Here is a 61075-nt window from a genome sequence, read left to right on the forward strand (position 1 = left end):
GGTGTGTGGGTGGGATGGGAGTCAGGTGTGTGGGGGGGCTGTGGTTCAGGAGTGTGTGGGGGGAGGGATGGTGGGCACGTGTTTGGGGGGCTGGGTGTCATGTGTTTGCGGCTATTGGGGATCAGGGTCAGGTGTTTGGGGCTGGGATTCAGGTGTGTGTGGGCTGTGGGTCAATTGTGTGTGGGAGGGCTGGTGTCAGTTGTATGCGGTGCTGGGTGTCGGGTTTGTGGTCGGCTGGAGATCGGGCATGTGCGGGGCAGATTTCAGGTGTGTGTGTGAGGGCTGGGTGTCAGTTTTCTGGGGCGGCTGGTTGTCAGTTGTGTGCGGGGCTGGTGGTCAGATTTGTGGGGGAATGGGCGTCAGGTATGTGGGGGACTGGAGTTGAGGATTGTGGGGGTCTGGGGATCAGGGGTTCAGGTGTGTGGGGGGACAGTTAGTCATGTGTGTGGGGGCTGGGGTCATGTGTGTGGGGAATCAGGGGGTCAGGCGTGTGGGGAACTGGGCGTCAGCTGTGTGCGAGGCTGGGATTTAGGTGTGTGGGGGACTGGGGGACAGGTGTGTTTGGGGTTCAGGTATGTGGGGGATTGTGGTCAGGTTTGTGGGGGCTGGTTGTCAGGTGTGTATGGGGGTCAGGTGTGTGGGGGCTTGGGGCAGGTTTGTGGGGCTGCGTGTCAGGTGTGTAGGTGGGCTGGGGTCAGGTTTGTGCGGCACATGGGGATCCGACTCGGGGTCACATGTCTGGGGGGTCAGGTGTGTGGCGGCATGGGGGTCCAGAGGTCAGGTGTGTGGGGAAGCGGATTTGGTGTGCGGGGGGCTGGGGGTCACGTGCATGAGGGGGCAGGGGGTCAGTCGTGTGGGAGCCTGCGGGTAAGTGTGTCACGTGCGTGGGGGGGGCACATCTGGAGGTCTGGAGGGTCAGGTGTGTGGGGGGCAGATGTGTGTGGGGTTGGTGTTCAGGTGTGTTGGGGGGGCTGGGAGTCAGGTGTGTGGAGGTGCTGGGTCAGGTGTGTGGGGGCTGGGGTTCAGGCGTTCAGGTGTGTTGGGGTGCTGTGAATCAGGTGTGTTGGGGCTGGCGGTCGGGTTTGTGTGTGGGGGGGATGGGGTCAGGTGTGTGGGAGGTTAGGGGGTCTAGTGTCTTGTGTGGCTTCGGGTCAGCTGTGTGGGGTGGGCTGGGGTCAGGTGTGTGGGAGTCAGGGTGTCAGGTTTTTGGGGTGGTCCTGGGGGTCATTTATGGGGGAGTAGAGCTCAGGTGTGTGAAGGGGGTCAGTGGGTCAGTTGTGTAGGGGGGCTGGGGTCGATATGTGTGGAGTGGCTGGGGGTCAGGTGTGTGGGTGGAAGGGGAACAGGTGCATGCGGGGTCTGGGGATCATGTGGGGGTGGCTGGGAGTCAGGTTTGTGGAGGGGCTGAGGGTCAGGCGTGTGTGGTGTCTGGTGTTGAGGTGTGTGGGGCGGCTGGGGTAAGGTGTGTGGGGGGTCTGTTGGTAAGATGTGTGGTGTGCTGGTGGTCAGGTGTGTGGGGGCGGGGGGTGTTGCCAGGTGTTTGGGGGGGCTGGGGGGCAGTTGTGTGCTGGGCTGGTGGTTAGGTCAGTAGGGGGGCTGGGGGTCAGGTGTGTGTGTGGTCTGGGGGTAAGGTGTGTGGGGGGGATGGGGGACAGGTGTGTGGGGGTGGCAGGGGTTCAGGTGTGTGGGGGCTGGGGTTCAGGTGTGGGGGGCTGGGGTTCAGGTGTGTGGTAGGGCTGGGAGGCAGTTGTGTGGGGGGACAGGGTGGTCAGGTGTGTGTCGGGGTCAGGGGGTCATGTGTGTGTGGGCGTCAGGGGGTCAGGTGTGTGTGGTCGTCAGGGGGTAAGGTGTGTGTGGGGGTCAGGTGTGTTTGGGGGTCAGGTGTGTGGGGAAGCTGGGGGTAGATATCGGGGTCAAGTGTGGGGGGCCAGGTGCGGCGGGATGGGCGTCAGGAGGTCAGGTGTGTGTGGGGGGGCTGGTGTTCAGGTGTGTGGGGGGCAGGGGATTTGGTGTGTGGGGGGCTGCGGTCACGTGTAGGAGGGGGCAGGGATTCAGTTGTGTGTGGGGGCTGGTGTTCAGGTGTGCGGGGGGGCTGGGCGTCAGGTGTGCGGGGGGGGCTGGGTGTCAGGTGTGTTGGGGCTGTGGTTCAGGAGTGTGTGGGGGGAGAGATGGTGGGCACGTGTTTGGGGGGCTGGGTGTCATGTGATTGTGCCTACTGGGGATCAGGGGTCAGGTGTTTGGGGCTGGGGTTCAGGCGTGTGGGGGCTGGGGTCAATTGTGTGTGGGAGGGCTAGTGTCAGTTGTATGAGGGGGCTCGTTGTCGAGGTTTTGGTCGGCTGAAGATCGGGTGTGTGCGGGGCAGAGTTCAGGTGAGTGTGTGGGGGCTGGGTGTCAGTTTTCTGGGGCGGCTGATTGTCAGTTGTGTGCGGGGCTAGTGGTCAGATTTGTGGGCGAATGGGGATCAGGTATGTGGGGGACTGGAGTTGAAGTTTGTGGGGGTCTGGGGATCAGGGGTTCAGGTGTGTGGGGGAGAGGTGGTCATGTGTGTGGGGGCTGGGGTCATGTGTGTGGGGAGTCAGGGGGTCAGACATGTGGGGGGCTGGGCGTCAGCTGTGTGCGAGGCTGGGATTTAGGTGTGTGGGGGACTGGGGGACAGGTGTGTTTGGGGGTCAGGTATGTGGGGGGCTTGGGGTCAGGTTTGTAGGGGCTGGGTGTCATGTGTGTGTGGGGGTCAGGTGTGTGGGGGGCATGGGGCAGGTTTGTGGGGGCTGCGAGTCAGGTGTGTAGGTGGGCTGGGGTCAGGTTTGTGCGGCACATGGGGATCGGACTCGGGGTCACATGTGTGAGGGGTCAGGTGTGTGGCGGCATGGGAGTCCGGAGGTCAGGTATGTGGGGGGAAGCGGATTTGGTGCGCGGGGGCTGGGGGTCACGTGCATGAGGGGGCAGGGGGTCAGTCGTGTGGGAGGCTGCGGGTAAGTGTGTCACGTGCGTGGGGGGCGGGGCCACATCTGGAGGGCTGGAGGTTCAGGTGTGTGGGGGGCAGATGTGTGTGGGGTTGGTTTTCAGGTGTGTTGGGGTGGGGGGGCTGGGGGTCAGGTGTGTGGGGGTGCTGGGTTTCACGGGGTCACTTGTGTGGGGCGTGGGTCAGGTGTGTGGGGGCTGGGGTTCAGGCGTTCAGGTGTGTTGGGGTGCTGTGAATCAGGTGTGTGGGGGCTGGCGGTCGGGTTTGTGTGTGGGGGGGATGGGGTCAGGTGTGTGGGAGGTTAGGGGGTCAAGTGTCTTGTGTGGCTTCAGTTCAGTTGTGTGGGGTGGTCTGGGATCCGACTCGGGGTCACATGTCTGGGGGGTCAGGTGTGTGGCGGCATGGGGGTCCGGAGGTCAGGTGTGTGGGGGAAGCGGATTTGGTGTGCGGGGGGCTGGGTGTCACGTGCATGAGGGGTCAGGGGTCAGTCGTGTGGGAGGCTGCGTGTAAGGGGGGTGGTCCACATCTGGAGGTCTGGAGGCTCAGGTGTGTGGGGGGGCAGCTGTGTGTGGGGTTGGTGTTCAGGTGTGTTGGTGGGGGCTGGGGGTCAGGTGTGTGGGGGTGCTGGGTTTCACGGGGTCACTTGTTTGGGGCCGTGGGTCAGGTGTGTGGGGGCTGGGGTTCAGGTGTGTGGGGGCTGGCGGTCGGGTTTGTGTGTGGGGGGGATGGGGTCAGGTGTGTGGGACGTTAGGGGGTCAAGTGTCTTGTGTGGGTTCGGTTCAGTTGTGTGGGGTGGTCTGGGGTCAGGTGTGTGGGAGTCAGGGTGTCAGGTTTTTGGGGGGTCCTGGGGGTCATTTATGGGGGGACTAGAGCTCAGGTGTGTGAAGGGGGTCAGTGGGTCAGTTGTGTAGGGGAGCTGGGGCCGATGTGTGTGGAGTGGCTGGGGGTCAGATATGTGGGGGGAAGGGGAACAGGTGCATGCGGGGTCTGGGGATCATGTGGGGTGGCTGGGGGTCAGGTGTGTGTGGGGACTGGGGGTCAGGCGTGCGGGGGGTGGGGGTCAGGTGTTTGGGGGGCTGGGTTTCACGTGGTGACTTGTTTGGGAGCTAGGGGTCGAGTGTGTGGGGGGATGAGATACAGGCCGTCAGATATGTTGGGGGTCTGGCGGTCAGTTGTTTGTGTTGGGGGTTATACGGGGGGATAAGGTGTGGGGGAGGGGTAAAATGAGGGTTAGTGGGAATGGGAAGGTGAGGGGGGAGTGGATGTGTTGGGAAGACAGCGAAGGAGCCATGGAGAGAGATGGGTGGGATGGTTGGGGAGGGGGATTGGTAGTGGGGGTACGGTGGAGAATGGGAACGGGAGGTAGGGGGACTTTCAGAAGGCCTTCGACAAGGTCCCACATAGGAGATTGGGTTACAAACTTAAAGCACACGGTATTGGGGGTTCAGTGTTGAGGTGGATAGAAAATTGGTTGGCGGACATGAAGCAAAGAGTAGGAATAAACGGGTCCTTTCCGGAATGGCAGGCAGTGACTAGTGGTGTACCGCAAGGCTCAGTGCTGGGACCCCAGTTATTTACAATATATATTAATGATTTGGATGAGGGAATTGAATGCAATATCTCCAAGTTTGCGGATGACACGAAGCTGGGTGTCAGTGTTAGCTGCGAGGAGGATGCTAGCAGGCTGCAGAGTGACTTGGATAGATTAGGAGAGTTGGCAAATGCATGGCAGATGCAATATAATGTGGATAAATGTGAGGTTATCCACTTTGGCGGCAAGAACAGGAAAGCAGAGTATTGCCTGAATGGTGGCCAATTAGGAAAAGGGGAGATGCAACGTGACCTGTGTGTCATGGTGCACCAGTCATTGAAAGCAAGCGTGCAGGTGCAGCAGACAGTGAAGAAAGCGAATGGTATGTTGGCATTCATAGCAAGAGGATTTGAGTATAAGAGCAGGGAGGTTCTGCTGCAGTTGTACAGGGCCTTGGTGAGACCGCACCTGGAGTATTGTGTACAGTTTTGGTCTCCTAATCTGAGGAAATACATTCTAGCCTTAGAGGGAGTACACAGAAGGTTCACCAGATTGATCCTTGGAATGGCAGGATTTTCATATGAAGAAAGATTGGATTGACTAGGCTTATACTTGTTGGAATTTAGAAGACTGAGGGGGGATCTTATCGAAACATATAAAATTCTTAAGGGGTTGGAGAGGCTGGATGCGGGAAGATTGTTCCCGATTTATTCACAAACTGCTGGAGTAACTCAGCAGGTCAGGCAGCATCTCGGGAGAGAAGGAATGGGTGACGTTTCGGGTCGAGACCCTTCTTCAGAGAGTGGTGAATCTGTGGAATTCTCTGCCACAGAAGGTAGTTGAGGCCAGTTCATTGGCTATATTTAAGAGGGAGTTAGATGTGGCCCTTGTGGCTAAAGGGATCAGGGGTATGGAGAAAAGGCAGGTACAGGTTACTGAACTGGATGATCAGCCATGATCATATTGAATGGCGGTGCAGGCTCGAAGAGCCGAATGGCCTACTCCTGCACCTATTTTCCATGTTTCTATGTTTCTATCTCCTGCGGTTGCAGGGGAAAGTGCCCGGGGATGGGGTGGTTTGGGTAGGAAGGGACGAGTGGACCAGGGTGTTACGGAGCGAACGGTCTCTGCGGAACGCAGAAAGGGGAGGAGATTGGAAGATGTGGCCAGTAATCGGGTCGCGTTCGAGGCGACGGAAATGTTGGAGGATGATTTGTTCGATACGCTGGCTGATGGGGTGGAAGGTGAGAACGAGGGGGATTCTGTCCTTGTTACGAATGGGGGGAGGGGGAGCAAGAGCGGAGCTGCGGGATGCAGAGGATGCCCTAGTGAGAGCCTCATTTATAATGGGAGAGGTGAAGCACTCACTAACTTCATACATTTTACCACCAATTTTCATCCTGGTCTTAAATATACTTGGACTATCTCCGACATCTCCCTACCGTTTCTGGACCTCACCATCTCCATCATAGGAGACAGACTAGAGACTGACATCTAGTACGCCTTGCACCGCCAGGGACCCTGGTTCGAACCTGACTACGGGTGCTGTCCGTATGGAGTTTGCACGTTCTCCTAGTGACCTGCGTGGGTTTTCTCCGGATGCTCCGGTTCCCCCATATTCCAAAGACGTACATGTTTGTAGATTAATTGGCTTGATATAATTGTAAATTGCCCCGAGTGTGTGTAGGATAGTCTTAGTGCACGGCAATTGTTGGTCAGCGCGGACATGGTGGGCCGAAGGGCCTGTTTCCCGGCTGTATTGTTTAGTCTAAACGAAAGTAAACCTGGGCTTCACCTGGGAGTGGAGCTCACGGTTCACCCATGGTTTCGGTTTGGGGATTATACGTGTCGCATTCTGTGGTACACATTGCCCTTGTGTGTATTAACCAGCACCTGCAGTTCTTTGTTCCCAGCTTCTGTTTATGTGCTGTGCTGTTCCCTGCTCCCTTTGTTCTGCAGCTCGCTGTATAACTAGTTGTGTGTTGTGAGCCCAGGTGTACTCCGCGCCTGCCCACAACTCTCTGGCTGAGGCGGCGGTTGCCAATAGAGACGGGGTCCAGATATAACACATCGACTGGTTCTCCCTTATCCACTCGACCAGTTACATCCTCGAAAAATTGTATAAGATTCGTCAGGCATGATTTGCCTTTCATAAATCCATGCTGACTTTGTCTGATGATTTCACCACTTTCCAAATGTGATTCTATCACATCTTTAATAACTGACTCTATCATTTTCCCCACTACCGATGTTAGGCTAACTGGTCTATAATTCCCCGTTTTCTCTCTCCCTCCCTTTTTAAAAAGTGGGGTTACATTAGCTACCCTCCAGTCCTCAGGAACTACTCCAGAATCTAAAGAGTTTTGAAAAATTATCACTAATGCATCCACTATTTCTGAGGCAGCCTATCTGGCCCTGGGGATTTATCGGCCTTTAATCCATTTAATTTACCTAACACCACTTCCCGACTAACCTGGATTACCCTCAGTTCCTCCATCTCCTTACACCCCCGGTCCCCTGCTATTTCCGGCAGATTGTTTATGTCTTCCCTAGTGAATACAGAACCAAAGTAGTTGTTCAATTGGTCTGCCATCTCCTTGTTCCCTATCATCAATTCGCCTGTTTCCGACTGCAAGGGACCTACATTTGTCAACTAGTCTTTTTCTCTTGACATATCTATAAAAGCTTTTGCAGTCAGTTTTTATGTTCCCTGCCAGTTTTCTCTCATAATCTATTTTCCCTTACCTAATTAAGCCCTCTGTCCTCCTCTGCTGGTCTCTGAATTTCTCCCAGTCCTCTGGTATGATCCTTTTTCTGGCTAATTTATATGCTTCATCTTTTGTTTTAATACTATCCTTGATTTCCCTTGTTAGCCACGGATGCACTACCTTTCCTGGTTTCTTCTTTTGCCAAACTGGGATGAACAATTGTTGTAGTTCATCCATGCGATCGTTAAATGCCTTCCATTGCATGTCCACCGTCAACCCTTTAAGTATCAATTTCCAGTGTATCTTGGACAATTCACGTCTCATACCCTCAAAGTTACCTTTCTTTAAGTTCAGAATTGACATTGTCAATCTCCATCCTAATGATGAACTCCACCATATTATGGTCACCCTTGCCCAAGGGGCCTCGCACAACAAGACTGCTAACCAACCCTTCCTCATTACTCAGTCTAGAATGGCCTGCTCTCTCGTTGGTTCCTCGACATGTTGATAGAATCTGATGCAACACCTATCCCTTTACCTCCCCCCTAAACACCATCCAAGGACCCAAACAGTCTTTCCAGGTAAGACAGAGGTTCACCTGCACCTCCTCCAACCTCATCTGTTGTATCCGCTGCTCTAGATCTGCTCCGAGATCCGGTTTCCTCCCACACTCCAAAGACATACAGGTATGTAGGTTAATTGACTGGGTAAATGTAAAAAATGTCCTTAGTCTTTGTAGGAAAGTGTTAATGTGCGGGGATCGCTGGGCGGCGCGGACTTGGTGGGCCGAAAAGGCCTGTTTCCGCACTGTATCTGAAAAATGAAATAAAAAAAATAGATGTCAACTTCTCTACATCGGCGAGACCAAACGCAGGCTCGGCGATCGTTTCGCCAACACCTTCGCTCAGTCCGCCTTAACCAACGTGATCTCCTGGTGGCTGAGCACTTCAACTCCTCCTCCCACTCCCTGTCCGACTTTTCTGTCATGGGCCTCCTCCAGTGCCTTGGTGAGGCCCACTGATAATTGGAGAAACAGCATCTCATATTTCGCTTGGGTAGCTTGCAGCTCAACGGTATGAACATTGACTTCTCCAACTTTAGATAGTTCCTCTGGCTCTCTCCCCCTCCCCTCCCCTCCCCCCTCCCTTTTCCCAGTTCTCCCACTGACTTCCTGTCTCCGCCTATATCCTTTCTTTGTCCCGCCCCCTGACACGAGTACCCTGTCCCAATCAGCATCAATGGGGCCAAAGTGGAAATAGTTGAAAATTTGTAATTCCTTGGCATTAATATGACCAATGGTCTGTCGTGCACCGACCATATAGAAACGTCCACCAATAAAGCACACCAACAGGAATCTGCGGAAATTCGGCATGCCAGCAATGATTTTTACACACTTCAGGATTCGGTGCTGGCCCCATTGCTATTTGGCATCCATATCAATTAATCGGATGAGAACGCACAAGGCATCATTAGTAAGTTTGCCGATGTCACTAACGTTGCAGATAGCAAAGATGGTGGTTAAGAATTACAGCAGGACCTTGATTGGTTGGGCAGGTGAGCTGAGGAATTGTAGATGGGATTTAATGCATAGACTTGTGATGTTTTGCATTTTGTGAAGTAAAAACAAGGGCACGGGTTACATAGGGAATTTCAGGGCTCTGGCGTGTGTTGTTCTAAAGAGGGAACGAGCAGTGCAGGTACACAGCTCCTTGAAAGTGGCGTCACAAGTAGACAGTGTGGTAAAGAAGGCATTTGGCACATTGGCCATCATCAATCAGAGTATTGAACATCGATGTTGGGAGGTCATGTTGCAGTTGTACAAGACATTGGTTGGGCCTCAGAGTATTGTGTTCCGTTTTGGTCAACCTGTTGGAGGAAAGATGGTGTTAAGATGGAAAGGATACAGAACAGATTTACTCGGATGTCGCCAGCACTCGATTGTCTGAGCGATACAAAGAGGTTGAGGAGGTTAGGACTTTATGTAATGGAGTGCAGGAGGATGAAGGACGATCGTTCGGGGTATACAAGATCACGAGAGGAATGGATAGTGTAAATGCACAATTTTTTAACCAGAGTAGGGGAATCGAGAACCAGAAGACATAGTTTAAGGTGACCGGTGGAAGATTTAATAGGAACCTCAGCAATATATATTTTAACCAACGCAGGTTGGTGTGCGGATTGAGCTGCCAGATGAGGTAGATGAGGCGGGTGCTATCATAATGTTTAAAAAAACATTTAGACAGGTAGATAGATAGGCTAGGGTTAGACGGATATTGTCCTAAACTGGCAGGTGGGCCTAGCGTCGATGATTCGTGTTGCTTAGCAGGGGCAAGTTGGGTGGAAGGACGTGCTTGCCCGCTGTATGACTCTCTTATTCAAGGTTCAAGGTCAGTTTATTGTCACATGTACCAATTAAGGTACAGTGAAATTCGAATTACCATACAGCCATACTAAAAAAAGCAACAAGACACACAACTAAATACAAGTTAACATCAACCACAGCGGATCCCCGTCAATAGTCAATAGTCGTTTATTTGTCACATACACATAAGTGTGTAGTGAAATGAAACATTACCCGCAGTTGAACAATAAGACCAATAAGAATAATCAATAAAAATGCAATAACACATACAATCACAAACTAACACCAAACAAAAAGAAACATCCATCACAGTGAGTCTCCTCTAGTTCTTTCTCACTGTGATGGAAGGCCACAATGTCTTTTCTCTTCCCCTGCCGTCTTGACCCGCGGTCAGGCTGTTGTAGTTGCCACGTCGGGGCGGCCGGGGCTCCCGACATTGAAGCCCCCGCTGGGCGGTGAAAGGTCCGCGGCGGGCCGACCCAAGCGGGCGAACAAGCTGCCTCTGCCGCTGCTGGAGCTCCTGATGTCGGGGCCCCATCCAGGGGCCTGCGGGTTTTCGACATCCACGCGGCCCGCGCCGGAGCCTCTGGAGACGAGTCGCAGCCGCTCCCGCAGCATCCGTAGGCAGCCAGCGCCGCAGGTGGTGAGTCCGGGCCGCGGGCTCTGCGAACCAGGGCCCCAGGTGGTCTCAGGTGCATGGCCGATGGTGGCCGCAACGGGAACGGAGACACGACACAGAAACAAAGGTCACGTCTCCGTTCGGGAGAGAGAATTATACGGTTCCCGTTCCCTCCCACCCCCCAAACATAATACAAACCCTACACCATATTAAAACTACAATTCATACAAAAACAACAAAAAACACAAAAGACAGACGGACTGCAGGCAAGCCGCAGCTGCGACGGCAGCGCTAAGAGAGAGTTAGATAGAGCTCTGGGGGCTAGTGGAATCAAGGGATATGTAGAGAAGTTGGGCACAGCTTATTGATTGTGGATGATCAGCCATGATCACAATGAATGGCGGTGCTGGCTCGAAGGTCCAAATGGCCTCCTCCTGAACCTATTTTCTATGTTTCTATTTTTCTAACCCTGCCATCCAGGACAAAGGCTTCCACACCACCATGTTACCCACTGCCAAATCCCCCACTGGCTGGAACGGGAAATAAACCATTTCATGTGCCAACTGCAAATGTCCCAACTCTACTGCAAACTGTACTCCCGACTGCTCCCATGGCACATTCCACCACATCCCTGGAGTGTCCACTCCAGAATAGGATTATATCCCAGGCCTGGACTCTGCTCTGTCTCCATGATGTCAGGTATCTGTCTGCAATAACCACCACCAGTCCCACTTCACAGAATAATCCGTCTCATCTCGACAGGACGCTGCCCAAACCCGCCCAAAGGTTCACAGGACGGCGTTCCCGGGAGGGGGCTGGAGACGTCAGGGGCGAGGAGTGGCCCAGTAGGAGGGTGAACTGGGTTCATGCCTGCAGCGCCTTCAGGGTAGATGGAGGTGCCCCGCGGGACACAAAGATGGTTAAGGACAGGGAGGTCTGTTCACAGGAACTGCACCAGCACATCAAGCTCACGGGCAGACCGGATTTAGACTTTGAAAATGGCAATGCCTGCATGTGTAATATGTGCTAAAACAATTTCACTGTGTAGTTGCACATTGAACTACTGAACTGTTGAACACTCTCCTCACAGAAGGCTCAGAAAGGCCTTTACTCTGACAATTGAGGAAGTGTTATCAGTAAAAATAACTGAACCCGGAAATAACAAGCTGATGGTTTCATTGTGAAACAGTGCCCTGAACATGCAGCCATTTTGTGAACCAAACTGGGCCATCTGCTTCCACAGCACCAGACCGCTCAGCGCCCTCAACACATCAACTGTTAGCTCCAACTTCACTCAACTCTGTGTGATTGTTGTGCAGCACCTGCACCAACACGTCCCATAACAACGCGCAGCTGGTGCTGGACATGACTTTCCTGCTTCAAACTCTCACCGGGACACATTTAGTCACAACAATCAATGCAAAGTCCTCACAACAACTGTTTCCGGCTGTATGTATATGATATGATGATATGATGATAACAACAAATCAAACTCAATGGGGACATTTACCCGCAGTCCCTCCCCAAGATTAGACCCGTCCACTGGGGGCCGGCGGCAAATACTCACCGATGGGAAGCGGCTGTCCCCGCCCGCCAGGCGCTCCCCTCCTCTCCCCTCCCCCCGTACAGTGTGTGGGGGCGGGTGGGGGTCAGATGTGTGGGTGTCGGGGTCATGTGTGTGGGGGCTGAATGTCATGTGTGGAGAGAGTCACGTGTGTGGGTGTCAGGTGTGTGGGTGTCAGGGGTCACGTGTGTGGGGGGCGGGGGGTCATGTGTGTAGGGGGTCACGTATGTGGAGGGTGGGGGGTCATGTGTGTAGGGGGTTGCGTTTGTGTGGGGTGATGGGGTGGTCAGGTGTGTGGGGGGTCTCTTGAGTGGGGGGCTGGTGATCAGGTGTGTGATCCCCAGGGGGTCAAGTGTGTAGGGGGTCATGTGTGAGGGGGTGCTGGAGGTCAGGGGGTGTGGGTGCTGGGGGTCAGGTGTGTGGGGGGCTGGGAGTCAGGGGGGCAGGTGTGCAGGGGGTCCAGCGTGTGGGGGGGGGACAGATTTGGGGGGGGTCTGGGGATCGTGTGTGTAGGGGGTCATGTGTTTGGGGGCTGGGTTCAGGTGTTTGGGAGGCAGGGGGTCAGTTGTGTGGGGGTTAGGGGGTCATGTGTGTAGGGTGTCACGTGTGTAGGGGGGCTGGGGTCAGGTGTTTGGGGGGTGTGGCGGTCAGGTGTGTGTGGGGGGGCTGGGGGTCAGGGGGTCAAGTGGGTAGGGGCCACGTGTGTGGGGGGGGCTGGGGGTCAGGTGTTTGGGGGGCTGGAGGTCAGGTGTGTGTGGGGGCTGGGTATCAGAGGGTCATGTGTGTAGAGGGTCAGGTATATCGAGAAGGTGGGGTCAGGTGTGTACGGGGTCACGTTTGTCGGGGGGTGGGATTCATGTCTGTGGGGGGGCAGGGGAACATGTGTGTTGGGGGTCACGTGTGGGGGAGGCTGGGGGGGTCAGGTGTTTGGGGGCTGGGGGTCAGGTGTTTGGGGGGGCTGGGGGTCAGGTGTTTGGGGGGCTGGAGGTCAGGTGTGTGTGGGGGAGCTGGATGTCAGGTGTTTGGGGGGCTGGGGGTCAGGAGGTCATGTCACGTGTGTGGGGGGCTGGCGGTCAGAGGATGTGGGTGCTGGGGGTCAGGTGTGTGGAGGGGCTGGGGGTCAGTGCGAGGGGGTGCTGGGGATCAGGGGGTCATGTGTGTAGGGGGTCACGTGTTTGGGGGGCTGGGGGTCAGATGTGTGTAGGGGAGCTGGATGTCAGGTGTGTGTGGGGCTGGGGTCAGGTGTACCTGGGGGCTGGGGGTCAGGTGTGTAGGTGCGGCTGGGGGTCAGGTGTATGGGGGGGCTCGGGGGAAGGTGTGTGGGAGCTGGGGGGTCAGGTGTGTGTGGGGACTGGGGGGTCAGGTGTGTAGGAAGTGACGTGTGTGATGGGGTGGGAACAGGTGTGTGGGGGGTCAGGGGATCATGTTTGTAGGAGGTCATGTGTGGGGGTGGGGGGATGGTGGTCAGGTGTGTAGTGGGTCACGTTTGTGGGGGGGTGGGGTCAGGTGTATGGGGGGTTAGGCGATCATTTGTGTAGGGGGTCAGGTGTTTGGGTGGGCTGGGGGTCAGGGGCCATATGTGTAAGGGGTCATGTTTGTGGAGGTCAGGGGTCAGGTGTGTCTGGGGGTTAGGTGTGTGGGGGCTCAGATGGTCATGTGTGTCGGGGTCACGTGTGTGGAGGCTGGTGGGGGTCAGGTGTGTGGGGGGTCTGGGGGTCACGTGTGGGTGGGAGGTCTGGGGCCAGGTGTGTGGGGACTCAGGTGTTCATTTGTGTAGGGGGTCACAAGTGTGGGGGCGGTTGGGGGTCAGGTGTGTCGGGGGTCAGTGGGTCATGTGTGTAGGGTGTCACGCTTGTGGGCGGGTGGGGGTCAGGTGTGTGGGACGTCAGGGGCTCATGTGTATAGGTGGTCACGTGCATGCGGGGCTGGTAGTCAGAGGATCACCTGTGTGGGGGGATGGGTGTCAGGTGTGTGTGGGGGCTGGGGGTCAGATGTGTTGGGGGGCTGGGGGTCAGGTGTACGGGGGCTGGGGGCTGGTGTGTGGGGGGCTGCGGGTCCGGTGCGTGGGGGCTGGAGGTTAGGTGTGTGAGGGCTGAGGATCAGGTGTGTGGGCTGTCCGGTGGTCAGGTGTGTGTGGGGGCTGGGGGTCAGATTTGTTGGGGGGCTGGTGGTCAGGTGTGCGGGGGCTGGTGTGTGGGGGGCTGCGGGTCGGGTGTGTGGGGGCTGGGGGTCAGATTTGTTGGGGGGCTGCGGGTCGGGTGTGTGGGGGCTGGGGGTCGGGTGTGTGGGCCTCCGGGGGTCAGGTGTGTGTGGGGGGGCTGAGGGTCAGGTGTGTGGGGGGGTCAGTGGGTCATGTGTGTAGGGGTCACGTGTGTCTAGGGGTAGGGGTCAGGAGTGCGGAGGTCAGAGTCAGATGTGTGGCGGCTCGGGGGTTCACGTGTATGGGGGCAGGTGGTGGTCCAGATGTGTTGGGGGTCAGTGGTTATGTGTGTAGGGTGTCCCGTGTGTCTGGGGCGTGGGGTCAGGCGTATGTGGGTCAGGTTTGTGAGGGGGGGTGTGGGGTCAGGTGTGTGGGGGGTTAGGGGATCATGTGTGTAGGGGGTCCCGTGTGTCAGGTGTGTGGGGGTCAGGGGTCACGTGTGGGGCTGGGTGTCAGGTGTTTGGGGGGCAGGTGTGTGGGAGGCTGGGAGTCAGGGGGTCATGTGTGGCGTGGCTGTGTTCTGCAGCTGCGGCTCACCGGCAGTCTCTCTGTCTTTTTTTTGTTTGTAATTTTGTCTAATGTCATCGTTTAATGTACGTTTTGTTTTATTTTTAACTCTGTGTATGTGGGGGGGGTGGTGGGGGGGTTGGGGGAAACCTTTTTTCAAATCTCCTCAACGGAGATGCGACCTTTACCGTGTCGTGTCTCCGTTCGGGCTACGGCCTAACATCGTGGAGTCGGCGGCCTCCAGCTGCGATCGACCTTGAAGACTCCGGTCGCAGGGCCTGGACTTACCATCTCGGAGGCTTCGGCCGTGGGCCCTGCAGACCGCAACATCGGGTGCTCGCAGGTCCCTGGGTGGCGACCGGCTTTTTGGGAGCTCCAGCCGTAGCAGCTTCGACCGCCCGAAGCGCGAGGTACGTTCGACCCGCCCGCAGGCCCCTCATCGCCCTGCGTGGCCTGGCCGCGGCACTTTCCATCGCCCGGTGGGGGCTCAGGACTTTCATCGCCCTGCGTGGCTCGGCCGCAGCACTTTCCATCGCCCGGTGGGGGCTCAGGACCTTCATCGGCCTGCTTGGCTCGGCCCTGGGACTTACCATTGCCCGGTGGGGGCTTCAAAAAAGTTGGGAGTCTCGATCACCTCGTGGCACCACGGAAGAAGAAATCAGGAGGAGATAAGACTTTGCCTTCCATCACAGTGAGGGTGTGCCTAGAGCAATCACTGTGATGGCTGTTTGTGTAAAAATTGTATCTGTGTGTCCTGTGCTTTTTGTTGTCTACTGATGGCTGACGTGAGAGGACGCTGGCGTTGTTTATTCGCCGCTTTTCCGTTAGGATAGTTTGTCTGTTTGTTTTTATGTTGATTGTTTTTGTAAAGCGCTTTGAGCACCTGATAAGGCGCTATATAAAATAAATAAATTATTATTATTATTATTATTATGTGTGGGGGTCCGCGGTCTTGTGTGTGTGGGGGGCTGGGGGTCAGGTGTGTGTGGCGGCTGGGGGTCATGTGTGTAGGGGGTCACGTGTGAGGGGCCCCCTGACCCCCACCTGCCCCACACGTGACCTCCTATGCACATGACCCCGAGCCCCCCACAAAAACGTGACCCCTACACACCTGACCCTTGACCCCCGCCCCCCCACACAAACGTGACCCCCTACACACTTGACCCCCACCCCCAGACACCCGTGACCCCTACATACATCACTCTGACCCCCGACACACCTTACCCCCATCCGCCCCCACACACGTGACCACCTGCACACCTGACAGAGAGAGAGAGAGGGAGAGAGAGAGAGAGAGATGGAGGGGGGGGGGGGTTGGGGGCGGGGCCGCGATGCGGGGCGGGGCTGAGCTGATGCTGAGCCGGGTGTCAGGGCGCTGGAGATTCAGGGAGGTGCCGCTGTCAATCAGCAATCGGTCAATCGCTGTCACCGCCCGGATCGTCTCTGCGCGTGCGCGTCACGCAGCGCGGCCCCCTCGCGCGGAGACGGTTTAACGGCCGCTCGCCCGCGCGCCGCCACCGGTCACCTGACCCTCCAACCGTCAGCGCGGGCCGCGCCCGCCCCTCTGCTCCCATTGGTTGTCGGCGGTGTCCGCCAACTGCCTTAGCCAATGGCGGAGGCCGAGGGGGAGTGTCCCCGCGGGCCCCGCCCCCGGACAGTCCCACGCGCAGGCGCAGCGCGGTTCCGTGGATCCAGGGCGGGGAGAGGGACCCCGCTGTCCGGTCCCCATCGGTGAGTATTTGTCGTATTTCAATGAAGGATTTCAACTAACACCAAAGGGACTACGGTGAGTCTCAAATTGTCGCGCTATCTTGTAACGTTTTGGCTATAGTTCAGGAACAAACAAACAAACAAACGAGAGTTTTAGTATATAGATGGATGAAGGATATGCAAAGGTTAACATATGGTGAGGCCACATCTGGAGTATTCGGAGGTAGAGAACCGGAGAAAGTCAATGATATTGCTCTTCGCGCTATCAGCCAATTTCATATTATTGTGGATACCCAAAGTTGCTTATGCTGTGAACTGGCAACTATCAAACTATGCCTACCAGGACAAGTATTTCAGCAGTCCGATATATATCCTACAGGTGTCTGGATGCATGATGCAGTTGCTCAGTACCTGCACCAACTCCTGTATCTATGGACTGACGCTGCGAAAATTCAGAGAGGAACTCAAGAACGGGATCAAGTGGTTGTTTGTATTAAACGGACTGCTCTGTAAAAAACAGGACAGGCAATTGTAAGTTCGTTCTTCTAAATAAATGTCTAGAAAACTCTCAATTTCTAGCTTGTTTCACGAAGGTGTCTCAAGTCACGAGATGGTCTTTTTTCCAGCACTAATATTCTAATTGATTGAGTTTAATCCGGATGAATGGGTCAGCGCAGTGGGCACGACCCAGATGTGCTAAATCAATTCATTGTTGCTTTGTGATACATCAATGGCATAGATTACTTAACGCCGAATACCTACTTTCACGGTAGGATTCGTGACTCGTATCCACTCTACTCCTTTGGCGTCATCTCGTGTTCTGGGTCTAACACCTCCCTTTGAGTGTGGATATATTTGCACCTGCTAGCATTCATTTCAAGGGGACGAGAATATAAAAACAGGGATGTAATGCTGAGGCTCCATACGGCGTTGACAGCATTTTGAAAATTGTGAGCAATTTTGGGCACCATATCCGAGGAAGGATGACCAACCTCTGGAAGGGGTCCAAATGATGTTTACAAAATATAATCCCAGGAATGAGTTAACATATGGTGAGGCCACATCTGGAGTATTGTGTGCAGTTTTGGTCTCCTAGTTTGAGGAAGGCCGTCCTTGCTATTGAGGCAGTGCAGCGTAGGTGCACGAGGTTAATCCCTGGGATGGAGGGACTGTCACATGAGGAAAGATCGGAAAGACTGGGCTTGCATTCAGTGATGTTTAGAAGGATGAGAGTGGATCTGATAGAGATGTATAAAAATTATAAAAGGACTAGACAAGCTAAATGCAGCAAAATTGTTCCCAATGTTGGGGGAGTCCAGAACCAGGGGACCCAGTCTAAGGATAGAGAGGAGGCTATTTAAAACTGAGGTGAGAAAAAACATTTTCAACCTGAGAGTTCTGAATTTATGGAATTCTCTGCCACAAAAGGCAGCGGAGGCCAATTCACTGGATACATTTAAAAGAGAATTCGATAGAGCTCTAGGGGCTAGCGGAGTCACAGGATTTGGGGAGAAGGCAGGCACAGGATTGCTGATTATAAATGATCAGCCATGATCACAATGAATGGTGGTGCTGTCTCGAAGGGCCAAATGGCCTCCTCCTGTATCTATTTTCTATGTTTCTATGAGTTTTTGATGACACTGGGCCTGTACTCACTCAAGTTTAGAAGAATAAGGGGGGACCTCATTGAAACGTACCGAATAGTGAAAGGCTTGAAAAAAGTGGATAAAGTAAAAGAGTCAAAGACTGATACAATTTGAAACTGCCCTTTAGCCCAAGTTGCCCACAGTGGCCAATATGTCCCAGCTACACTAGTCGCAACTGAGTACTTAGAAGTTCACGATAAAATAGGCAGAAGTCAGCATGGATTTGTGAAGGGGAGGTGTTGCTTGACAAATTTCCTGGAATTCTTTGAGGAATTAAATAGCAGAACAGGCAAAGGAGGATCAGTAGATGTTGTTTGATATGGTGCCACACGTTGGGTTGCTTAGGGAGATGAGAGCCCAAGGTATCAAAGCGCAGATACTAGCATGGATAGCAGGTTGGCTGGATGGCAGGAGACAAATAGTGGCAAGGAAGCGGACTTTTTCTGGGTGGTCGCCAGTGACTAGAGGAGTTTCGCAAAGGTCGGCGCTGGGGCCGCTACTCTTCACCTTTTATATAAATGATTTGGACGAGGGGATGAAGGCTTTGAGGCAAAGTTTGCGGATGATACGAAAATAGCTGGAGGGGCAGGTAGTGTAGAGAAAGCAGAGACTCTGCAGAATGACGGACAGATTGGGAGAGTTGGCAGAGGAGGGGCAGATGAAATATACTGTAGCAAATTTTGTAGTCATAAATTTCAGTAGTGGGAATGAAGGCGTAGACGGTTTTCCAAATTCGGAGAGAATCCAGATATCGGGGGTGCAAAGGGACTTGGGTGTGCTGGTGCAGGATTCCCAAAAAATAATCGGCAAGTCGAATCGGTAGTAAAGAAAGCAAGCTCATTTATTTCAAGAGGGCCTGAATACAAAAAAACAGGAATGTAATGTTGGGGCTCTAGAAGGCGCCGGTAAGACCGCATTTGGAATATTATGACCAATTTTGGGCACCATATCTGAGGAAGGATGTGCTGGCTCTGGAGAGGATCCAGAGGATGTTTGCAAGAATGATGCCAGGAATTGGAAAGTTGACCTCTGATTAGCGTTTGTCGGCACTGGGCCTGCACTCGCTGGAGTTTAGAAGAATGATGGTGGACCTCATTGAGGCATACGGAGCAGTAAAAGGATTGGATAGAGTGGATGTGGAGAGGATGTTTCCATTAGTGGGAGAGTCCAGGACATGAGGTCATAGCCGTAGAATTAAAGGACGCTCTTTTAGGAAGGAGACGAGGAGAAATTTATTCAGTTAGAGGGTGGTGAATCTGTGGAATTATTTGCCACAGAAGGCTACAGAGGCTAACACTGTGGATATTGTTAAGGCAGTGATAGATAGATTCTTGTTTAGTACTGGTGTCATAGTTTATGGGAGAAGGCAGTAGAATGGCGTTAGGAGGGAGAGATAGATCAGCCATGATTGAATGGCGGAGTGGCCTTGATGGGCCGAATGGCCTAATTCTACTCATATTTCTTATGACCTCATGACTTTATGACCCACATCCTCCTGCGCTCCAAGTAAAATAGTCCCAGCCTACTCAATCTGTCCCAATATCTCAGACCCTCTAGTCCTCGCAACATCCTCGTAATTCTGCCATGTATTCTGTAGGAGGGAATTTTATACTTTACCGTGCCCATTATCTGACTTTACTCTGATAGATACAGAACCAAAATAAAACAGCTCGCAGATCAGTGGTGAGTCTATGTAACAAATCGGTTTATCAAAAGGTATTATCAATGTAGATAATATAAAAATGTGAGTAAGCCCTAACTGCTTCCATTAAATTAGGGCATTTTCAAATATTTACGCCAGCCCTGACCTGGGTGGTGAATCTGTGGAATTCTTTGCCACGGAAGGCTGCAGATGCCAAGTCTGTGGATATTGTTAAGGCAGAGATATATAGATTCGTGATTAGTACAGGTGTCAGAGATTATGGGGAGAGGCAGGAGAATGGGGTTAGAAGGTAAAGATAGATCAGCCATAAGTGAATGGCGGAGTAGACTTCATAGGCCAAATGGCCCAATTCAACTCCTATCCCTTTTAACCTTATGAACTTTTGACCTTCTCCCGAACATTGGGGCTAACAGATTTAACTAAACCCTTCCACCTGTACTGTGATATGGAAAGAGGTTACTGCACAGCTGTAGACACACAAAAATAATAATAATTATTATTATTCATTTTATATAGCGCTTTTCCAAGTGCTCAAAGACGCTTTACAAAACAGTCATGACATAAAAACAAACAAACGAACTGTCCTGACGGAGAAGCGGCGAACAAATAGCGCCAGCGTCCTCTCACGTCAGGGTCCGGCAGTAGACAATAAAGAACACAAGACACACAATTACAATTTTAACACAAACAGCCATCACAGTGATTGCTCCAGGCACACCCTCACTGTGATGGAAGGCAAAGAAAAGTCTTATCTCCTCCTCATTCTTCTCCCGTGGTGCCACGAGGCGATCGAGGCTCCCGACTTTTGAAGCCCCCACCAGGCGATGGAAAGTCCCAGGGCCGAGCCGAGCAGGCCGATGAAGGTCCTGAGCCCCCACCGGGCGATGGAAAGTGCCGTGGCCGAGCCACGCAGGGCGATGAGGGGCCTGCAAGCGGGTCGATCGAACCTCGTGCTTCGGGGCGGTCGAAGCTGCTACGGCTGGAGCTCCCGAAAGCCGGTCCCACCCAGGGACCTGCGAACTCCCGATGTTACGGTCTGCAGGGCCCATGGCCGAAGCCTCCGAGATGGTAAGTCCAGGCCCTGCGACCGGACTCTTCAAGGTCGATCCCAGCTGGAGGCCGCCGACTCCACGGTGTTAGGCCATAGCGCGAACGGAGACACAACACGGTAAAGGTCGCATCTCCTTTGAGGAGGAGATTGGAAAAAAAGGTTTCCCCCACCCCCCCACCACCCCCCCACCACCCCCCACATAAACAGAGTTAAAAATAGATCAAAAGAAACATTTAAACGATGACAATAGACAAAACAAAACAAAAAGACAGAGAGACTGCCGGTGAGCCGCAGCTGCAGAACGTAGCCACGCCCCCAAGATGTAGCTTTTGTACAAGAAACACACCTTCTATTCTCAACTCATGAACAACTCGAATCCGGATGGGTCGGCAATGTATTGAATTTCTCCTTCACTTCCAACTCGAGAGGTGTTGCAATTCTCATCAGAAGAAGTCAAATTTGATTTTTTTTAAATGGTCGATTTATCTTTGTCAGGGGCCTTCCTGACCAAGTCAAAATCATTTAATTAAATTGTCATTGCCCTAATTATTATCAGCACAAATTCATTAATGATCTTACATTGATGGTGACATAATTTTAAGATTCCCATTTTTTGGGTGCAGGTGATTTCAATCGCATTTTGGATGCTAATCTGGACGTGTGGGGGACTGGGGGTCAGGTGTTTGGGGGCTGGAGGTCAGGTGTGTGTGGGGAGCTGGGTGTCAGGTGTTTGGGGGGCTGGAGGTCAGGTATGTGTGGGGGGCTGGGTGTCAGGGGGTCGTGTGTGTAGGGGGGCACGTGTGGGCACGGGTGGGGGTCAGGTGTGTCGGGGTCGTGTGTGTAGGGGGCCATGTGTGTGGTCACAGGTGGGGGTCAGGTGTGTCAGGGTCAGTAGGTCATGTGTGTCTGGTAGGTGGGGTCAGGTGTCTACGGGGTCACGTTTGTGGGGTGGGGTGGGGGTCATGTGTGTGAATGGTCAGGCGGCACGGTAGCGCAGCGGTAGAGTTGCTGCTTTACAGCGAATGCAGCGCCGGAGACTCAGGTTCGATCCTGACTACGGGTGCTGCACTGTAAGGAGTTTGTACGTTCTCCCCGTGACCTGCGTGGGTTTTCTCCGAGATCTTCGGTTTCCTCCCACACTCCAAAGACGTACAGGTATGTAGGTTAATTGGCTGGGTAAATGTAAAAATTGTCCCTAGTGGGTGTAGGATAATGTTAATGTACGGGGATCACTGGGCGGCACGGACTTGGAGGGCCAAAAAGGCCTGTTTCCGGCTGTATATATATGATATGATATCATGTGTGCAGGGGGTCACGTGTGTGGGGGGCTGGAGGGTCAGGTGTTTTGGGGCTGGGGGTCAGGGCTCAGGCGTTCATGTATGCAGGGGGTCACGTGTATGGGGGCGGATGGGGTCAGGTGTGTCGTGTTCAGTGGGTCATGTGTAGGGGGTCACGTTGGTGCGGGGTGGGGGTCAGGTGTGTGGGGGGTCAGAGGATCATGTGTCTAGGTGGTCATGTGCGTGGGGGGCTGGGGGTCAGGTGTGTGGGGGGCTGGGTGTCAGTGGGTCACGTGTGTGGGGGATGGGTGTCAGGTGTGTGGGGCCTAGGGGTCAGGTGTGCGGGGGCTGGGGTCAGGTGTGTGGGGGCTGGTGTTAGGCGTGTGGGGGCTGAGGGTCAGGTGTGTGGGCTGTCTGGGGTCAGGTGTGTGTGGGGGGGTCTGGGGGTTAGGTGTGTGGGGTGTCAGTGGGTCATGTGTGTAGGGGGTTACGTGTGTCTGGGGGTAGGGGTCAGGAGTGTGGCTGTCAATCACCGGGCAGATTCGTCAACGGCCGGTGCGCGTCACGCAGGCGCGGCCCGGCTCGCGCGGAGACGGTTTAACGGCCGCGCGCCGCCACCGGTCACCTGAACCTCCAACCGTCAGCGCAGGCCGCGCCCGCCCTTCTGCTCCCATTGGTTGTCGGCGGTATCCTCCAACTGCCTTAGCCAATGGCGGAGGGCGAGGGGGAGAGTCCCTGCGGGCCCCGCCCCCGGACAGTCCCACACGCAGGCGCAGTGCGGCTCCGTGGATCCAGGGCGGGGAGAGGGACCCCGCTGTCCGGGCGGGCGGGGACAGCCGCTTCCCATCGGTGAGTATTTGCCGCCGGCCCCCAGTGGACGGGTCTAATCTTGGGGAGAGACTGCGGGTAAATCTCCCCATTGAGTTTGATTTGTTGTTGTGAGGACTTTGCATTGATTGTTGTGACTCAATGTGTCCCGGTGAGAGTTTGAAGCAGGAAAGTCATGTCCAGCACCAGCTGCGCGTTGTTATGGGACGTGTTGGTGCAGGTGCTGCACAACAATCACACAGAGTTGAGTGAAGTTGGAGCTAACAGTTGATGTGTTGAGGGCGCTGAGCGGTCTGGTGCTGTGGAAGCAGATGGCCCAGTTTGGTTCACAAAATGGCTGCATGTTCAGGGCACTGTTTCACAATGAAACCATCAGCTTGTTATTCCCGGGTTCCGTTATTTTTACTGATAACACTTCCTCAGTTCCCGGAGTAAAGGCCTTTCTGAGCCTTTGTGTGAGGAGAGTTGCACATTGTTATCGCCGTTTGGTCACAGCTGAGACTGAGTGATCCGAGGACAAGGTGCAGCAGAATGAGAGTAAGAGCAAAGGATACTGTGAGGATTTCAGATTTGCAACATGGAATGTATTTCGTACATGTCAGTTCTCATTTCATTATTCAAATGAGTTGGGACTATTGGGTTTGTGAGTGGAAGTATGAAAATTACACAAATCTGTTAACCACTGTAAGGTAACGTGTGACTTTTGCAACCAGTTTTATGGGAATGGAAGTTTTTAAAAATCGCTATTCCAGAAGCTCTGAAGGAAAAAGAGAAAATGCCAACATGCTGGAAACACTCAGCAGTTTGAGCAGCATTTGATTACAGTCCCAGTTCTGATAATGGATCATCCACCATTGCACTTCCACTGTTTTCTGCATTCACTATTTTAATCAATAATGTAAATACACATTGTCTTTATTACATTGTAGGAAAAATGGCAGTCATTTGTACTTGGCCAGATCACGCACAACGTTAAGATAACCAAATATGTTTGACTTAGATTGTTGGAGATTGTTTAAAGGGAGGGAGAGATCACCTGTCCACAGCTGGGATAGTTCAGGACCAGACGTAGTGCCGTTTAATACAGAGTTGTATCTTTCAGCTATGATAATAGAGAATGTCTGCAAGATAGCAAAGGATATTCTCTGTTTGTTGAGGATGAATCAATTGGAGAGCTGAGTGCTGAGAGGAACAGATGTTTGGTCAACAGTTCAGTAGTTCAATGTGCAACTGCAGAGTGAAATTGTTTTAGCACAACTCTCATCCCCCCCCCCCCAAAAGCTGGCCACCTCCCATTCTACTACTCCCGCAAACTGGCTACCTCCCTTTCCCCTTATCCCCCGAGCTGTCTTCCTCCCATTCCTCTTACTCACCCAAATCCGGCTAGCTCCAATCCCTTTGATCCCCCAAGCTGGCTACCTCCCATCCCTTACTCCCGCAAGCTGGCTACCTCCCATTCCACTTAGTTCCCCAAGCTGGCTATCTATCATTCCCCTGACTCCCCCAATATATCGTCATCCCATCCCGCTTACTCTCCCAATCTTGCAATCACCCAGTCCCCTTACTCCCCCAAGCTGCCTACCTTCCATCCCTTACTCCCTCATGCTTGTTCCCTCCCATCCCTTATTACCAGAAGCTGGCTTTCTCCCATCCCTTTGTCCCCAGCTGGCTTATCCCATCCCTGATACCACCAAGCTGGCTAACCTGTACACTGTGCACTGCGGGCTTCAGGCACAGCTCTGGAAACTGCTATCTACAGAAGTTCTCTGACGACTCTGCCATCTTGGCCTCATCGCAGGCGACGATGACAGGGCGTGCAGAGAACTGATCAAGGAGTTTGTGGACTGGTGCCTCAAGCCCAAGCCCTTACACCAGCAATCTGCCTACCTCCCGTCTCCCTTACTCCCCCAAGTTGGCTTCCTCCCATCCCTTACTCCTCCAAGCTGGCTTCCTCCAATTCCCCTTACTAACCCAAGCTGACTACCTGCCATCTTAGATCCCTTAACACCCCCCAAGTACACCACCTCCCAGATTTGGGGAGTAGCGGATGGGAGAGAGCCAGCTAGGGTGTGTTAGCCAGCTGGGATGTTAAGTAGCCAGTTAGAGGGCGTAAAGGATGCTAGGTAGCCAGTTTGGGGGATTATGGGGAATGGGAGTTAGCTAGCTTTGGGGAGTAAGGGATGGGAGAGAGACAGCTTACGGGAGCACGAGACTGGAGGTAGCCAGCTTAGCTAGGCAAGGGAATGGAAGTAGCCAGGTTATGGGGGTAAGGAATGGGAGGTAGCCAGCTTGGGGGAGTAAGCTGGAATGGAAGAAGCCATCGGAGGGGGGGGGGTGTAATGGAAGGGAGGTAGTGTACTTGGGGGAGGTTAAGGGATCTAAGGTGGGAGATAGGCAGCTTGGGTGAGTAAGGGGAATTGGAGGAAGCCAGCTTGCGGGAGTAAGGGATGGGAGGAAGCCAACTTGGGGGAGTAAGGGATGGGAGGAAGCCAACTTGGGGAAGTAAGGGAGATGGGAGGTAGCCAGATTGCTGGTATAATGGGGATGGGAGGAAGCCAGCTTCGGGGTGTAAGGGTGTCGGAGGTCGCCAGCTTGGGGAATAAGAGGAGTGGGAAATAGCCAGCTTGGGATGTTAAGTGGAATGGGTGGAAGACGGCTTGAGGGAGTAAGGGTAACGGGGGATAGCCAGTTTGGGGGATATAAGGGACATGGAAGGATGCCAGCTTGGGGGAGAAAGGGAGATAGGCCTATGCCAGCTTGGGGGGTGTATGGGATGGGAGTTTGCCAGGTAGGGGAGTAAGGGGAATGCGAGGAAGCTAGCTTCTGGGAGTAAGGTATGGGAGGAAGCAAGATTGGCGAGTAAAGGATGGGAGAAGGCCAGCTTTCGATTGTAAGAGATGGGAGGAAGCCAGCTTGGTGGTGGGGATTAAAGGGAATGGGAGGCCGCCAGCCCAGGGGAGAGAGGGAAATGGGGACGGGAGGAATAGGGGCAATGGGGGACAGGCAGCATGGGCATATAAGGTGACAGTGAGGTAGCCAGCTTGTGGTGTAAAGGGAATGGGAAGAAGCAAGCTTGAGGGCGTAAGGCGAATAGGTGCCAACCAGCTTGGGGGATTAAGAGGAATGGGAGGCGCTTGCTCAGCCTGGAAAGCTTGGGGGAGTAAGGGGAATCGCAGGAAGCCAGCTTGGAGGAGTAAGGGACGGGAGGAATACAACGTGGGGGGAGTAAGCGGAATGGGAAGTACCCAACTTCGGGGAGTAAGGGATGGGAGTAAGCCTGCTTGGGGGAATACGTCGTGGGAGGAAACCATCTTGGGGAGTAAGGGGTGGGAAGTAAGCATCTTGGGGCAGTAAGGGATGGGACGTAGCCAGCTTGTGGGAGTAAGGGATGGGAGGTAGCCAGCTTGGGGAATTAAGGGGATTGGGAGGAAGCGGGATTTGGTGGCGAAAGAGGAATGGGAGGAAGCCAGCTTGGGGGAGTAAGGGAAAAGGGAGATTGCCAGTTATGGGGTGTAGGAGAATGGGAGGAAGCCAGCTTGGGGGAGTAAGGGTTGGGATGTTGCCAGCTTGGAGGCGGAAGAGATGGAAGGAAGCCAGCTTGGGGGAACAAGGGATTGGAGGTGGGCAGCTTGGGGGAGTAATGAATGGGGCGTGGCCAGCTTGGGAAAGTAAGAGATGGGATGTAAGGGGCTGGGAGGTAGCAAGCTTGGAAGAGTAAGCGGAATGGGATGAAGATGTCTTGGGGGAGTAAGGGGAACGGAAGGTAGCCAGCTTGGGAGATTAAGGGGAATGGGGGAAGCCAGCTTTGGCGAGTAAGGGAATGCGAGGAAGCCAGCTTTGAGGAGTAAGGGATGGGAGGTAGCCAGCTTGAGGGAGTAAGGGGAATGGAGGAGTAAGGGATTGGAAGTAGCCAACTTGGGGGAGTAAGTGACGGGATGCTGTCAGCTTGGGGAGTTAGGGGAATGGGAGGAAAACAGCTTGGGGGAGTAGGGGATGGGAGGTAGCCATTTGGGGGCTGTAAGGGATGGGAGGTAGCCAGCTAGATGGCAGTAAGGGGTAGCCAATTTGGGGAAGTAAGTGATGGGAGAGAGCCAGCTTGGGGGAATAAGGGACTGGAGGTAGCCAGCTTGGGGAGTAAAGGAAGAGAGGCAACCAGCTTGAGGAGTAAGGGATGGGAGGTGGCCAGCTTGTTGGAGTAAGGGATGGGAGGAAGCCAGCTTAGGGAGTAAGAGATGGGAGAAAGCCAGCTTTCGATGGTAAGGGATGGGAGGTTGTCAGCTTGGTGGAGTATGGGATGGGAGTAAACCAGCTTGGGGGAGTAAGGGATGGATGGGAGGTTTTGCTTTTTATTACAGTTTAAAATAAAATGGCATTAATAATACTTAATCTCCTTAAATTAATTCATAAATCATAGGAGAGGATTTGGTTCCTTCTGATATGTTGTATCCCTTTAGTGCACCGGGTAGGAAGCACTCAGGAGGTATCAAATGGGTGGGTGGGAGGGTGTGGGATGCTCTTGTGTGTTTTTTATTGTTTTATGTTTTGTTTTCTGGTTTTGTTTCCTTTTTCTCTATCCTTATCTTTGCTAGTCTTGCACTCAGCTGCTTCCTCGAATTACACCAAATGCCTAAATATAACTTTATAATTTACAATGTCAAAGGAATGGGGGGGTTTGCTGAAACGGAAAATAATCATGAATAAACACAAAGTAGATAATAATATAATAATAATAATAAGCATTTATTTTATATAGCGCCGGTGAGCCGCAGCTGCAGCTCGTAGCCACGCCCCCAAGATGTAGCTTTTGTACAAGAAACTCACCTATTCTCAACTCATGAACAACTCAAATCCGGATGGGTCGGCAATGTATTGAATTTCTCCTTCACTTCCAACTCGAGAGGTGTTGCAATTCTCATCAGAAGAAGTCAAATCTGATTTTTTTTAAATGGTCGATTTATCTTTGTCAGGGGCCTTCCTGACCGAGTCAAAATCATTTAATTAAATTGTCATTGCCCTAATTATGATCAGCCTAAATTCATTAATGACCTTACATTGATGGTGACATAATTTAAGATTCCCATTTTTTGGGTGCGGGTGATTTCAATTGCATTTTGGATGCTAATCTGGACGTGTGTGGGGGACTGGGGGTCAGGGTGTCAGGTGTTTGGGGGCTGGAGGTCAGGTGTGTGTGGGGGGCTGGGTGTCAGGTGTTTGGGGGCTGGAGGTCAGGTGTGTGTGGGGGGCTGGGTGTCAGGTGTTTGGGGGGCTGGAGGTCAGGTATGTGTGGGGGGCTGGGTGTCAGGGGGGTCATGTGTGTATGGGAGCACGTGTGTGGGCACGGGTGGGGGTCAGGTGTGTCAGGGTCAGTGGGTCATGTGTGTAGGGGGCCATGTGTGTCTGGAAGGTGGGGTCAGGTGTCTATGGGGTCACGTTTGTGGGGTGAGGGTGGGGGTCATGTGTGTGAATGGTCAGGGGATCATGTGTGCAGGGGGTCACGTGTGGGGGGGGCTGGGGGGGTCAGGTGTTTGGGGGCTGGGGGTCAGGGCTCAGGTGTTCATGTGTGCAGGGGGTCACGTGTATGCGGGCGGGTGGGGGTCAGGTGTGTCGTGTTCAGTGGGTCATGTGTAGGGGGTCACGTTGGTGCGGAGTGGGGGGTCAGGTGTGTGGGGGGTCAGAGGATCATGTGTCTAGGTGGTCATGTGCGTGGGGGGCTGGGGGTCAGGTGTGTGGGGGACAGGTGTGTGGGGGAACGTGTGTGGGGGGCTGGGTGTCAGTGGGTCACGTGTGTAGGGGATGGGTGTCAGGTGTGTGGGGCCTAGGGGTCAGGTGTGCGGGGGCTGGGGTCAGGTGTGTGGCAGGTGTGTGGGGGCTGGGGTTAGGCGTGTGGGGGCTGAGGGTCAGGTGTGTGGGCTGTCTGGGGGTCAGGCATGTGTGGGGGGTCTGGGGGTTAGGCGTGTGGGGTGTCAGTGGGTCATGTGTGTAGGGGTCACGTGTGTCTGGGGGTAGGGGTCAGGAGTGTGGAGGTCAGAGGGTCAGGTGTGTGAGGGCTGGGGGGTCACGTGTGTGGGGGCAGATGGTGGTCCGATGTGTCGAGTGTCAGTGGTCATGTGTGTAGGGGGTCATGTGTGTCTGGGAGGTGGGGTCAGGTTTGTGACGGGGTGTGGAGGAGTCAGGCGGTCATGTATGTGGGGGCACGTGTGTCTGGGGGTTGGGAGTCAGGTGTGTGGGGGTCTCAGGGTCACGTGTGGGGCTGGGTGTAAGGGGGTCAGGTGTTTGGGGGGCTGTGGGTCAGGTGTGTGGGGGGCTGGGTGTCAGGGGGCCATGTGTATAGGGGTCACAGGTGTGGGGGTCAGGGGGTCTTGTGTGTGTGTGTGAGGGGGGCTGGGGGTCGTGTGAGGGGGGGCTGGGGGTCAGGTGTGTGGGGGGCTGGGGGTCAGGTGTGTGGGGGGCTGGGGGTCAGGTGTGTGGGGGGCTGGGGGTCAGGTGTGAGGGGGCTGGGGGTCAGGTGTGTGGGGGGTCACGTGTGTAGGGGGTCACGTGCGAGGGCCCCCTGACACCCACACACCTGACCCCCACACACGTGACCACCTATACACCTGACCCCCAGCCCCCCACACACGTGACCCCCTACACACCTGATCTCCAGCCCCCACATGCGTGAACCCCTACACACATGAACCCCTGATCTCCCCACACACCTGACAGAGAGAGAGAAAGAGAGGGTGGGGGGGAGTAGAGAGAGATGGTTTTGGGGGCGGGGCCGGGATGCGGCGCGGGGGCGCGGCTGAGCTGAGCTGGGTTTCAGGGCGCTGGAGCTTCAGGGCGGTGCCGCTGTCAATCACCGGGCAGTTTCGTCACCGCCCGGTGCGCGTCACGCATGCGCGGCCCGGCTCGCGCGGAGACGGTTTAACGGCCGCTCGCTCGCGCGGAGACGGTTTAACGGGTTTGAAAGCTTCAGGGATCTGGCACAAATGATGAATTGCTGCCTTTGGGATGTCAGGGATCTTTGGATGTCAGGGCAGACATGAATAGCTAGGTGGACTAATCCTACTTTTATGTTTTGTTAATTTGCAGGGGTATAACTTGTTTGGATGGGGTGTTTTCCACACCTCCGCTGCACTGTAATGCTGTTTGTTGGTTCACAAGGCAATGTCTTTCTTCACATTTAATTGTCACCTGATGGTTCTGTTAATATTGTTTATTTCAGAGCTACAGAGTTTGCGAACGCCTGACGACATCATGGCTGAAAGTGGTGACTGTGGAGGTGATTCAGTGACCTCTACATCAACAAAACAAAAAGGTTTGTGAGCCTTCTGTGAAATGTATATGTTGCCCTGACAGTGCGTGGACACCTGTTGTAAGACATGGAAGTGGGACTAGGGATGGGGGTGAACACAGAGAGTTGACATCTCCAGGGATATCACTGTTACAGGTGGGCGGATGCAGGAATTGTCTGATATATCAGCACTCTTTTTAGAAACAAATTAGTTGATTAGCCGCAAACGTTATAATATCAGAGTCCAGAATCAGATTCTGAGCCTTTGACCCATCTGACACCTGACAATTTCTCTGCATTAATCCCATTACTGAGCACTAGTAGTCTATCACCTGCGATTCATTTGCATTTGGAATGGACACCCAGATGCTCCTACAATGTTTTGACAGAGTACCAGCCACCACCTCACCACCTCAGGCTGTGTGTCCTAGCTGCAGTCATCACCACTGAAAGATTCTTCCTGAAAGATCACCCTGTAAACCTCATGGTCCACGCATTAAATCGATGCCCCCTAGTGTTAACCACCTCTACTATGGAGAAAACTATTTTTCCATCAACGTTGCTTCTCGTAGTATTCTGTACATCTATCAGATCACTGCTTGTCTGCCCCAGCTTCAAGGAAGACCACTTAAATCACTCCAGTCAGTTGATATTTGAAATATTCATTTCCAAGCAATATCCTGATGGATCTCCTCTGTAGCTTCTCCAGTGCAAAGGCATCCTTCCCACAGTATGGAGATCAGAATTGCACACACTCCTCCAAATTAAGGCTTAATCAACTCCAAGTAAATTTGTAACAAGGCCTCCCTGCAGTTGTATTCGATGCTGCAGCTGATGACAAGAATGCTAAATGTTGTCTTCGTGTGCACTTTAGGGATCTATGGATTTGTACGGGTGTTTCTCAGCAGTCTATAGGCCCTGTCATTCATGATGAATACCCTGGTTTTATTTATCCCTCCAACATGCGCCAACTTGCCCGTATGATGATTAAATATGAAATGTAATGTCTCCGCCTACACAAATACTGGTTCAAATCCAGTTGCGGGGGTAGAAATGTAAATTTTGGCAGAAAGGCTAAAATCGCTAATACTTGGAACAAAATTATCAGATTATCTCGAAAGTAACAATCATCCAAATTTTATATTGGATATCTGGACATAACATAGCACCTGATTCGAGGGCTTCTACGCTCTTATCAAATTTGTGAACGCACCTCGCAGAAGCTAGGGTAAACACAAAATGCTGGAGTAAAGCAGCGGGTCAGGCAGCATCTCTGGATGGAAGGAATGGGAAGGAATGTATTCCTGTTCTCCGAATTTACTTTTTTAACTATATACGCATACCGCATCAAGGACATTGGACTTTGTGTAAGGGACTGATGTGCTACAATGCTGCAAACTACATTCTGCACTCTGTATCTTAACCTTTGCTCCGTCTGTTCTTGAGTTTCAACCTATTATATCTGTGTGTGGTATATCTGATCCTTTTGAATTACATGCAAAACCAAGCTTTTCACAGTACTTCAGTACGTGATGTTCATGCACGTCCAGTTAAAATGAATGCACGACTGAGGAGTTGGTGCAAGGGTCGGATAGTCAGATATTTGAATAATTTGGATCTTTTTGGGGAGAGAGGTGACCTGTAGACGAGGAACCTGAACTGGAAGGAGACTAACATCCATCCGTGTGGCCAGTTTTGAAAGTTCTGCAAAGGAGGGTTTAAACTGATTGGCTGGGAGACGCAATCCAAAGTAGTATTCAGACAGTTCAAACTGAGCTGTCAGTGGACGAGCACTTTGTGACCAATCACAACAATTCAATTAGCTTTGAAACCCTGTGTAAAAGAACAGTTCTGGCCTTCAATATAAAATTCTACATTGGGTGGTGACAGTATGAGATAGGAACAGTGATTGGAGTAAGTTGTATGTGGGCAAAGGGGCATCTGAAAGGGGAAGTCTTTAAATTGTGATAGTGAGATTTCAAGATATGCATGTTGCCAGTGAAGGACAAGTAAGGAACCCTTGATGATGAGAGAAATTGAGGCTCTGGTTAGGGAAAAGGAGACATGGGTTAGGTATAGGCTGCTCGGATCAATGCTTTCCTGGTAGAAGTGTGAGAGATAACTGAAAGGCGAAAATCAGGAATACTTGGATACTTTAGCATACTTAAGAACGAAATCAGTAGGGCAAAAATGTGTGCACAAGGTGGCTCTTATAATTAAGGAGAAGGCAAATATATTTTCCAAGTATATTAAAGGAAAAGGGGTAACTGGAGAGTGAAAGGATATCCTCAGTGATCACCTGTGTGTAGAGCTGCAGGAGATGGGAAAGGTCTTCAATTATAATTCCTCTTCTGTCTTTACCAAGGAGGAAGGCTTGAAGTCTTGAGTGCAGTTGTATTACAGTCGAGGTGGTGCTGGATGTCGTTAACCGTATGAAGATACGTAAATCTCTGGGGTCTGTGATTAGATGTATCTAAGGCCGTTATTGAAAGTTCGAGAATAAATTGCAGGAGCCCTGGCTGAGATATGTGAATCGTCGTTAACCGTTGGTGAAGTGCGGAACATTTGAGGGTAGATAATGCTGTGCTTCTGTTTGAGAAGTGTTGCAAAGAAAAATCTGATAGCTCAAGACTGGGAACCACGTGAAGCATAAACTATAGATGAATAAGCCGAATGTTTGTGGTAAGACAGTTATGGGAGAGGATATAAGATGTATGTGCATTTGAAAAGACAGATATTGGGGATAGTCACCATTGTTTTGGCTTTGGAGGTTTCACGAATTTGAATGGCTCTTTTGAAGATGTACCTGAGAAGGTTGATGAGGGCAGAGCCAGAGACATAGTCTATACAGATTTCAGCATATAAGATTCCCTGTGGTAGGTTAGATCGTATGGTGTCCTCGGGGAGATGCCTAACGGGTACAGAATTGGCTTGATGGTTGGAAACAGAATGATGGTGGAAGATTGCTTTTCGGACTGGAATTCTATGAATGGTGCGCCACTTGGGATCCCTGATGGGCCCAGTACTATCTCGTCTGAAGAAATTAATTCAATGGGGATGTCAAGGTATGATTAGCATTTTAGGACATGTAAGTTTGTGAAGTCGAACAAGAATATGACATTCACGTTGAAAGGGAGCCCCCTGGAGAGAATCCAGGAGTACAAACAATTCCCCAAAAGATGGCATAACGGGTAAATAGTGGAGAAGGTGGCCTTTAGCACGCTGGGCTGAATGATTCGGGAAATTCAATATAGAAGCTGGAACATATGTTACCATTGGACAAGACATGGGCCGCACTTGTACTCTGTTCAGTTTAGTCACCCTATTTCAGAAAAGATAGCATTAAGATGGAAGGATGTGCAAATAAGATTTACGAGGATGTACCTAGTACCCGAGGACATGAGCTATAGAAAGAGGTTGGGCAGGCTAGAACTTTATTCTTTGGTGTGCAGGAGCCATTATTATTTGTTCATCTCCAGTGTGGTGCTCTTGGGTCTGTCCAAAAAAACATGTTGTCCTCCCAGCTCAGTTGAAAAGTTCAGGAGGGAATGTTGGCTCATTCCAGATTGCAGGACGACAGGAGAGGAGGGACTCGGCGGGGTGGGGGGAAGGTGATGAGGTAGCCCAGAAGAAATGTGGGACCGGGCAGAGGTCCACCAGAAACAGGGGGACCAAGGGTAGATCGCCGGTAACAAAAGGGGAACCATCGGGGACGGCGAGAACAAAGGGGGGCGGGGGGGATGGGGTGGGGTGGCGTCTGTGGCCACGTGCAGCGGCCGACCTGGTTCGCCGCTGCGAGCAGCAGTTAGATCTGTCTGATTAACGCGGTGACTCTTGTGTACAGCCGAGGCGAGTTCTACTGTATGATATTACCGGGTTATGTGCAAAACAATGCATTTCGCTGTACCCAGGAACATGTGAAATTAAGTATGATGACATATTGAGATTGAAGGCTGATTTAATAGAGATGTATGAAATAATGGGGGAAATAGAAAGGGTGTACGCACAGGTATTTTTCCTCAGAGTTGAAGAATCCAAACGGCCGGCGTTTCAGATGAGAGGACAACCATTTAATAGGGGCCTGAGGGTTAACATCTACTCACAGATTGGTGGGCATATGGAACAAGCTGTCCGAGGTAGTAAATTGAAGCGGGCAGAATAATAACATGTCAGAGAGTTATAGAGTGACACAGAGTGGAAGCAGGCCCCTCTGCCCAACTTGCCTACGCCTGCTAACATGTCCCAGCTGCACCAATCCCACCTGCCCGTGTTTGGCCATATCCCTCCAAACCTGTCCTATCCATGTACCTGTCTAAGTCTTTCTTGAAAGTTGGTATAGTCCCTGCTTCAATATAGAAGCTGGAACATATGTTACAGTTGTACAAGACATGGGGCGCACTTGTATTCTGTTCAGTATAGTCACCATATTTCAGAAAAGTTAGTATTAAGATGGAAGGTTGTACAAATAAGATTTACGAGGATGTACCGGGTACCTGAGGACATGAGCTATAGAAAGAGGTTGGGCAGGCTAGAACTTTATTCTTTGGTGTGCAGGAGCCATTATTATTTGTTCATCTCGAGTGTGGTGCTCTTGGGTCTGTCCAAAACATGTTGTCCTCCCGGGCAGAGGTCCACCGGATACAGAGGGACCAAGGGTAGATCGCCGGTTATAAAAGGGGAACCATCGGGGAACGGCGGGGTGGGGTGGCGTCTGTGGCCACGTGCAGCGGCCGACCTGGTTCGCCGCTGCGAGCAGCAGTTAGATCTGTTTGATTAACGCGGTGACTCTTGTGTACAGCCGAGGAGAGTTCTACTGTATGATATTACCGGGTTATGTGCAAAACAATGCATTTCGCTGTACCCAGGAACATGTGAAATTAAGTATGATGACATATTGAGATTGAAGGCTGATTTAATAGAGATGTATGAAATAATGGGGGAAATAGAAAGGGTGTACGCACAGGTATTTTTCCTCAGAGTTGAAGAATCCAAAGGGCGGGCGCCTTTGATGGGAGGGGAACCATTTAATAGGAACCTGAGGGTTAACATCTTCTCACAGATTGGTGGGCATATGGAACAAGCTGTCCGTGGTAGTAAATTGAAGCGGGCAGAATAATAACATGTCAGAGAGTTATAGAGTGATACAGAGTGGAAACAGGCCCTTCTGCCCAACTTGCCCACACCGGCCAACATGTCCCAGCTGCACCAGTCCCACCTGCCCGCGTTTGGCCCATATCCCTCCAAACCTGTCCTATCCATGAACCTGTCCAAGTGTTTGTTAAAAGTTGGGATAGTCCCTGCTCCAACTACCTCCTCTGGAAGCTTGTTCTAGACACCCGCCACCCTCTGTGTGAAAAAGGCACCCCTCAGATTCCTATTAAATCTTTTCCTCAAAAGACATTTGGACAGAGTGGTTTAGAGAGATTATGGTCAAACGTACTGATGGGACTAGCATAGATGGGGCATTTTGGTTAGGTTGGGCCAAAGGGCCTGTTTTCGTGCTATGTTTCTAAGACAATCATTCACTTCCACTTGCCCCAGAAAGCCAGCTCAAATTGCTACCAGTTATTCCGAACCTGTGGGTCTCGATTTGAAAATGCTCTGCAACCTACACTTAATGTTTTTTTTCAGGTGGGAAATTAACTCAAGCTGGCAAGTTCCTCAAAAGAATTTGGCCAGGCACCTCTTCAAAGAAAGATGGTCAGAACACAGGAATAACGACAGAAAAGCAAAGTCGGATGGAGAGCAGAACCTCAATGGAATGTGAACCCGCCGAAGAGGAAAGGGAGGAATGTCAGCCCAGAGGGAGAGGAATAGGAGACATGGTTCACAGCCCTGGAACTGACCCAAGTGGCGAAATCCATCATGACCGAGAAATATCAAGCAAGGAATCATCGAGTCTCATCCAAGGAGCAGGTGAGTGACATGGGTGGGGAGGGAATGCTGCAGAATGGTGAAGACTGCAGGGAGAGAAAAGAGAAAAAGAAAACTAAGTAGTTAGGGCGAGGGGAAACAGGAGAGAGGAATGGTGGTGGAGCAGTGTTATACTGACTTGGTTAATGAAGCTACCGTTTTCTGCGAGGATCAGTTCTGGAACCTCTGCAACTTCTGATCATCTCTATGATTTGGACAAAAACGTAGGTGGTCGAGTTAGTAAGTTCAAAAACATTCAAACTATTTGCAGAATTGTGGATCATGAGGAAAGCTGTCAAAAGCTCCACTAGAATACACATCAGTTGCAAATATGATCTGAATGAAGGCAGACAAAGATTGGATTGTTTTCTCTGAGTAATGAAGGCTGAGTGGAGGCCTAATAGGAGTATAGGATAAAAGGGGCATAGACATTGCCAGTCTTGTTCCCAGGGTGGGGATGACTCTTACTGGAGAGAGGAATGTTTAAAGGGGGCATGCTGGACAAGTTTTTTACGCAGCCTTTGGTCCGTTCCTGAGGACCTGGTGGAAACGCTGTTTAGACTGACGCATGACTGACACAGTCAGGGAACAGAAGGATCCAGTCCATGAGCAAGTAGATGGGATTAGTTCAAATTGTCATGATATTGTTAGTGCAGATATGGGGGATCTAAGGGCCAGTTCCCGTGCTGCACTATTCTATGTTCTATGTATCATCTCCAGGTTTGGCTTCATTAATCCAAATCATAAAATCATGGACTCGTGCAGCAATGAAACAGGTTCTTCGGCCCATGTTGCCCCATCTGTACTGGTCCCACCTGCCTGCATTTGGTCCGTACCCTTCTAAACCTGTGCAAATATATTTTAAATGTTGTGGAAACAACTGCCCCAACTACCCCCTCCGGTAGCTTGTCCCATATGTCCCCATGATCTGTGAAAACATTCTCCCCAGATTCCTATGAAATCTTTATCCACTAACCTTAAATCTATTTTCTCTGGTTCTTCATTCCCCTGCTGTGTGTCTAAGACACTATCCACTCCCCTCACGAACTTATCCAACTCAATAAGATCATCCCTCGTCCTCCTGCGCTCCAAAGAATAAAGTCCTCGCATGCTCAACCTCTCCATGTCATTCAGGCCCTCGAGTACTGGCAACATGCTCTTAAAGCTTCTTCGCACCATTTCCAGTTTGGTAACATCTTTCCTATAACAGGGTGTCCAGAACTGAACGCATAAACATAGAAAACATATAAAACATAGAAAACCGGTGCAGGAGGAGGCTATTCGGCCCTACGAGACAGCACTGCCATTCATTGTGATCATGGCTGATCGCCCCCAATGAATAACCCGTGCCTGCCTTCTCCCCATATCCTTCGATTTCACTAGCCCCTAGAGTTCTATCTAACTTTCTCTTAAATCCATCCAGTGATTTGACTTCCACTGCCTTCAGTGGCAGACAATTCTACAAATTCACAACACTCTGGGTGAAAAAGTTCCTTCTCACCTCAGTTTTAAATGGAATCCCCTTTATTCTAAGAATGTGGCCCTTGGTTCTGGACTCGCCCAACATTGGGAATATTTTTCCTGCATCTCGCTTGTCCAGTGCTTTTATAATTTTATGTTTCTATAAGATCCCCTCTCATCCTTCTAAGCTCCAGTGAATACAAGCCTGGTCTTTTCAATCTTTCCTCATATGTCAGTCCCGCCATCCCAGAGATCAATCTCGTGAACCTACGCTGCACTGCCTACGTTACTGTAAATGTGACCTCGCCCAAGTCTTGTACACCTGTTACATAACGTCCCATCTTCTATACTCAATATTCTGATCGATGAACCCTGTCCTTCACCGAGGTCCTGTCCTGCTTTGACTTCCCAAAATGCAACACCATGTACTTATCTGTAGTAAACTCCATTCAACATTCCTCAGCCCAACGGATGAAGGCCCCATTGCAACACTTGATAACTATCGTACTAATCATGTCTTGTGTACTCATCCAAATCTTTGAGATAATCCACAAACAGCAATGGGGCCAGCAACGATCCCTGGGGAACACTACCAGTCACAGGCCTGCAGTCTGAAAAACAAATTTTCATCGTCACCCTCCGCTTCCTATTACGGTCAATTCTTTATCCAGTCACCTAGCTCTCCCTGGATCACTTGCGATGAAACCTTCCAAAGCAGTCTATCATGTAGAACGTTACCAAATGCCCTGAAGTCCATATGTAAAGCCTACGGCTTTTCCCTTATCAATCTTTTAAGTTACTTCAGAAAATTCAATCAGATTTGTGAGACATGATCTCCAATGTACAAAGCTATGTTAACTCTCCACAATCAGTCCGTATCAATCCCAATATGGATATATCGTTCCCCTCAATATTCTCCAGTAATTTGCCTACCACAGAAGTTAGGTTCACTGGTCTATACTTCCCATGGTTTACCTTTCAGCCCCTCTTAAGTGCAGACATGGCATAGCTACCCCCCCCCCCCCCCCCGGCACCTTACCTGTATCTAATGATCATTCGTATAGCTGTGCCAAGGCACCTACAATTTCTAGTCTACCTTCCCACACTAACCTCGGACATAACTGATCAGACCCTGGAGATGTATCCACCTTCATACACCTTGAGGTATTCAGCACCTCCTCGACAGTAATATAGACTGTTCTCGACACTTCCATTAATTGTCCCACGTTCTCTTCTTTACGCATATTGCTCAACATTAAACACAGAGGTAAAATACTCAATAAGAACGTTGTACATCTCCTGTGGCTCCACACTGAGATGACCGCTTTGGTTTCTAAAGGGCCCTATTTCCCTTAATATAAATTATAACTTTGAATCTCCCTTAATATTATCTGCCAGGGCTACCTCTTGATCCCTGTATACCCGCCTGATTTCCTCCTTTGGTATGCTCCTCAATTCCCAAAACTCTTCTGGGAATAGACTTAATCCCACGTTCCTAGGTCGATCCCAAGCTGCCTGCGTTTCCCTGTCCAGAGCCTCAGATTCTCTCATCATGCAAGCTTCGATGCTCCCACTTGCCTTGCCATTCTCTTTAATATGAGCATGCATGCCTTGAACTCTTGTCACAACATTTTTCAAAGCATCCCAATTTCCGGATGTTCCTTTGACAGCAAATATTTGGAATTTATAAATATATTTAGAAAGTCAAAATCCCCCAAAATGACTACCTTATTAGCCGTATAGCTACCTGTAATCTCTTGGCATTTGCGCTCCTCCAATTACTGCTGACTATTTCCCCCCGCCCAGCCCCCTCCCTCAGCAATTCACATATCCATCAAGGTGATCAGCACCTTTTTAGTTAATCGCTCCACCAATACAGGCTTACTTGAACGAACCATGAGCCATATCAATTTATTCACAAAATGCTGGAGTAACTCAGCAGGTCAGGCAGCATCTCAGGAGAGAAGGAATGGGTGACGTTTCGGGTCGAGACCCTTCTTCAGACTGATGTCAGGGGGCGGGACAAAGGAAGGATATAGGAGATCTGGGAAGGAGGAGGGGAAGGGAGGGACAAAGGAACTGTCTAAAGTTGGAGAAGTCGATGTTCATACCACTGGGCTGCAAACTGCCCAGGCGAAATATGAGGTGCTGTTCCTCCAATTTCCGGTGGGCCTCACTATGGCACTGGAGGAGGCCCATGACAGAAAGGTCAGACTGGGAATGGGAGGGGGAGTTGAAGTGCTCGGCCACCGGGAGATCAGTTTGGTTAATGTGGACCGAGCGCAGGTGTTCAGCGAAGCGATCGCCGAGCCTGCGCTCGGTTTCGCCGACATGAGCCATATCATCTCGGTCTACTGCCGCAACATTCTTCCTAATCAATAAAGTCCTCTTTCGCCCTCACCTCACTCGCTACATCCTGGAACATTAAGCTGCTAGTCCTGTCCCACTTAGCCAGATTTCTGTAATGGATACAACATCCCAGTGGCACATACCTATCCACACCCTCAGCTCATCCGCCTTACCCCTCAGACCTCTCACTTTAAAATAATTGCAATTCAATCAAACAGCCCTACCTCGCTTGTTGTCACGTCTATATTGTCCACCCCCACCCCCCAAACTTATGGGAATCCCACCACGATGGGTCTTCCAGGCACGATGCTTCCTCGTGCCTAATATTACTGCTCTTCGCTGACGGGTCATCGCCTAACAGTCAACATAGCATCCCAGTTGCACACACCTATTCACACCCTCAGCTGATCAGCCTGACATTAATAATTGCAATACAATCATGTAGCCCTTCCTGGCTCGCTGTCATGCCTATTTTGTCAACTGAATTTCTCTGAAAGTTCGCCTCCTGTTTCTCATCTGCCTCAGTCATGCATTGGATCTCATCCTTCAACCAATCTAGCGTCGATCCACCCACATAACTTCAGCAAACTGCCGGTCAGGATGTGTAAGAATGAACTGCAGCTGCTGGTTTAAACCGAGGAAAGACAAAAATATGGGCAATTGGAGGAACAGCACCTCATCTTTCGCTTGGGCAGTTTATACCCCAGCGGTATGAACATTGTCTTCTCCCACTTCAGGTAGTCCCTGCTCCCCTCTCTATCGCCTCCCCTTCCCAGTTCACCTACTAGGCTTCCTGTCTCCGACTACATCCTATCTTTGTCCCACTCCCTCCCCTGACATCAATCTGAAGAGGGTCTCGACCCGAAACATCACCCATTCCTTCTCTCCTGAGTTGCTGCCTGAGCCGCTGACTTACTCCATTATTTTGTGTTTACCTTCGATTTAAACCAGCATCTGCAGTTTTTGTTTCCCGAAACAACGGATACAGTAAATAAGTTTGGATGAGGTGCAAATTGGCTTTTGCCTAACCTGAAAGGACTGTCGAAGTCCCTGGACAGAGTCGAGGGAGGAGGTATCGCGACAGGTGTTGCATCTTGTACGGTTGCAGCGGAAGGTACCTGGGAGGGGGAGGTTTGGGTGGGAAGGGATAAGTTAACCAGGGAGTTGCGGAGGGAACGGCATCTGCGGAAGGCGGCAAGGCGTGGAGATGGGAAAATGTGGCTAGTGGTGGGAATACCATTGGAGGTGGCGGAAATTTTGGAGGATTTGTTGCTGTATGCGACGGCTGATGGGGTGGAAGGTAAGGACGAGGAGGACTCTGTCTCTGTTGCGAATAGGAAGAGGGGGGGGGGCAAGGGCGGAGCTGCGGGGTACCGAGGAGATACGAGTCAGGGCCTCATCTATGATGGGAGAGGGGAAAATACCGTTCCCTAAAGATGAGGACATCTCAGATGTTCTAATATGGAATACCTCATCTTGGGCGCAGATGCGGCGTAGACGGAGGATTTGGGAGAAGGGGATGGACTCAAAGCAGGAAGCAAGGGGGGAAGACGTATAGTCGAGATAGTTGTGGCAGTCAGCGGGTTTGTAATAGACGTCAGTCAGTGGTCTATTTCTTGTGATGGAGACTGGGAGCTGCCGCTCAGGATATTGGCGTTCCCTTCAGGTTCAGCTGCAACTTATCCCTCTTGTGCAGGTCACGTCTGCCCCAGAAGAAATCCCAGTTGTACAAAAGTATGAATCCCTGCATCAGCTCCATTGCCACGCAATCACCTGTCCTTGTTTTCCCTGTTCCTACACTCACTAGCACGGAGCACAAGCAGTACTACGGAGATCACTATCCTGTATTTTTTACATCTTTCTGAACATCCTATGTCATTTGTACCAACATGCACAGTGACTTCTGGCTCCTCACTCTCCCTCTTGAGAATATCAAGTAGCCTCTCCGAATCATCCTGGACCCTGGCACCAGAAAGCAATACACAATACAGGAGTCTCGATTGCTTCCACGGAATCTCCTGTCCACCACTCTCCCCTCTCCCCAACAGATGTATATCCTACCACTATTGCTTTGCCAGGCACGGAGCCTCATCCTGCTGATACTACTGCTCTTCCCTGACGGGTCATCCCCTAACAGTCTCCAAAACTGTTACGTGTTTTGAAAGGGAATGGCCACCTTCACCCTTTGCTAACTAGGTGTTCTGGGGGTCACCCACCTCCATTCATCCTGGTGTTTGAGCATGACCACCTCACTGTTAGTTTTGTCCAAAAGGTCTTTCGGATGAACCCGGGGTCATCCATCTGCATCTCCATTTCCCAAATACAGCCTGCAAGGAGCTGCACCTGGACACATTTCCCACGGGTTTAGTCACACTCCTTGCCGAAGACTCGTGAGCCGAAGACTGGCACTTGCCCTCTACACAGACCTTTACCTCTACCAACACAGCCACTCCCAACAGGCCGCTTCGCTGGATCTTGCCTTTTTATTAGCTGCTCAATCAGCCAATTTCGTTGCTTCAAACAATATGCGTGCCATATTTTCAAGTGCTCTGCTAAACTGTGGTCCTTTCATCCACGTCATTAAGATAAGTTGTAATATAGGGAGGCCCAGCACTGGTCTTTACAGCATCGGTCTGGACATTGACCCATTTATTAAAGTGAATGGGCTGCCCGGCAAGTGGTCAGTGTTATCCTGGATGGTGTCGGAGCTGCAACACCACTTGACGTGCCCCTGATGGTCCATGGGGAAAGGTTTGAATGTGAAAAAGCGAGTCTCGGTGAAAGATTTCAATACTGTTATACCACCAGGCCACAGGATGGAAATGTCTGATTCAGTTTAGTTTCTGGATCAATATTGGCATTCCATGCCCCCTCCCACAAAACCTACCCGCTCTTACCCCCAACACCACAGGAGCTGGCCAGAATTAACTGGAAGGTGGCCCTAGCAGGGAAGACAGTGGAACAGCAATGGCAGATATTCCTAGGAATAATGCAAAAGTTGCAGGATCAATTTATCCCAAGAGGAGGAAAGATTCCAAGTGGAGTAAGAGGCACCCGTGGCTGAGAAGGGAAGTCAAGGACAGCATAAAAATAAAAGAGCAGAAGTACAACAAAGCAAAGAAGAGTGGGAATCCAGAGGATTGGGACTCTTTCAAAGAGCAACAGAAGATGACTAAGAAGGCAATACGGGGATAAAAGATGAGGTACGAGGGTAAACTAGCCAATAATATAAAGGAGGATAGTAAAAGCTTTTTTAGGTATGTAAAGAGGAAAAAAATAGTCAAGGCAAATGTGGGTCCCTTGAAGACATAAGCGGGGGAATTTATTATGGGAACAAGGAAATGGCAGATGAGTTGAACCGGTACTTTGGATCTGTCTTCACTAAGGAAGATACAAGCAATCTCCCAGATGTTCTAGTGGCCAGAGATCCTAGGGTGACGGATGGACTGAAGGAAATCCATATTAGGCAGGAAATGGTGTTGGGTAGACTGATGGGACTGAAGGCTGATAAATCCCCATGGCCTTGTGGTCTGCATCCCAGAGTACTTAAGGAGGTGGCACTAGAAATTGTGGACGCATTGGTGATCATTTTCCAATGTTCTATACATTCTGGATCAGTTCCTGTGGAATGGATGGTAGCTAATGTTGTTCCACTTTTTAAGAAAGGAGGGAGAGAGAAAACGGGAAATTATAGAGCAGTTAGTCTGACATCAGTGGTGGGGAAGATGCTGGAGTCAATTATAAAAGAAGAAATTGCGGAGCATTCGGATAGTAGTAACAGGATTGTTCCGAGTCAGCATGGATTTACGAAGGGGAAATCATGCTTGACTAATGTTCTGGAATTCTTTGAGGATGTAACTAAGAAAATTGACAGGGGAGAGCCGGTGCATGTGGTGTACATTGACTTTCAGAAAGCTTTTGACAAGGTTCCACATAGGAGATTAGTGGGCAAAATTAGAGCACATGGTATTGGAGGTAGGGTACTGACATGGATAGAAAATTGGTTGACAGACAGAAAGCAAAGAGTGGGGATAAATGGGTCCCTTTCAGAATGGCAGGCAGTAACTAGTGGGGTACCGCAGCTATTTACGATATACATTAATGAAATCGATGAAGGGATTAAATGTACCATTAGCAATTTTTCAGATGATACAAAGCTGGGTGGTAGTGTGAGCTGTGAGGAAGATGCTATGAGGATGCAGGGTGTCTTGGACAGGTTGTGTGAGTGGGCGGATGCATGGCTGATGCAGTTTAATGTGGATAAGTGTGAGGTTATCCACTTTGGTGGTAAGAATAGGAAGGCAGAGTATTATCTGAATGGTGTCAAGTTAGCAACAGATTTGGGTGTCCTAGTGCATCAGTCATTGAAAGGAAGCATGCAGCTACAGCAGGCAGTGAAGAAAGCCGATGGAATGTTGGTCTTCATAACAAGAGGAGTTGAGTATAGGAGCAAAGAGGTCCTTCTACAGTTGTACAGGGCCCTAGTGAGACCGCACCTGGAGTACTGTGTGCAGTTTTGGTCTCCAAATTTGAGGAAGGATATTCTTGCTATTGAGGGCGTGCAGCGAAGGTATACTAGGTTAATTCCCGGAAAGGCGGGACTGTCATATGTTGAAAGACTGGAGCGACTAGGCTTGTATACACTGGAATTTAGAAGGATGAGAGGAGATCTTATCGAAACGTATAAAATTATTAAGGGGTTGGACACGTTAGAGGCAGGAAACATGTTCCCAATGTTGGGAGAGTCCAGAACAAGGGGCCACAGTTTAAGAATAAGGGGTAGGCCATTTAGAACTGAGATGAGGAAAAACTTTTTCAGTCAGAGAGTTGTGAATCTGTGGAATTCTGTGCCTCAGAAGGCAGTGGAGCCCAATTCTCCGAATGCATTCAAGAGAAAGCTAGATAGAGCTCTTAAGGATAGGGGAGTCAGGGGGTATGGGGAGAAGGCAGGTGCGGGGTACTGATTGAGAATGATCAGCCATGATCACATTGAATGGCGGTGCTGGCTCGAAGGGCCGAATGGCCTCCTCCTGCATCTATTATCTATTGTCTATTGATAGTGGTGGATTGTGGTTCACAGTTCACTTCGCAATCTTTTCCTTCTTGTGTTAATCATTGTTTAATCCCACGATTATTATTCGGTTTACTGCAGAGCAGCAGAATATGGTAATACCTATCCACACCTTGGATGAAGATGGAAACAGGACTGCGGCTCCAGTGACCCCAACAACAAGAACGTACACAGGTTTGTTGCAGAATTCTTCAAGATATAAATGTTGTCTTGATATCTGGTTGCATCTAATGCATGGTCGACAGGTCAGAAGGATAAGGGATGAAGGAAGGGACTGAGAAAGAGAGGATGTTATCCTGCAGGCGGTAATTGAAAGGACAGAGGGAGTGATCATTGAGGCGATGAGTCATCCTCATTGAAGATCCAGATGTGCATTAATGCAGTGACTGGAGAGAGGCTTTCTGAGAAACTGAAGAGTATAAGATGGCACATAAAACATGGCGACTCTTGTATTTGGACTCTGTGCAGTCTGCACTGTTAGAGTTATTATGGTCAAGTTGTACCTTAGAGTCATATAGGCATACGGTATGGAACAAGGCTCACCTTGGACATGTCAAACAACATGGCCGATCTACTATAGTCCCACAAGCCTGTGTAAGACCCATGTCCCTCTAAACCTATCCTATCCATGTACCGTTTTTGTCATTTGTTTCTTGATTCTCCTCCTCTGGGTAAAAGACTGTGTGCATTGATCTATTCTATATTGTGGCCAAGCCACTACAATATAACAGATCCTGATCCTCGTGTACAGGAGGATGGTCACTGAACTTGGGTACACATGACAAAGTATCCATTGAAGCCAGGGAGCATGAGGCCACAGAGAGTGGAGTGAAGCTGGGTGGTTCATGCATGTGGAAGATAATCCTAGGAAGATTAGCTGGCATCAACTACAGGGTTGCCTCAGGCGATAATTGCATCTGCACCTCTTCATCAGTGCATTCGTTTAATGTGCGTTTTTTTGCTGTGATCTGTTCTCTGTCTGAACACCGGCTATGGAGATGATCACACTCCCCCAGTGCCCACTCTTCCCGTGCCAAACGCTGCCCCATCCCCCTGGGGCCCATGTTCCCTGGTCACACCGTCACATCCTCCTCGGTTCAGACGCTATCCAACTCTCCCCTGCTCACACGTTGCCTCAGTCTCTCCGATTCTTCAGACTGATGGCAGAGTTAGCCGTAAGCTGGCAGAGAGGTGCGGCAACACAAAGCCTGGCAAGTGAGATGGATGTTATTGAGGAGGTTTTTTTTGATAGGTAGGTGGTTGAACAAAGGCTAGAGATGAAACATCAAGATGTTAGGCAGAAGGACTGAGTGTTGGAGATTGTGAAAATAAAGAAAGGAATACCGGAGGAAGGAAATGGGGAGGGGAGAAATCCGTGCGAGACTGTGGAGAGAGTGGGCGGAAATAAGGCGGGTGTGCGGTTTGGATTGTTACTTAATCTTGCGGAATTCAGTGTTCATACCATTGGATTTAAGGCGACCCAAGCGGAATGTGAAGTGCTGTTTCTTCAGTGAGCATGTGTCCAAGGACAGAGAGGTTGGTATGGCAATGGGACGAGAGTTGCAATGTTTGGCAATTGGTGAGACAAAGCATAGACTCGGCGACTGTTTTGCCGAACACTTCCGCTTTATCCGCCAAAACCTAGTGGATTTTCCGGTTGCTAACCATTTTTGCTCCTCGCGCAATTTTCTCCCACCCCCTCCCTTTCCACTTACATGAATTCATCTCACTGCACAATTTGCAATTCTTCACTCCATTTGTTTCACACCTGTCTTTTCATCTCTGGCCTTTCCCCAATTATCAGCCTATCAAAAACTCCCCTCACCTGTATCCACCTTACTTACAGTCTTTCACCTGTTCTTCCTCTTGTCCACATTTCTCCCCACTCACCGCCACCACAATCAGCCTAAAAAAGATCCAGACTTGAAACTTCACCTACAATATTCTCCAGAGATGATGGTTGACCCACTGAGTTCCTCCAGCAAATTGTCTTATTCCGATATTCTTCTTGGATCATTCTCATTAGGAGCCTGGAACACTCAAGGTGGGGGTTGCTGTTGTAGCGGGAGCCAAGGGTACTGATTCAGATGATGTTTTGTTTCTCGCTTTGAATACACAGATCTGACGCCTACATTGTCTGAGCTCCTGACACAGAGGAACGAGTACCAATTGTTCAAACTAACAAAATTCTATCGGGAGAGACTAAAACAGGCGATTGAAGAAGGGGTTGAAAGTCTCAGCTTCATGATGAGACCGGAGGGACATTTCACTAAACAAGAACACGTGGTAAGTGGAAGGATCACGGTGACTTCTGTTTCCCGTCACAGAACTGACGGCATTGGGGAAGAGTGACCAATGCCAGTCTCACTCACCTCGCACTCCCTGGGCTGAACAATGTAATGGACAATGCAATAATCTCTGATCGGTTTGTGTCCTGTAGATCTGGTATCAGGAATAAAACCTGTGACATGGGAACTTCTGAGAATTGTCCATTCTGATCCAGCTGTTCTTCCCACACATGCATCTTAGCACAACGGTCAGGGAGCAGTAAACTTGTAAACGAGAATCAAAAATGATAACACGTTTTATGTGGCATCAGTTTCATTGGTCGCATTTAGTTCAGTTCATTAAACCACAGAGGGCATTAGGCAAAAGCACAAGAACTGCAGATCCTGGTTTACAAAAAAAGGACATACTGTGTGTGCTGCATTAAATAACTCTGTTTGGAGATGCTGCCTGACCTGCTGAATTACTCTAAGACATTAAACTGTTCGCTTGTCATTCAATTGGGAAAAAAAAGTGCATTTGCTAAAAAAAAGGCAGCAGCAGCAATCAGCAGTAGCAGCAGCAGCAATCAGCAGTAGCAGCAGCAGCAAGCAGCAGTAGCAGCAGCAAGCAGCAGTAGCAGCAGCAAGCAGCAGTAGCAGCAGCAAGCAGCAGCAGTAGCAAGCAGCAGCAAGCAGCACCAAGCTGTGTTGCTTGGGAAGTAGTGTGTGGGGATTGTGTGGGGATAGTAAGGAGTAAGACCTGTGTGATCTCCCGGACTAGTTTTGATCGCCTAGCTTGGGGTCGGAGAGGAATTTCCCGGATTTTTCCCCAAATTGGCCTGGGTTTTTTATCCGGTTTTCGCCTCTCCCAGGAGATCACTCAGTTCTTTTGGGTGGGCGGTTGGAGCGGTTGGAGCAGCGGCCGGGCGGTAGGTTTAGTAACCGAGCACGGGGCTTTGTTTGGAGAGTATGAGTGCCAGGGCAGTTTTTTGTTCTGGGTGTCGGATGTGGGGAATCTGGGAGTCTGATAGTCTTCCAGACATCCACATCTGCGCCAGGTGTGACGAGATGGGGCTCCTAAGGGACCGTATTAGGAACCTGGAGCGGCAGATTGATGACCTCCGTCTGATCAGGGAGAGTGAGGAGGTTATAGATAGGAGTTACAGAGAGGTGGTCACTCCTACACCACGGGAGGTAGACAAGTGGGTCACTGTAGGGGGGGCAAGGAACAGAGGCAGGGACTAGGGAGTACCCCGGTGGCTGTACCCCTTGGACATAAATACTCCTGTTTAAGTACTGTTGGGGGGGACAGCCTACCTGGGGGCAACGACAGTGCCCGGGCCTCTGGCAAGGAGTCCGGCCCTGTTGCTCAGAAGGGTAGGGAAAGGAAGAGGAGAGCAGTAGTAATAGGGGACTCTATAGTGAGGGGGTCAGATAGGCGTTTCTGTGGACGCAGTCGGGAGACCTGGATGGTGGTTTGCCTCCCTGGTGCCGGTGTCCGGGATGTGTCTGAGCGTGTCCAGGATATCCTGAAAGGGGAGGGAGAGGAGCCAGAGGTCGTGGTACATATAGGTACCAACAATATAGGTAGGATAAGGGAAGAGGTCCTGAAAGGAGAATTCAGGGGGCTAGGAAGAGAGTTAAAAAAAAGGACTTCCAAAGTAATAATCTCAGGCTTACTGCCTGTGCCACGCGATGGTGAGAATAGGAATGGAGTGAGGTGGAGGATAAATACGTGGCTGAGGAACTGGTGCAGGGAGCAGGGTTTCAAGTTTCTGGATCATTAGGACCTCTTCTGGAGGAAGTATGACCTGTACAAAAAGGACGGGTTGCATCTGAACCCGAGGGGAACCAATATCCTGGCGGGGAGATTTGCTAAAATAACTGCGGAGACTTTAAACTAGTACGGTTGGGGAGAGGGACTCAAACACAGATAGCTAATAGGCAGTGTGTGAGGCAGGAGGCAGAAAAGGGAAACACTCAGACCCAATATGTAGGAGAGAAAGAAGGGAAAAGAAATAAACTGAGAATAAGAAATGATGGGTCCCTTAAATGTGTATATTTTAATGCTAGGAGCATTGTAAGAAAGGTGGATGAGCTTAGAGCCTGGATTGACATCTGGAAGTATGATGTTGTGGCGATCAGTGAAACATGGTTGCAGGAGGGTTGCGATTGGCAATTAAATATTCCAGGATTTCATTGTTTCAGATGTGATAGAATCGGAGGGGCAAGAGGTGGGGGTGTTGCATTGCTTGTCAAGGAGGATATCACAGCAGTGCTTTGGCAGGACAGACTAGAAGGCTCGATTAAGGAGGCTGTTTGGGTGGAACTCAGAAATGAGAAAGGTTTAGCAACACTTATAGGGGCGTATTATAGACCGCCAAATAGGGAACGAGAATTGGAAGAGCAAATATGTAAGGAGATAGCAGATATTAGTAGTAAGCACAGAGTGGTGATTGTGGGTGATTTCAATTTTCCGTATATAGACTGGGAATCACATTCTGTTAAAGGGCTGGATGGTTTGGAGTTTGTAAAATGTGTGCAGGGTAGTTTTTTGCAGCAATACGTAGAGGTGCCTACCAGAGAAGGGGCAGTGTTGGACCTCCTGTTAGGAAATGAGATGGGTCAGGTGACGGAGGTATGTGTTGAGGAGCACTTTGGGTCTAGTGATCATAATGCCATTAGTTTCAATATCATTATGGAGAAGGTCAAATCTGGACCAAGGGTTGAGATTTTGGATTGGAGAAAGGCTAATTTTGAGGAGATGAGAAAGGATTTAAAAGGAGTGAAATGGAAATTGTTGTTTTATGAAAAGGATATAATAGAGAAATGGAGGATATTTAAAGGTGAAATTTTGAGAATACAGAGTCTTTATGTCCCTGTTCGGTGGAAAGGAAAGAATAATAATTTGAAAGAGCCGTGGTTTTCCAGGGAAATTGGACACGGTTCGGAAAAAGAGGGAGATATACAATAAATATAAGCGGCAGGGAGTAAATGAGGTTCTTGAGGAATATAAAGAATGTAAAAGGAATCTTAAAAAGGAAATTAGAAAAGCGAAAAAAAGATATGAGGCTGCTTTGGCAAGTAATGTAAAAGTAAACCCCAAGGGGTTCTACAGATATGTCAATAGCAAAAGGATAGTGAGGGATAAAATTGGTCCATTAGAGAGTCAGAGTGGACAGCTATGTGCTGAGCCGGAAGAAATGGGGGAGATATTAAACAATTTCTTTTCTTCGGTATTTACCGAGGAGAAGGATATTGAATTATGTGAGGTAAGCGAAACAAGTAGAGTAGTGATGGAAATTAGGAGGATTAAAGAAGAGGAGGTACGGACACTTTTGAAAAATATAAAAGTGGATAAGTCTCCAGGTCCTGATAGGATATTCCCTAGGACATTGAGGGAAGTTAGTGCAGAAATAGCAGGGGCTATGACGGAAATATTTCAAACGTCATTAGAAACGGGGATGGTGCCGGAAGATTGGCGCATTGCGCATGTTGTGCCTTTGTTTAAAAAAGGTTCTAAAAGTAAACCTAGCAATTATAGACCTATTAGTTTGACGTCTGTGGTGGGAAAATTAATGGAAAAGATACTTAGGGACAATATATATAATTATTTGGATAATCAAGGCCTGATTAGAAACAGTCAACATGGATTTGTGCCTGGAAGGTCATGTTTGACTAATCTTCTCGAATTTTTTGAAGAGGTTACCAGGGAAATTGATAAGGGCAAGGCTGTGGATGTTGTCTATATGGACTTCAGTAAGGCATTTGACAAGGTTCCACATGGAAGGTTGGTTAAGAAGGTTAAATCGTTGGGTATTAATAGTGAGGTTGCAAGATGGATTCAACAATGGCTGAATGGGAGATACCAGAGGGTAACGGTTGACAATTGTATGTCAGGTTGGAGGCCAGTGTCTAGTGGAGTGCCCCAAGGATCTGCGTTGGGTCCACTGTTGTTTGTCATTTACATTAATGATCTGGATGATGGTGTGGCAAATTGGATTAGTAAATATGCAGATGATACTAAGATAGGTGGAGTAGTTGATAGTGAGGTAGATTTTCAAAGTCTACAGAGAGACTTGGGCCTTTTGGAAGGGTGGGCTGAAAGATGGCAGATGGAGTTTAATGCTGATAAGTGTGAGGTGCTGCATTTTGGTAGGACAAATCAAAATAGGACGTACAGGGTAAATGGTAGGGAATTGAGGAATGCAGTGGAACAGAGGGATCTGGGAATAACTGTGCATTGTTCCCTGAAGGTGGAATCTCATGTGGATAGGGTGGTGAAGAAGGCGTTTGGTATGCTTGCCTTTATAAATCAGAGCATCGAGTATAGAAGTTGGGATGTAATGTTAAAATTGTACAGGGCATTGGTGAGGCCGAATCTGGAGTATGGTGTGCAGTTCTGGTCGCCAAATTATAGGAAGGATGTCGACAAAATGGAGGGTGCAGAGGAGATTTACTAGAATGTTGCCTGGGTTTCAGCACTTAGGCTACAGAGAGAGGTTGAACTGGTTGGGTCTTTATTCTTTGGAGCGTAGAAGGTTGAGGGGGGACTTGATAGAGGTTTTTAAAATTTTGAGAGGGACGGACAGAGTTGACGTGGGTAGGCTTTTCCCTTTGAGAGTGGGGAAGATTCCAACAAGGGGACATAGCTTCAGAATTGAGGGACAAAGGTTTAGGGGTAACATGAGGGGGAATTTCTTTACTCAGAGGGTTGTGGCTGTATGGAATGGGCTTCCGGTGGAAGTGGTGGAGGCTGGCTCGATTTTATTATTTAAGAGTAAATTGGATAGGTATATGGATAAGAGGGGATTAGAGGGTTATGGTCTGAGTGCAGGTAGATGAGACTAGGTCAGGGAGAATGGTCGGCGTGGACTGGTAGGGCCGGACAGGCCTGTTTCCATGCTGTAGTTGTTATATGTTATATGTTATATGTTATATGCTAAAATCTATAATCTGAACAAACAATATTCAGCAGGTCAGTTATGCGCGCATCTGTGGGAAGAGGAGCCGAGTTAATATGCAGTAAAAGGAGGGGATGAGCTGCAGGAAATGTGCAAGAGAGGGATGTCTTTGATCGGGTGTAACTGGGGTAGGTATAGAAACAAAAAAGTTATCTGGTCAATGAGTGAATGCGGGCTCAGAGTGTAGGAAAATAACTGCAGATGCTGCACAAATCGAAGGTATCACAAAATGCTGGAGTAACTCAGCAGGTCAGGCAGCATCTAGGAGAGAGGGGATGGGTGACGTCAGGTCTAGACCCTTTTTCAGACGGATGTCTGGGGGCGGGACAAAGAAAGTATATAGGTGGAGACAGGAAGACAGTGGGAGAACTGGGATGGGGAGGGGGGAGGGGTAAAAGAGAGAGACAGAGAATCTATCTAAAGTTGGAGAAGTCAATGTTCATATCGTTGGGCTGCAAGCTGCCCAAGCGAAATATGAGGTGCTGTTTCTCCAATTTCCGCTGGGCCTCACTGTGGCACTGGAGGAGGCCCATGACAGAAAGGTCAGACTGGGAGTGGGAGAGGGAGTTGAAGTGCTCAGCCACCGGGAGATCAGGTTGGTTAAGGCGGACTGAGCGAAGGTGTTGAGCGAAACGATCGCCGAGCCTGCGTTTGGTCTCGCCGATGTAGGGAAATTGACATCTAGAGCAGCGTATACAATCAATGAAGTTGGTGGAGGTGCAGGTGGACCTCTGTCTCACCTGGAAAGACTGTTTAGGTCCTTGGACGGAGTTGAGGGGGGAGGTAAATGGACAGGTGTTGCATCTCCTGCGGTTGCAGGGGAAAGTGCCCGGGGAGGGGGTGGTTTGGGTACGAAGGGACGAGTGGACCAGGGAGTTACGGAGGGAACGGTCTCTGCTGAACACAGAAAGGAGAGGAGTTGGGAAGATGTGGCCGGTAGTGGGGTCCAGTTGTAGGGGAAGGAAATGTTGCAGGATGATTTGTTGGATTCGCTGGCTGATGGGGTGGAAGGTGAGAATGAGTGGGATTCTGTCCTTGTTACGAATGGGGGGAGGGGGAGCAAGAGCGGAGCTGTGGGATATAGAGGATGTCCTAGTGAGAGCCTCATCTATAATGGTAGAGGGGAAGCCCCGTTGCCTGAAGAATGAGGGACAAAGGTTTAGGGGTAACATGAGGGGGAACTTCTTTACTCAGAGGGTTGTGGCTGTATGGAATGGGCTTCCGGTGGAAGTGGTGGAGGCTGGCTCGATTTTATTATTTAAGAGTAAATTGGATAGGTATATGGATAGGAGGGGATTGGAGGGTTATGGTCTGAGTGCAGGTAGATGAGACTAGGTCAGGGAAAATGGTCGGCGTTGACTGGTAGGGCCGGACAGGCCTGTTTCCATGCTGTAGTTGTTATATGTTGTTATATATATGTTGTTATATCACTGATGCCCTAGTGTGGAACACCTCATCCCGGGCGCAGATGCGGCGTAGACGGAGGAATTGGTAGTAGGGGATAGACTTTTTGCAGGAGTTAGGGTGGGAAGAGGTGTAGGCCAGATAGCTGTGGGAGTCATTGGGTTTGTAGTAGATGTCAGTGACTAGTCTGTCTCCTGTGATGGAGATGGTGAGGTCCAGAAACGGGAGGGAGATGTCGGAGATAGTCCAAGTATAGTTAAGGGCAGGATGGAAAATGGTGGTGAAATGTATGAAGTCAGTGAGTTCTGAATGGGTACACGAGGTGGCACCAATGCAGTCGTCGATGTAGCGGAGGTAGAGTTCGGGGATGGGGCCGCTGTACGACTGGAACAGGGATTGTTCGACGTACCCGACAAAGAGGCAGGCGTAGCTAGGGCCCTTGCGAGTGCCCATAGCTACGCCTCTGGTTTGGAGGAAGTGGGAGGCGCCAAAGGAGAAGTTGTTAAGGGTATGAATCAGCTCTGCCAGGCCGAGGAGAGTGTTACTAGATGGGGATTGGCTGGTTCTACGGTCGAGGAAGAAACGGAAGGCTTCAAGACCATCCTTGTGGGGGATGGAAGTGTAGAGTGACTGGACATCCATGGTAAAGATGAGGGAGTGGGTGCCTGCAAACCGGAAGTTACCGAGGAGATGGAGAGCATGTGAGGTGTCTTGGACGTAGGTGGGGAGGGATTTGACCAGTGGGGATAGGATGGAGTCGAGGTAGGTGGAAAGAAGTTTGGTGCGGGTTCAGATTGGGTAAGAATGTAGATGAAATAACATAGTAGCTTCAAAATAACATAGTAGCTTCAAAATGCCGAGCAGGAAGCAATGCAGGCTGGACTGGACACATCCATTTCTAGTGGGATAGTGTTTATGTGAGCCCAAAATGAATTGGATAAATTTCCCATCCATATCAACACAGCCATTGTTGACCTAAATGGCCTGTTCCCGTGCTGTACTCTGCTGTGTTCTCGGACACTGCCAGGTGTGAAGCGCGTTTCACACTGTCAGGACTCTGGGAGTGCACAGTTTGTCAGCCCAGTGTCATGGGTGCATGAACAGGCAAACCAATGCCTGCCTCTATGCTCAATAATACCAGAATATCCCATTGCTGAATCGCTAATACACCCCCCCCATTAGCACTGTCTCATTCACTTCTCAATATATTCATTGTTGTTCTTCACAGAATATCAGTGAGCTCGCGGTCAAGGGAAACCGGAGTGACTGTTCGACCCTCTTCCTAAGTCTGGTGATGGAGAAAGGCAACCGGCCCCGGCGGGTGATGTGGGAATCCTTTGTGAAAATGCAGAATGAATTACCAAAGCTGGACAAAATACTGAAAGAAATCCAGAAGCTCGGTACGGCAAATCAACACACTGAACTGAATATCACTTTGGAACACTGGTGTTAACAATGTTATTCAAGTCTGGTTTAATGAATGCTCTTTGATTTGAACAGGTCCTGATCCACAAGAATACATGAACATCACCAGTGGTTTATCTGAATTATCCTCTCATATGGAAGGTGAGTGTTGAAATGTACAGTTCACACCAATGACTTGTTAAAATTGATGTAATACTGAAACTGTTTGTTCAGAGCTTTGCAGAATCGAAAATCAGAAGATCAAACCTTAAGCAATTGTTCGACTGAAAGTAAGCATGCAGGTACAGCAGGCAGTGAAGAAAGCTAATGGCATGTTGGCCCTCATGACAAGATGAGTTGAGTATAGGAGCAAAGAGGTTCTTCTGCAGTTGTACAGGGCAGGTCCTTCTGCTGTTGTACTAGTGAGACCACACCAAATTTATGTCTCCAAATTTGAGGAAGGACATTCTTGCAGCAAGTGCAGCGTAGGTTTACTAGGTGAATTCCAGCAATCGCGGGATTGTCGTATTTTGAAAGACTGGAGCGACTGAGCTTGTATACACTGCAATTTGAAAGGATGAGAGTAGATCTTATTGAAACATATAAGATTATTATGGGATTGGAGAAGCTAGAGGCAGGAAACATGTTCCCAATGTTGGGGTAGTCAAGAAGCAGGGGCCACAGTTTAAAAACAAGTTATGGGCCATTTAGAACGGAGATGCGGACATTTTTTTCACTCAGACAGTTGTAAATCTGTGGAATTCTCTGCCTCAGAAGGCAGTGGAGGTCAATTCTCTGGATGCTTTCAAGAGATTTAGATAGATCTCTTAATGAAAGCGGAGTCAGGGGGTAGGGGAAGAGGGCAGGAACGGGGTACTAATTGTGGATGATCAGCCATAATCACATTGAATGGCGGTGCTGGCTCGAAGGGCCGAATGGCCTATTGTCTATTCTCTATTGACACGGGGATTCTCTATGGATTTCTTCTTTGTCTGTGGATTCAAGTGCAGCTTAGTTTAGTGTACTGTCACATAGTGACAGTACTGTCATATGGTGAGGTACAGTGAAACGTTTTTGTTGCGTGTTACCCAGTCAGCAGAAAGACAAGACATGATTATAATCGAGCCATATACAGTATAGATAAATTATGAGGAAATAACGTTTAGTGCAGGGTAAAAGGAGGAAAGTTCGATCTAGGATTGCCCGCGTGTAACCAAGGAGGTAGATGGTAGTTTCCAGATCACCCGATCTCTGACATACACCGGAACTATTACACTGCATTATTTCAACTCTTCCAGGCGTTAATTGTACAAGGCTTTGCAATGCATCAGGTTGTGGGTAAAATCAGTGATATCCAGTGCACACCTGGGGGAGAATGTGTGCGCAGTGATGCCCCACACACTGCTGGCAGGGTTCTTCACACACGGGGAAACCCCACACACTCCTAGATGGGTCCTGACACACTGTGTAACCACACACACTCTTAGATGGGTCCTGACACACTGTGTAACTCCACACACTCCTAGATGGGTCCTGACACACTGTAACTCCACACACTCCTAGATGGGTCCTGAAACACTCTGACCCCACACACTCCTAGATGGGTCCTGACACACTGTGTAACCCCACACACTCCTAGATGGGTCCTGTACACCATGAGCTACAACCCCTCCTACTGCTGGATCCTGGCCCTGACACTGGGCCCCTTCTTCACACAAACACACCGGGACTCGCAGCGAGTTCCCAAGACCATCACCCAACTATATTGCTACTTTATTTACAACATCCTGATAAACCACGGCCGTGAGATTGAGAGCCCCCGTGAGGTGTTACTGAGGGTTGGTCAGATGGCCTTCACTGGAGTGTCCGAGAAGAACATTGTGTTCACAGATGGAGATTTGATCAAGTACAATCTGCAGCCTTCCCAGTTCCTGTCCGGGTTCCTGATGGAACTTTTGGAGAGAGAGGATTCAGCCCGGAGCGTGGTGTACACCTTCCCGCACCTCACCATCCAAGAGTTTGTAGCCGCACTCGCACAATTCCTGACTGCAGATACCAGGAATACGCTCAAACTCCTGTTTGAAGCCCACAGCTCGACAGACGGGCGATTTGAGGTATTTCTCCGTTTTGTTGCTGGTCTCTCCTCCCCACGGTCAGCTCGGGTCCTGGAGGAGTTTCTGGGTCCATTTCCTCATCAAACAATCTGCCGAGTGATTGACTGGGTGAAGGAGGAGGTTAAACACCAGTCTGGAAACACAATGAGTGTAGCTGGTAAGCGGAGCCTCCTGAACACGCTGCACTACCTGTTTGAGTCTCAGAATCCTGCACTTGCTCAGCAGACACTGGGATCGGTGGAAACACTTTCATTCCGTGGACAGGGACTGACCCCGATTGATTGCGCGGTCCTGTCTCATGTCATCAGGCACTGTGATACAATCAAACACCTCGATCTGGGAGACTGTCGCATTCAGTGTGAAGGTCTCCAGCGGCTGGGACCGGTTCTGCACAAGTGTCAGTACTTGGGGTAACTGTCCGTTTGACGCTAACACTGACCTGTAAAATTGTTTCACTATTTTGTTCTTCCGTCCAGCAACCTTTCTATGGGGCCGGCCGTCACAGTGCACGGCACCCCTCCTCTTTTACACTACCAGGACCGCCGGTGGTCTACTCCGTCCCCCCCCTCCATCGGGTCGCCGGTGGTCTACTCCGTCCCCCCCTCCATCGGGTCGCCGGTGGTCGACACCGTCCCCCCTCAACCAGGTTACCGGTGGTCGACTCCGTCCTCCCTCCCCCGAGTCACCGGTGGTCCACTCCGCCCAACCCCTCCCCTGGGTCACCCGTGGTCGATTCCGTTCACCCCTCCACCCTCCTCCCTCCCCCGGGGTCGCTGGTGGTCGATTCCGTTCCCCCCTCCCCCGGGTCGCTGGTGGTCGATTACGTTCTCCCTCCCCTGGGTCGCTGGTGGTCGACTACGTTCCCCCCTCCTCCCTCCCCCGGGTCGCTGGTGGTCGACTCCTTCCCGCCCTCATCCCTCCCACGGGTCGCTGGTGGTCGACTCCGTCACCCCCTCCTCCCTCCCGCGGGTCAACGATAGTCGGCTCCGTCTCCCTCTCCCGGGTTGCTGGTGGTCGACTCCTCCGCCCCCCCCCCTCCCCGGGGTCACCGATGGTAGCTGCCGTTCTCCCACCCCCACGTCACGTGTGTTGCAGGCGTTCTCTGCACGGGAAACTTTTCCGTGTCGTCGGGGAATGAGAATAAATGGTAAAAGTCACCAAACACCACAACGACAGAGATTTATTCAACAATTTGCTGAGGCGCTTCCAGAAATATCAGTTTCGGAGAAGTTATCTGAGCCCCGGGGTTTGTATCAGTTTGTTCCTTACTCTGTCTGTTTGTGTTTAGATTGGGATACAACGACCTGGGTGATTCAGGAGTGAAAGTGGTGTCTGCGGCTCTGAGGAACCCGGACTGTAAAATACAGAGACTGGAGTAAGTCCCAGACTGTGAGAGATTGTGTTTACAGTCACTGGGTGTCTGACACTGAACATTAATATGATCAGTAATTGTGTAACTGATAAACACTGGGGATTTGCACCGTCTCCTGTCTCTCTGTGTCCCTCACCCTCACTCTCTCTCTCATCTCCAGGCTGCTGACTGTCGGTCTCACACATTCTGGAGCCGAGGATCTCGTCTCCGCTCTCAGTACAAACCGCTCACTGACGGAGCTGGACCTGAGTGATAATAAACTGGGCGATTCCGGAGTGAAACTGGTGTCTGCGGCTTTGAGGAACCCGGACCGTAAAATACAGACACTGGAGTAAGTCCCAGACTGTGAGAGATAGTGTTTACAGTCACTGTGTGTCTGACACTGAACATTAATATGATCAGTAATTGTGTCACTGATAAACACTGGGGATTTGCACCATCTCCTGTCTCTCTGTGTCCCTCACCTTCACTCTCTCTCATCTCCAGGCTGGGCAGTGTCGGTCTCACAGATTCTGGAGCCGAGGATCTCGCCTCCGCTCTCAGTACAAACACCTCACTGACGGAGCTGGAGCTGACATACAACTCCCTCACAGACCGATCTGTTCCCGGTCTCCGCCGCCTCATACTGACCCTCCCGATACTGGAGCGGATCAGGTGAGTGTTTGTGTTAATGTTTATTGTGATAAAATATCAGGGGATGTGCGGGCTTCTCCTGTGATTTAGTTCTGTGAGTGTTGTTGAAATATCAACCGCAGTCCCTGTTCCTGACACTGATGTTTAATCTGTTTATTTTGTCTTTATTCCTGGGCTTGTTTCAGGCTGTGGGGGAATGAGTTCAGTGCAGATGGACGGAACCAGCTGGAGAGTGCGAGGATTCAGATCCGGACTGAGAGTGGACGTGTGAACATCTCGGGGTGTAAACGTCACCGCCCTGGGGACGGGAATATTGTTGGCCAAATCCCCGCCCTCCCCTTTAAACGGCCGCCCTCCCCTTTAAACTGACGCTCTCCCCTTTAAACTGTCGCCCTCCCCTTTCAACTGTCGCCCTCCCCTTTAAAAGGCCGCCCTTCCCTTTAAACGGCATTTAAATCCGGTGCTTCCCCCCCAGTGGGGGACCGGGGAATTGCATCTGGACCTGCAGGGTCTCGGATGTGTCTTTCTTTATCATAGACAATAGACAATAGGTGCAGGAGGAGGCCATTCGGCCCTTCGAGCCTGTACGCACCGCCATTCAATGTGATCATGGCTGATCATTCTCAATCAGTACCCCGTTCCTGCCTAATCCCCATACCCCCTGACTCCGCTATCCTTAAGAGCTCTATCTAGCTCTCTCTTGAATGCATTCAGAGAATTGGCCTCCACTGCCTTCTGAGGCAGACAATTAATCCCACAGATTCACAACTCTCTGACTGAAAAAGTTTTTCCTCATCTCAGTTCTAAATGGCCTACCCCTTATTCTTAAACTGTGACCCCTTGTTCTGGACTCCCCCAACATTCGGAACATGTTTCCTGCATCTAACGTGTCCAACCCCTTAATAATCTTATATGTTTCGATAAGATCTCCTCTCATCCTTCTAAATTCCAGTGTATACAAGCCTAGTCGCTCCAGTCTTTCAACTTATTTATATTTCAACAGAATATAAATGTTGAGCAGGGCTATATTCAAAGGACAGAAATCAATAAATCACAACTAAACCACGAATTGGACGTTACATGGAAAATGTATTTTTCAGGGTCTCTGGGTTGTCACGCCTTTCATTGTTATTGGAGCTCTCCCGCTTAACTCAAGCCGAATGCTACCGCAGTAGCAGCTTCACCTCAAGACATCAACATCTTAGCAAAGCTTCAGGAAGCAGTTTCATTTCAATGAATTAATTGGCTGAAAGTTGATATCCTGGTACGTTTCTGCATTCTGGTTGTAAAATATAAAATGTGCATTTTGCAGATCCATTCTCTGCAGTCTATTTGTGAGATTTCGATAAACTATCCTGAGATCTTCACACGCTTGTAACATGTAGCACGGACCTGAGTTCGATATTGCTTCTTGCATCCTTAACCACGGACACTTGATCACACTTTACACTTTCTCATTGGTTTCCTTTAGTGAAACTGGCCCTTTCACTGTCGGTTGTGGTCAGAATGGGGGGTTTGGAGCGTAGCCTTCAGATCCAGTATCTACTGATTTGGAAGCCACTCCGGACAATGAGGCGAGTTTCAACCAGTTGCCCTCTGTTCTGTGGATGGATGTTAGCACTGCCCCCTGGTCTCTCTCTGCCTCTCTCTCTCCGCCTCTCTCTCTCCCGCCTCTCTCTCTCCGCCTCTCTCTCTCCACCTCTCTCTCTCCGCCTCTCTCTCGCTCCGCCTCTCTCTCTCTCCGCCTTTCCGCCTCTCCCCTCCCCCCCTCCCCCCCCTCCTCCTCCCCCCACCCCCCCCTCCCCCCTCCCCTCCCCCACACACTCCTAGATGGGTCCTGACACACTGTGTAACCACACACACTCTTAGATGGGTCCTGACACACTGTGTAACCCCACACACTCCTAGATGGTCCTGACACACTGTGTAACCCCACATACTCCTACATGGGTCCTGACACACTGTGTAACTCAACACACTCCTAGATGGGTCCTGACACACTCTAACCCCACACACTCCTACATGGGTCCTGACACACTGTGTAACTCCACACATTCCTCACAGCGTCCTGGACACACTGAAAATATGTACATTTCTGAGAACATTCCGAATGTCTACAATGTCGAGGATGAGGTTTCCCTCCACCACAGTGGATAGAAACCGGAATGAATCGAATCTGTCTCTCACTCCCCTGTTCATGGGCAGGCCAAGTACCCTGT

The 61075-nt window shown here is 50.5% G+C and overlaps 1 protein-coding gene across 1 annotated transcript; it reads left to right on the plus strand.

The window, feature by feature from the left end:
- The first annotated feature begins 22590 nt into the window (after nucleotides 1-22590).
- On the plus strand, nucleotides 22591-58406 carry LOC144589897 (uncharacterized). The gene is made up of 8 exons (XM_078394878.1): nucleotides 22591-22649; nucleotides 29836-29928; nucleotides 35536-35820; nucleotides 44780-44872; nucleotides 46818-46984; nucleotides 54562-54733; nucleotides 54834-54899; nucleotides 58384-58406. Exons 2-8 carry the CDS (start codon nucleotides 29868-29870, stop codon nucleotides 58389-58391), a joined length of 852 nt encoding a protein of 283 aa, XP_078251004.1. The 5' UTR covers nucleotides 22591-22649; nucleotides 29836-29867; the 3' UTR covers nucleotides 58392-58406.
- Nucleotides 58407-61075: the final 2669 nt, after the last annotated feature.

The sequence above is a fragment of the Rhinoraja longicauda genome, unplaced genomic scaffold (genome assembly GCF_053455715.1).
Source record: "Rhinoraja longicauda isolate Sanriku21f unplaced genomic scaffold, sRhiLon1.1 Scf000086, whole genome shotgun sequence".
NCBI lineage: Eukaryota > Metazoa > Chordata > Chondrichthyes > Rajiformes > Arhynchobatidae > Rhinoraja > Rhinoraja longicauda.

Coding starts and splice junctions, on each gene's coding strand:
- LOC144589897 (XM_078394878.1), top strand. CDS start 29,868: ATGGCTGAAAGTGGTGACTGTGGAGGTGATTCAGTGACCTCTACATCA. Junction 35,821..44,779: donor GAGTCTCATCCAAGGAGCAG/GTGAGTGACATG, acceptor GGTTTACTGCAG/AGCAGCAGAATATGGTAATA. Junction 44,873..46,817: donor AACAACAAGAACGTACACAG/GTTTGTTGCAGA, acceptor TTGAATACACAG/ATCTGACGCCTACATTGTCT.